We start from the raw sequence: 72,089 nt of genomic DNA, 5'->3' as shown, positions 1-72,089 counted from the left end.
AGTATTCTTGCCTGGGAAACCCCATGGATGGAGGAGCCTGGTGGGCTACAGTCCATGGGGTTGCAAAGAGTTGGACGAGACTGAGTGACGCAGTTCTATCTGCTCAAAATTGTTTTCTCTGACTCCCAGAAGGGCTGGCTCCTTTGTGTAAGTCAGTTCTCAACTCCAGTACCTCCCCACTGCCCTGTCTAACACCATCACCTGCTTAGTATCAGTCTTGATCGTATCACCCTGTTTTGCTTTCTTTACAGCATTCACTGTTGCTTAGAGTCTAGTTTGTTGGTTTCCTTGCTTAATTTGTCTTTCCCATGAGTCCAAGCTCTAGGGTAGTAAGAGTTTACTCTGATTTGTTCATTGTTATGGTCTCAGGTCTTCGGGAAGTGCCTAGTACTTAGGAGGTGCTCAATAAATATCTTTGGAACAAATGGATGGATCTGAGCATGACTCTTGGTGAATGAGACATAGCCTTTCATGAACATGCTCGGTCTCTGTTGCCACTAAATTTCCCTGATTTCTGGTTCAGAATGCAGTTTTATGAATGTGAAACAGTGGGATTTAATTGAATGCAGTGCCTGGAACAGAGTTGGATTTTTGTACAATCACAGAAGGGAGAGTAACTCACATGATTTTAAATTCTAGAATGTGATTTACTGTAGAGTGAAACATCAGGTTACCAAGAAACGCTTTTATAAATATTATGTTTTCTTCTTTCCCCATTTAATAAAGAGAAAGGCCACCTTGATGCTTATTTGGGGTTCAGCACTTACAAAGTTCAAAACTGAGAACAACTGAGGGAAACTCTTTCCTGCCTCTTCTGCCTGCCTATCGGAAGTGTTCCTATGGAGAGTTTCCTGTTCATGTTTTTACTGGTTAGAATACATTCTAGTTCTTTCCTGAAGCAGCTTTACTTTCTCTGTTTTTTCTTCTTTTAAGGGAACAATCAACCCATGCAGTGTTTCTCAAATGTCTTAATCGAGTAGCTATCACCGGAAAAGCCCATTCATCTTGGTTTTGACCTTCGACCTGCTTCAGAGCAATTCCCTTATTTACCTTTTTTTGATCTGACTCCTTTTCCTAGTCATGCTTCCAAGACATCTTTATTTCTGTGTCCCGCCTTCTTTTGAAATTTAACATAACAAAACAGCTCAGTATGTAACTCCTGTCCTACTCTATGACCGCATAGACTGTAGCTCGCCAGGCTCCTCTGTCCACTGAATTCCCCAGGCAAGAATACTGGAGTGGGTTGTCATTTCCTCCTCCAGGGGATCTTCCTGACCCAGGAATCAAACCTGAGTCTCCCACATTGCAGGCAGATTCTTTACTCTCTGAGCTATCAGGGAAGGCCATCGTATCGAACAGCCAGAACCCAAACTCCTCAAATTCCCAGATGACCTTCAAAGTTCTACCCATGTCTCAGTCCCTGGGAAGTATGATCTCAGGGTTACCACTTACTCCCTTGCCTGTAGAAGCATCTTAGGAACAGTGTCCAAAGTCTCCAGTCTTCTGGGGACTAGAGGAGCCCCTAATGCCCTCCTATTTTCCTTAGATCTTGGGCAGAAGGACGTGTCTCTTGAGGGTCTACTGAGATACCTACTATCTTGCCAGTGCCCCTTAGCATCTGCCCCCTCAGCCACACACCATGGTCTTAACCTCTGCACCAGAGCTGGCTGATGAAAAGGCCAGTCTGCTCCAACATCTTTCTCCTTAGTGGAAGAATCTTATGTTTGCCTCCCAAGGTAGCTGATCTGCCATGGAATTTTCCAGGCAAGAATACTGGAGTGGATTGCCATTGCCTACTCCAGTGGATCTTTCCGACCCAGGGGTCGAATCTATGTCTCCTGCATCGGCGGTAGGAGAGATGCTAGCGGTAAAGATATACAAGAACTAACAAGCATCACAGGAATAAGGGCAAAATTGGAAGGAGCATAAAAAATTGATACCACTGAACACACAATAAGGAACAAGAAAATAGAAAAGAGAGAAGCTAACAAAATAAATGGAAACAGAATAAGAGTTTAAAGGAAATAAAGAGGAAAAAATTGATATTGAATACAAATGGGAATCCAAAATTCACAAAATCAGAGTCTCCAAAGACAAAAACCCAAACAATGAAACTTTGAAAAACTGAAAACATAATATAAAATAGACAGAAGTATGATTGTTAATCAATCAATATAAATAAGCTTAATCCCCCCACTAAAAAAAAAGGATTTCCAGTTTAACTTAAAACAGAGCCTAGCTCTGGGCAAGAGGCAGCCCTAAAATGAAGTGACTCAAAAAATAAACTAATAAACTAAAATAAATTAGTTTATTGAAAGTAAACTGATGGGCAAAAACATATACTGGGGATATAAAAACAATAAGAAAGCAGGCATTGGATTACTAACATCAAACAGGTAAAATATGGGACAAAGGCACTCACTGAGTCAAAGAAGGAATTTTATAGTATTAAAGTATGCAGTAATACATAACGAAGACACCACAGTTATGACAGCTGTGTATTGAATCTCATTGTATCACTATTCGTGATGTGGAAATAATAGAAAATAAAAGAGAAAAAGATGGAAACACACTGAAATAGTAGACATAAAAGCTTTCTCAATTGGTCAAAAGAAGAAGAGCCAAAAAAAGCTAACACTTGAAACCTTACGTTTGAAAATTTAAAACTTGCTCCAATAGCTCTTGAATCAATAAGAAGATAAAAACTCAGGTTAGAGAACACCACTAATTAGAGCATTGCAGATTAGAGTCTGAAGGATAAAGCAAATCAGTACTCAGAAGAAATGTTATATCCATAAATACACAGATCGATGAAAAACGAAGAATGAAAATAAATGAAGTAGGGAGAGGAATCTGGTAACCCCATGAATATACACTGTCAGTCTCCTTTTCAACTAGAAGGATGTCCAATCCAGGGTAGATATTGAAGTGAGAGTCAATTTTGTTGCCCTCCAGCCTTAGTCTAATTGTGTAGGTGAATGTCTTTCTGTTTTGAAATATTTGATAGTCTCTCTTCCACCACATTTTGGCTTACGATTAAAGAAATTTAGCTAAACACTTTTCTCCTTCTATCTCCCCCTGGTGAACATTAGACGAAGAGGTAAAGGGATGTGTGGGTTAGGAAAGAGACGAAACCTCAAAATAGGACAATTTTAGGAAAGTTTGTTTGTGCAGGTGTGGGTAAGGACAATGATTTTCAACATTAGAATCACCTAGAGAGCTTTAAAAAAAATCAGTGTCCCTGATGGTCTTTCCTTTTATAGTACTTTATAACAGTGTATTTATTTTATCAATGCTGTTTTCCTTGAGACTGTAAGTTTCATGAGAACACAAACCTCTTCCATTTGGATCCTCCAGTGTCTAGTTCAGTGCTTGCTCAGTCACCCCAGAAATTTTAACTTAATTGGTCTAGGGGAGCCCATAAACTGGTATTTTAAAGAACTCCTGGGGACCTTAAGGAGTGGCAAGGTTGGGGACCACTGATAGGGGAGGTGCCTAAGAGGGATGTGGTCACCTGGGGCCAAAGCAAACTAGCTGCTGCCACCTAAAACTCAGAGGAGTCAGCATGGGGAATGATTCCTGGAAGCGTGGACCAGGCCACCAAGAGAGGGTCAGTAACCTTTGATCAAGACACGAAAGTGGTTTTCAGGCAAGGTTGCAGAGAAAGAGCCTGGCCTTCTGAATTTCCTCACTTCTTCCATGACCTGAAGTCAACTGGAGGTCTTGGGGACAGTCACACTGTCAGCCTCCCAGAGCAATGAGCAGAGTGGAGGAGATGGGGAGAGCTTCTAGGGGAGCAAAGGGAAGATGTGTAAGCATAGGGGGGGCATTCCCTGCAGGGGACTAACATCCTCAATCATATATTACAACCACTGCGGGAGACAGCTGAAGACAAATGGGACAAGGATGTTCAGTTGTAAGCGTTTGAGCCGATAGATACCGTTATCTGGAGAGCTCTTCTAACCCATATGAGTCCATGGACAAAAAATCGAATGAATGAACATGGGTAAGTGACATGGAAGTTGGGCTATACTATTAATATCAGAAAAAGTGGCTTCCCAGGTGGCTCAGTGGTAAAGAATCTGCCTGCCAAGTAGGAGACGTGAGTTTGATCCCTGGGTTGGGAAGATCCCCTGAAGAAGGAAACGGCAACCCACTCCAGTATTCTTGCCTGTAAAAACCCATGGACAGAGGAGCCTGGTGGGCGACAGTCCATAGGGTCGCAGAGTTGGACACGACTTTTTAGCAACTAAACAGCAGCAGCACAGCTGAGAAAAGGTAAGCTTGAAAAAAGCAAAATGCTTTGGACACAGCTTTACAATGCTGGTAGCCTATAACTTCCCTTCCTCCTACCCTAGGGGAAAGGTGGGGAACAGACTTGCTCAGGGTCGCACCGTGTTCTGATAAGGTTCTCAGTGAGATCCTGCTTGAACACATGGCTCCTCTGGGAATTACAATATTGTGCTATCAGTCTGAGTGATAGCCTTGTACTTGTGTTTCTTGGGATTGGAGAATGATGGGAATTACATCATGAGACGTACTACATTTGATTTGTTTCACCATTCAAGGCCGTGTAAATGAATGTGTGTACACGTGAATGTGTATGTTCAGTTCAGTTCAGTTGCTCAGTTGTGTCCGACTCTTTGTGACCTCATGAACCGCAGCACGCCAGGCCTCCCTGTCCATCACCAACTTCCGGAGTTCACCCAAACTCATGTCCTTTGAGTCGGTTATGCCATCTAATCATCTCATCCTCTGTCGTCCTCTTGCCTCCTGCCTTCAATCTTTCCCAACATGAGGGTCTTTTCAAATGAATCAGCTCTTCTCATCAGGTGGCCAAAATATTGCAGTTTCAGCTTCAACATCAGTCCTTCCAATGAACACCCAGGACTGATTTCCTTTAGGATGAACTGGGTGTATCTCCTTGCAGTCCAAGGGACTCTCAAGAGTCTTCTCCAACACCACAGTTCAAAAACATCAATTCTTCGACACTCAGCTTTCTTTATAGTCCAACTCTCACATCTATACATGACCACTGGAAAAACCATAGCCTTGACTAGACAGACTTTTGATGACAAGATAATGTCTCTGCTTCTTAATCTGCTGTCTAGGTTGGTCATAACAAGGAGTAAGCGTCTTTTAATTTCATGGCTGCGATCACCATCTACAGCAATCTTGGAGCCCAGAAAAATAAAGTCAGCCACTGTTTCCACTGTTTCCCCATCTATTTGCCACGAAGTGATGGGACCGGATGCCATGATCTTAGTTTTCTGAATGTTGAGTTTTAAGCCAACTTTTTCGTTCTCCTCTTTTACTTTCATCAAGAGCCTTTTTAATTCCTCTTCACTTTCTGCCATAAGTGTGGTATCATCTGCATGTCTGAGGTTATTGATATTTCTCCTGGCAATATTGATTCCAGCTTGTGCTTCCTCCAGCCCAGCGTTTCTCATGATGTAATCTGCATAGAAGTTGAATAAGCAGGGTGACAATATACAGGCTTGATGTACTCCTTTTCCTATTTGGAACCAGTCTGTTGTTCCATGTCCAGTTCTAACTGTTGCTTCCTGACCTGCATACAAATTTCTCAAGAGGCAGATCAGGTGGTCTGGTATTCCCATCTCTTGAAGAATTTTCCACAGTTTATTGTGATCCACACAGTCAAAGGCTTTGGCATAGTCAATAAAGCAGAAATAGATGTTTTTCTGGAACTCTCTTGCTTTTTCCATGATCCAGCGAATGTTGGCAATTTGATCTCTGGTTCCTCTGCCTTTTCTAAAACCAGCTTGAACATCTGGAAGTTCATGGTTCATGTATTGCTGAAGCCTGACTTAGAGAATTTTGAGCATTACTTTACTACCGTGTGAGATGAGTGCAAATGTGCTGTAGTTTGAGCATTCTTTTGCATTGCCTTTCTTTGGGTTTGGAATGAAAACTGACCTTTTCCAGTCCTGTGGCCACTGCTGAGTTTTCCAAATTTGCTGGCATATTGAGTGCAGCACTTTCACAGCATCATCTTTCAGGATTTGGAATAGCTCAACTGGAATTCCATCACCTCCACTAGCTTTGTTTGTAGTGATACTTCCTAAGGCCCTCTTGACTTCATATTCCAGGATGTCTGGCTCTAGGTGAGTGATCACACCATCGTGATTATCTGGGTCGTGAAGATCTTTTTTGTACAGTTCTTCTCTGTATTCTTGCCACCTCTTCTTAATATCTTCTGCTTCTGTTAGGTCCATACCATTTCTGTCCTTTACTGAGCCCATCGTTGCATGAAATGTTCCCTTGGTATCTCTAATTTTCTTGAAGACATCTCTAGTCCTTCCCATTCTGTTGTTTTCCTCTATTTCTTTGCATTGATCACTGAGGAAGGCTTTCGTATCTCTCCTTGCTATTCTTTGGAACTCTGCATTTAAATGGGTGTATCTTTCCTTTCCTCCTTTGCTTTTCACTGCTCTTCTTTTCACAGCTATTTGTAAGGCCTCCTCAGACAGCCATTTTGCTTTTTTTCATTTCTTTTTCTTGGGGTTGGTCTTGATTCCTGTCTCCTGTACAGTGTCATGAACCTCTGTCCATAGTTCATCAGGCATTCTGTCTATCAGATCTAGTCTCTTAAATCTATTTCTCACTTCCTCTGTATAATCATAAGAGATTTGATTTAGGTCATACCTGAATGGTCTAGTGGTTTTCCCTACTTTCTTCAATTTAAGTCTGAATTTGGCAATAAGAAATTCATGATCTGAGCCACAGTTAGCTCCTGGTCTTGTTTTTGCTGACTGTATAGAGCTTCTCCATCTTCGGCTGCAAAGAATATAATCAGTCTGATTTCAGTGTTGACCATCTGGTGATGTCCATGTGTAGAGTCTTCTCTTGTGTTGTTGGAAGAGGGTGTTTGCTATGACCAGTGCATTCTCTTGGCAAAACGCTATTAGCCTTTGCCCTGCTTCATTCCGTATTCCAAGGCCAAATTTGCCTGTTACTCCAGGTGTTTCTTGACTTCCTACTTTTGCATTCCAGTCCCATATAATGAAAAGGACATCTTTTTTGGCTGTTAGTTCTAAAAGGTCTCCTAGGTCTTAATAGAATGGTTCAACTTCAGCTTCTTCAGCGTTACTGGTCAGGCCATAGACTTGGATTACCATGATATTGAATGGTTTGCATTGAAAATGAACAGAGATCATTCTGTCATTTTTGAGATTGCATCCAAGTACTGTATTTCGGACCCTTTTGTTGACTATGATGGCTACTCCATTTCTTCTAAGGGATTCCTGTCCACAGCAGTAGATATAATGGTCATCTGAGTTAATTCACCCATTCCAGTCCATCTTAGTTCACTGATTCCTAGAATGTCGATGTTCACTCTGCCATCTCCTATTTGACCACTTCCAATTTGCCTTGATTCATATTCGATATTGCTCGTTACAGCATCAGACCTTGCTTCTGTCACCAGTCACATCCACAACTGTGTATGCACACGTGTGCATTTCCTCGCATAGCCATGTATATAACACGCAGCTGTAGCTACAATGCAGTTCTGGTAGCTTCTTTGGTCTCCTTACAGATATAACTCAAGATGGCTAGGGCAGTGGTTCTCAGTGGACCCAGGCATCAGTAGGGTTTGTGGACACAGACTGGTGGGCCCCACCCCGAGTTTTCTGATTCAGTAGGTCTAGGGTGGGACCCGAGTTTCTACATTTTAATAAGCTCTCACCTGATGCAAAAGCTGCTGGTCTGAGGACTACATGACTAGATTATAGAGATATCTCTCTTCTGGTTCTGGGTCACTTGTTCTGCTGTTGCTTAAGCTCTGCTAATTCACACTCTGGTGATATGGTGGCTTCATGTGATGTCTGAAATTACTCTGAATCCTGATTTTTTCAGCACAGAGTCTTTAGTATTTGAACTTCTTTTAGGCTGCTTAGTTCTATTCCTGTTAGTTACTGCAAGGATCCATTCATTATCAGAAGGTAGGGAGGTATAGTCTTCTGAATATGCATCACTAATCTTTGCCAGTTCCAACAGATGACAATCAACAGGATCAATATTTTCCCTCTCCTACAACTGCTCTTGGAGTTATATATGGTATTAGCTTAAGATTGGCCATGAAGCAAGTCCTGGCTCTACTGTTTACTGGCTGTGTAACACTGGATAAATGATTTGGACTATTCTTCATCTGCCCAGTGCAGGTATTTATTCTTTCAGAGGGTTTTTGGGAGGCTACAATGAGATAAGATATACAAGAGGAAAAATGCCTGGCTCGATAACATTAGCTAATAATGGATCACCTGGGATTTGGGCAAAAAACTAATAACTTTTGCCTGAAAAAAAATTTTCTTTCTCTCTTAGAATTAATTTACTTAAAAAAAAAAACCCTTTTATTTTGTATTGGTGTATAGACAGTTAACAGTGTTGCAATATCAATAGTTTCAGATGAACAGCAAAGGGGCTCAGCCATACATATACATATTGTATATGTACATATAGGTATACATACATTTATTCTCCCCCAAACTCTGTTTTGATCCACACTGCCACATGATGTTGAGCAGAGTTCCATGTGGTATACAGCAAGGCCTTGTTGGTTATCCATTTTAAATATAACTGTGTGCACATGTCCGTGCCAAACTCCCTAACTATCCCTTCTCCTCATTCTTTGCCCCCAGAAACCACACGTTCATTCTCTAAGTCTTTGAGTCTGTTTTGCAAGTTCAGTTGTATCATTTCCTTTTAGATTCCACATGCAAAGGAAGTCATACGATGTTTCTCCTTCTCTGTCCGCCTTACTTCACTCAGTATGGCAATCTCTAGTATTAGCTTACTTTTAATGAATTCCGAGGGCAATGCTCAACTATGATTTGAGAGGCAGTGGGCTTGGTGGATCAGGATTCACAGTCTAAAACTGGCATTAGAATCTGGGTTCTGCCATTGATTAGCTATGGAACCCTGGGGGTTTAACTTGACCTCAGTTACAGCATCTGTGAAATGGGAATAGGAAGAGAATCTTCCCCAGAACATTGTTGTTCAGTCACTAAATTGTATACAACTCTTTGTCACTTCATGGACTGCAGCCCACCAGACTTCCCCATTTTCCACTGTCTCCCAGAGTTTGCATTAAATTCATGTCCATTGAGTCAATGGTGCTGTCTAACCATCTCATCCTCATGCTGCCCTCTTCTCCTTTTGCCCAGAAGATTATATGAGGATTAATTTACATAATGCATGTATGGGACTTAGTCCACTACTGGACACTTCATAAACACACAATAAATTTGAAGTTCTACTATTAGATTTTGGAGAACAATAAAGTCTTATAAATTGGACCTAGATTTTGTGCTTCAAAAAAATCAAATCATAAAAGATTCATAAAAGGAATGCTTTCCGTTTTGTTTTTCCTTCAATATATTTTTAATCTTCAATGAAGAGTATCCCTTTGTCTTCAAATGAGTACAGAAGGGAAAATGGTGCTTATTTGAATAATAAATTTAGTATTTTAATATTAATATTTAGTATTTTCTCCCTCAGACTCTTGCACTTGAAGAGCGTTTTCTGGGTAAGATGTGTGGGGAATTTTAACTTTATTGAGAGCAACACTGTGTTAAGTATTTTGTAAATATTATCTTACATGTATCTCCTTACCCTAGGAGGCCAATGTTTCAGGTCAGTGTACAAAATTTAAAAGATTGTGTGTATATCATATCTCTTGTAACAAATTCTTCCAAGTTATGATAGAAATAAAACTATGAATATTTTTATTTGGTAACTCTATCAACTGAGTGAACACATTGAAAAATGTTGTCTGGTTACTTCCCAAGTTATACTATTAAATACCCTATTATGGTGATAGGACCTGGAACTTTGCTATTATGCTTTTTATTTGGCAAAACACATGCACACATGTGGACACACTTTCTATAGACTTACACAGAGCAGGTGGTTTAGTTGCTAAGTTTTGTCCGACTCTTGTGAGCCAATGGACTATAGCCTGCCAGGCTCTCTGTCCGTGGGATTTTCCAGGAAAGAAGACTGGAGTGATTTGCCATTTCCTTCTCCAGGGAATCTTCCCGACCCAGGGATTGAACCTGGGTCTCCTACACTGCAGGCAGATTCTTTACCAACTGAGCTACCAGGGAAGCCCTTACACAGAGCATACACCCTCCTAAACTCATTATATTAAATGTCCAGAAAATTTTCAGAGTGCATGAATGAGTATACTATCATCTCTGCCCATCCTATCTTGCTTTTAGCACAAATTTGGCTTGCTTCTTGCCTCACATAATGCTTAACAAATTCTTGTTGAGTAAAAGGAAACCATATTGAGTTCTCTGACATCTCTGCAGCAGCCTGATAGTTAAATCTCTGTTCTTTTCCTTCCCCCATGTTCTCATAACAAATGACTTTAGAGTAACTGGTCCATGTCTCCACATTCTGACCATTTCCACTTCTGGCTCATTGACGGGCATTTTCCCTAGAAGGTTAATGGACCTCCTTGCCAACGCCTGTTGCCATCACATGTTAGGAAGGGGTCCTGCCTCCTTTGATTGTGAGCTGCCTGAGCTTACCAGGGAGGTCACAATTTCAAAAATATTTACCCCACTCTGAATGATGGGGAGAATCAATCCAGTTTCTAGCAAAGAGGCCTGGAGGAGTCACACCAATGCTGCCTGAGGCTTTGAATTAGTTTGCCTGGCACAGAGGGGCCCACTGCTCTTTCCTTCCCTTAATCAGGCTGGTGGTTGTCTTTTGATGGGGCTGCCTTTGTGTTGGGACAGTGTTCCCACCACCCTGACGGGGGATACAAATATGTTAGCCACTGGTGAGCCATTTGTAATTAACGAGTGCTTCATGGTTTTAATCTTTCTTTAATCTGTAAAGCTATAAAAATTTATAACGCAATTTTAGAATCAAGGAAAAAAGCTAACTTGCGTGGCTCAGTCCCTAAACTGATTTCACCAGATCAAAGCTGCAAGGAGAGTGTGTACAGAGGGTTTCCCACGCTGCCCCCACTATCTTTTCTCAGTGGGTCTGTTTTCTTCCTTACCCAGAAGCCACTGGAAACAGGAGAGCATCTCTCTGTCACGAAGCTGCTCACAGCGCCCCAAAGAAAACAAACAATACAGTACCTGGTATATAAAACGAAGAGAGGAAAGGAACATCTTAGGTAAATACCAGTCTACTTATTTTATGATTTTTAAATGTCATTTTTGCTCCAATATTGACTTTTTTTTTATGGAGGATGAATTATAGATCCCCCAGCACTGGGAGACCAAAGCGCCCTTTCTTCGACACAGCTGGTCAAGTTTAAGAATTGAAGTCCTGGTAATTAGTTATGAGTTCCTTAGCACTGAAGACCAGACCACTGAGAAAATTCTGCGAGGTGACCCCTCCAGGGAAGACAATACACCCGGGAAAGAACCAGAATGGGCAGCAGAGAAGCACAAAACAACTTCCCAATCTTGTTGCTTACAAACAGATGTTGCCGCGGGCATTCTCTCGCAAGAACAAAATTCAATCCAATCCTTCATTTGTCTGACCAGGCTTCTCTGTCCAAGAACGGGTTTTGAGGCAAATTATTTCAGGGTTGCACAGGCCGGTAAAAGGCAGTGGAATTGGAAGCGCTCATCCTCAGTGACCTCAGGGCTCAGAGCTGATGCTGTGAGAAGGGAAAGGGGTTGAGCTGAGGTCGTGGAGAGCCCAAGAGCCAGAAACCAGGTCACAGGGAAGGAGCCGGTGGTCAGACTTCCTAGAAAAGGTTTCGAGAAACTAGCAAGAGGGAGCCAGTGTGAACTGAGCTTCCTGGAGGAAGGTCGTGAAGGCAGAAGCGGAAAGAAAGAACACTGATTTAGTACCTCTCCAGCCCTCACCCACGACTTGACTGTTCTCTCGCTTGGTGTCTATGTAAACAGAGATACAGGCTTATAGAAGTGGAGACTGAATTAGGAAAATTCAATTTGCATACACAAAAAGGAGTCAATTCAGACCAATTGGGGTTAGGATCCAGTAGAGGAGGGAAATCCCTTTGTTTCATTTGGGAAAAGTTGTTTGTTTTTTAAAACCAAGTTATGTGAATTAACATGTCCCGTTTTCCAACTTGCCTGGATAGACAAGTGAGCTTACAGTAGATTCAAGGAACATTTTGCCAAAACCCATATTGTTCTGTTAGCAGTTAAAGGCAAATCCTACCACAAACTTATAATTACTTAAATCTTGAATTTGTTGCTCTCCATCATCCTTAATCTGCCTGCTTCTATAACAATAAGTCATTGTGTGGGCGAGTAATGCTACAGAGAAGAGCTAACATCTATTGAAAAGCTTTTGTCTTCCTGGCATTTCATTTGTAACAGTAATTCTAGCCAACATGTCTATAGTACATCGAGGCATCAGCAATATTTTAAACTTTTATGTCAGTTACATTGCTGGCTCCCACAGCAAGTCTGTAATATGGGTACAATTATTACTTTCTTTTTACTGATGAAAAACCTGGGGGCAGGCAGTGAAGTTAGATGGTTTGTCCCAAAGTTGTACAGCTGGTGAGTGACAGAGCACTGTCTGAGCCAGACTGTCTGGTTTTAGGAGCTTTCCAGGTGGCACTAGTGGTAAAGAACCCATCTGCAATGCCGGAGAGGTAAGAGATGTGGGTTCAGTCCCTGGGTCAGGAAGATCCCTTGGAGGAGGGCATGGCAACCCACTCCAGAATTCTTGCCTGGAGAATCCCATGGACCATGGAGCCTGGAGTCTGTGGGGTCGCAAAGAGTCAGACACGACTGAAGTGACTTTGCACATCTGGTTTCAGAGTCTCTGGGCTTTCAACACTAATTTCATTTCGTGCTAATAAAACTCTTTGAAATAGGTAGCCACTATTTTCATCATTTCCATTCTACACATGAGGAGATTGGAATTCAGGGGTGAAATCATTTAACCAGCCTTGCCTAGTGAGGGGGACAGCCAGGCTTCAAGTCCAGGCCTGTTTAAATTCCACCTTAACTAGAGGTACAGCTGTGGGTGGTGGTTTTAGATCCGTGCTTTTCAAATATTAATGTACACATGCGTCATCCAGGTTCTGATTCTGTAGGCCCAGAATGGGGCCCCTGAACTGCCAGCAAGCTCCCGGGTGATGCTGCTGGATCACAGACCACACTGCATGAAAGCCTTCAAGGATTGGGAGCCAGGAAATGTGAAGTGTTCCTCCTCTGCTCCCCACTGCCCAACATGGATGTAGAGATGGTGTCTCTGAAGGAAGCAGCCTAGAAGGGATTCTCTATTTCAAGTAAACTCACTGTTCTCTTTTCTAAAGCAACACAGAGTCCTATTAAGATTCAGTGTGCTTCTTTCACTTGTATAACCAATTATACTCTTTTTAATTTACTGAGATCCATGCAGTGATCAAATTCATCCTAAATGTCATCACTTTCTCCATAAAATATCTCTTTAAATTTCTTTTTCACACATTCTCTCTTGATTTGCATTTATGTCCTTTTGTTCTGATCTACCTAATAAACTCAAATCCATCATCAACCAAAAATTTATAAGCCATATAGACTTCATTCAGATTGCTTCTTAATCACCAACTTGTAGAATTCAAACACAGATTCCCATTTTGTCCATTTCTCTTCAATCGGAAGAGAATTTAATTCATTATCTTGAATGTCCTGCATTTTTCCTGCCCTCCAATATAGCTCTTTCTTTTCTCTTTAAACACCAGAACTAGATTCTGAACATCAAATCTATATGTCAACTGTGGCTTACCAAGTCCCCTAGAAGGCTATAGTACAATATCCTGGAATTTATGATTTATGCCAAGCCCCCTCTTCAGCCTCACTTCCACTGCCTACTGAGCTGAAAATTGAAATGTTGGCTCAGTCTATAGAGTCTGACTCTTTTTTTTCTGTTGTGTTAACTAATTCATTTCTAACTTTAGCTTGAGTGTTTTGCTTACCCAAGAGTACCTCACACTGAAGAATTTAAATTTCACATACAATCTCTTTATTCCTTTCCCTCACTGATCAGACTTATTCAGGGCAACAATTATGTCCCTCCGGATAATAATTTTCTCCCCCATTTCATGGCATCCTCAAACAAAGCTCACAGGCACATGGCAGTCCTTCATTAACTGGGAACATGCAAAGTGCACAAGTCTTTTCAATGGAAAATTTGATGCAAAAGCCAAATGAGGTAAATTGCACTGACCCGCCCTGGGACATTTTAAAGAGTGTTACATATTAATCTGCTGCCAAGTCTCAAGATGATGAGAAGATTCTCATCAGAGCCCAGCGTCATTTTTGAAGGAAGGAGACATCCTCCCCTTACCCATCACCGCCGCCCCCCCCGACCCCCCAAACACAAACAGAAGCAGTTTTGCCAATACAGATGGACCTCTGGCAAGAAATACTCAAAACCACCAGTGTTCACATGGAGACAAAAAAAAATGACAGGGCAGGTCAACTAGGGTCACTGTGTCTAGGCACATCCTCAACTTCGTATCTAGTTAATACATTCATAATCTTTGGATTCTTTTCCAGCTGAGCCACAAGGGAAGCCCTGTTTATAGCAACACACGTCATTTTGTAATCATACCCAGTATAGGTGTAACTTGGTTGTTGCTGTTGTTCAGCTGTTAAGTCATGTCCGACTCCTTGTGACCCCCGTGGACTACAGCACACCAGGCCTCCCTGTCCCTCACCATCTCCCAGAGTTTGCCCAAGTTCAGGTCCATTGAATCGGTGATGCCATCCTTGAAAGTATTCAGTTCAGTTGCTCAATCGTGTCCGACTCTTTGCAACCCCATGAATCGCAGCACGCCAGGCCTCCCTGTCCATCACCAACTCCCGGAGTTCACTCAGACTCACGTCCATTGAGTCAGTGATGCCATCCAGCCATCTCATCCTCTGTCGTCCCCTTCTCCTCCTGCCCCCGATCCCTCCCAGCATCAGAGTCTTTTCCAGTGAGTCAACTCTTCACATGAGGTGGCCAAAGTACTGGAATTTCAGCTTCAGCATCATTCCCTCCAAAGAAATCCCAGGGCTGATCTCCTTCAGAATGGACTGGTTGGATCTCCTTGCAGTCCAAGGGACTCTCAAGCGTCTTCTCCAACACCACAGTTCAAAAGCATCAATTCTTCAGCGCTCAGCTTTCTTCACAGTCCAACTCTCACATCCTTACATGACCACTGGAAAAATCATAGCCTTGACTACACGAACGTTTGTTGGCAAAGTAATGTCTCTGCTTTTGAATATGCTATCTAGGTTGGTCATAACTTTCCTTCCAAGGAGTAAGCGTCTTTTAATTTCATGGCTGCAGTCACCATCTGCAGTGCTTTTGGAGCCCCAAAACATAAAGTCTGACACTGTTTCCACTCTTTCCCCATCTATTTCCCATGAAGTGATGGGACCAGATGCCATGATCTTCGTTTTCTGAATGTTGAAAGTATTACTCTTGCTATTTTACATGTATGCCTTCCTATATTCTGTTCTAAAGATATGGCCTCCCACCATTTACCTTTATTCCTCCAGTCTGAACATGTTTGAATTATAGTCACTTTAGGGAATTTCTTTTGGTTGTGCCTACAGAGATGGAGCAGCAATCCTTGAAGACAATCACAGACAAAAGCTGCACGGTTTTCATCCATCTAAGGATGAGACACTAAGAAAGGTGTTCCTGGAGTACTTTTGATGATTCCTGCCCACTGACTCCTGTCTCCCAGAGCTGTAATGTTGTCAGTTCCTGGCTCAGATCCTCCTGAACTGTGGATCTCAGACTGTCTTTGGAAAAGTTCTGCCCATAAATTGGGAAATCCCCAAACTGATTGCTTGACTTACTGTCCTAGCAGCTGGCTTTTCTGGATTGCGTAGGAAACATGATCACCTAGACCTCACCACTAAATGTTCACACCTCCAGACTTTGGTTCTGGCCAAGCTCAGGGATCGCACGGTGGGCAGCAACTTGATTATTTAAATAATGGAAAGCACTCCCCAAATTTTAAGATTGGGTTGATTTCCAAAATAGTAATTCACCTTTATTTAGGAAATATTTATTATATGATCTTGTCATGTTGAGACAAGGCTTGTTTGGGTATGTCTTGCCCACACAAATCGTCTGAGTGACTGCCAGCTTTGCCCTTCAACCCTGAGAAATGAGATTCACATCACTGTTCAGCGCTTCTGCATATTCAAACCTCAGCAAGGATTCATAAAGCTGTTGGAACCTACAGACACATTAAATGCCTTTGCGGGGTCAAGGAAGAGGGACCAAGGTTAACGTGTTCACGTGTCCTTTCGCTATTGTGCTGGAAGCATTGTGTCTGCGGAAAACACTGTATCCGGAATACACAATACAGGCCCCACATGTCAGCATGTGACTGCCAGACAGCCTTACTCAGCGAGTAGCCCAGAAGAACACCACCCAGGATCTTTTAAGCCCTGTAGAGTCACGAGACCCTGGAGGCAATTATCATAATCAGTATGTTCCTGCCTCCTGTAGATGGTAATAAAAATGGTGTTTAAGAAACGCCGTGGCTGTGGCTTCTGAATGAGATAGTCACTCTGCGGAGGGCTCAAAAGGGTTTGATCTCTGTCCCAAAGAGCCCTGTGCCCCTGTCACCAGCACCTGTTAATTTTTCCATGTCCTGAGTTCAGCAGTGACAGGAGAGTGCAATAGTCTTGTCCTCAGACGCAGGCTGACATTCTTCTTGTAGAGGGTCTCCCACTAGCTGGGGTGGCTTGCTGGAGGAGGTTTTCTTCACAGAGATGGGTGATGATGGTTAAACCCATACATGAGCATCTGGGCGGCACTCCCCACTGGGGAGACATATATGCAAACGCATTAATGTATATATTTAAGTGGGTTATAATCTATTGACCATAGATACTAAGGCACTGAGCAAGCAATTAACAAAACAACTTTGACTAAATATAGTTAGTACTAAATATAGTTGGTTAATTGGTATTTAATATGCTTATTAAATGTCAATTAAGTATCTTTAGCAATGAATTGGTACCTAATTAACTTACTATAGCTATCCTGTTACTTGACATTTGAACAGCTAAATATTCTCTACAAGTTTAATGTTTTAATAAGAAACAAATTATCCATGCATTGCTCATGAATTTTTCAGTTAGTTTAATGGGATTTAAGTGTATCTCCCAACTTGGATACATGTTTTTCCTATAATCAACTAGTATTTTACACTTCAGACTTATTTAAACTTGAAAGGCTGATTCCATGAGAAGAAAAAGCTGTAGAAGTCAGAGACACTTTTTTCATCTTGGTTCTGTCACTGACACCCTGTGTTGTCTTAGACATATTTTTCGCTGCTTCTAATTTCCAGTTTTCTCATCTGCTCTGTGGTGTTAAGAATAGAAGTTATGAGTACTATAAAAATAAAATTATATAAAATATATGAAAGCACTTAACTAAGCAGGACATCTTCTTGAAAGTTATGATTAAAAATTCTTAGGAAGGTTATGCAGTCATTATATTGACTGCATCTTCATATTGATATTTATGTAGAAATCTTAGGGTAATTTGTTATTGGATTAGAAATCCAATGTCATCGTTTTCTGAATTGTCCCTGAAGTATAGCATAAACTTGGCCTTATTAAACCCACAGCTGCACAGCAACGTATGTTGTTCTTTAAAACATGCCTGCCTTCCTCTTTCTGCCGTTTGCCTCTTTATCTGGTCCTGCCCTATTGATCCCATTTACTTTATGGGTTTGAGCAGGTAGCAAGCTGTTGGTCTTTTATCCAGAAATTGTTGGTCTGTGACTATGGCTCTATCTCAGTATACATTGTGTTTAAAATTTTATATTCACTGACCTGGTTTATGGTCTCAGCTGAGCTCCATTTTAATTCTGCTATTTACTTGCATTTGAAGGCCAGTCGGTCACTTATAACCTTAGTAGATTTCTTATGTCTGTTGGTGGGCTTCCCTCATGGCTCAGTCGGTAAAGAATCCGCCTGCGATGTGGGAGACCTAGGTTTGATCCTGGGGTCGAAAAGATCCCCTGGAGAAAGGAAGGATAACCCTCTTGTGGATTCTGCCAGAAGAATTCCATGAACAGAGGAGCCTGGAGGGCTACGGTCCATGGGCTTGCAAGGAGTTGGACATGACTGAGCGACTTCCACTCTATGTCTGTTGGAAGCAGACAACAATATATATTGTTTCTCCATTTATGTGTTCATTTATTTTACATCTTCTGCACTTTGTAAGCAAGGCTTCTTGTGTTAAACACTTGCAGTGATTTTAATGCCAATTACCTATCTTGGTTTGCTACACTCGCACCTTCACACTCATCAAATGTTTGCTTTACCTCTGCTATAAATATTTCAAATTAAGTAGAAAAGAGGCGCTGGACATGTCTACCTTAGAATTTGTTGTTGGGATTTCTATAAATGATTTCATGGCTTGCAATTATTCTGTTTTTCAAAGTTTTCATGGTTTCAAACTATACCCATTATTGCTGACTAATTTACAGAGGTTGCAGTTGTGGTGACTTTACCCAGTCTTGTTTTCAGGCACAATACACATTGTTGAAGTTAATTGTCTCCTCACCACTTTTTCCATGTGGCAGAGTGAGTCTCTCTGTATTAGGTTTGGAATGATTTATCCAACATTTTGTTGCTTTCCCTTGGATATCGCTTGGGAAGTCTCCTGGATATTTGTTGGGCCATAGCATCCAACCAAGTGAATATATTGAAACTGCTGCCTCAAACCCACCGATTGCCTTAATTTTATCTCCTGCACTGAGATTAGTTTGTAGTATTTTCTCCACAAGTGAACTAAATGTTATTATCTTTATTACCACTGTTGATGCTCTTGTTATACAGGTGCAAAAATATTCTTATCTCTGCTATTTCTGAATCTTCCCCTCTGGACTTACAGTTAGTGATTAGCACTACATTAGTCATTCATTGACATGTATGGAGTTCCCAGTTCATGCTGGAAATGATTGCAGCCTTCAGTTAGAAGCCTAAATTCAGACTGAAGTTAGCTGAGACAGGAATTTGAGTGCTCAGTCCTTCAAAAAGCTGGGATAGTATGGTACAGTGTGTAAAGCCAGATTCAAGTCAGAGAGAAACAGGGTCTATCTCCCTCCCACTCATGGAGGAAAGTGATTCTTTGTTTGACTTCTGCATTTGTGAGCTTCTCTGGTGACTCAATTGTAAAGAATCCACCTGCCAACGCAGGAGACGCCGGTTTGATCCCTGGCAGGGAAAGATCCCCCAGAGAAGGAAACGGCAACCCACTCCAGTGTTCTTGCCTGGAAAATTCCATGGACAGAGGAGCCTGGCAGGCTACAGTCCGTTGGGTTGCAAAAGAGTCAGACACAGCAACTAAACAACACCAATAACTGCATCTGTAAATAGGAGTGAAAAAGAATAATACTTACTTACCTTCTAGGGCTGATGAGATATTATAGGGAGAGTTTAAAGTACCTCATATGACACACTGCAAATGATGTCTTAAGAAAAAGTCAGCTATCATTGAAATAGAATGTTTTTCTAAGATATCTCAATAATAAGTATGATTTAAGGAAGTGGAAGAATAAGAAGACACTTTTTATAGTGTCCTATTTCTTTATTAATATTCAAGGAAAAAGACAGTAAATGGCAGTTAGTCTATGAGCTGAATGTGTGTGCTGTCCATGAGAACATTAGCTGCAGAGCACCTGGCCTTTTTATTGATGCTTCTTTAGTCAACAGAAGAAAAGAAAAGAGAAAAAAGGGAATTTATTTCCCCATCCCTGTATAATGAACTGTCTTGACTGCATTGTTTGAAGCACAGTGAACAAGGTTTGATATTTGTAGAACACATTGTGTTTTGAAATCATTGATGTATGTATTCTAACTTGAGTATATCAGGCCACTAGAACAAAGACATTCCAATTTCCATGTCAAGATGATAACTGGATTATTTAGGTGTCAAAAGTACAAAGTGTGCATTAAACCACTTTCTGCCTGGGTATAATGAGATCCTGTATAGGAGATGTATACACACTCGTCCTGCATAAGTCAAACAAATAAACGTGATACGTGCTAGGGCTATGGAGCAGGACAAGCACTTATGAATCAGACGCTTGCATTCAAAGAGAGCTGGGCTAACCAAGGCTGGCTGCCAAGACAGAGCTTTTGCATGTGTACTTAAGCTGGCATGTGTCAGTCCCTTCACTGGGGTTTTTACACTAAAAAGAGAAGTACTTTATAGAACAGGCCATCAAGTGAAATCCACGTTACTTTATCACTTTTCACTCTGAGTTTATAGCAGAAATATACACAGACACACATACACACACACCCCATCCTGGGAGTTACCTTAAAGCAATTCAGTGACTGAATATCAAGCGTCTTCTGTGGCCAGGCAGGCCCTATGCTAGGCTCTGGGGAGCCAGAGATGAAGAAGACAAGGAGTTTGTGATCTAGCAGTGGAGACAAAGGCTTATGTATATTCCGTCCCGCAGTGTGATTTGTGCAATAGAAAACAAAGGACTCTGGGAGCACAGAGAAGATAGCAGGTAATTCTGCTCGGCAGTTGGGGTAGGGGGTGCAGAGAAAGAGGGGAACATGTCGACAGTGTATAATCCGGTCTCTAAAACATAGCGTCATTTATATTTCATAACCTATGGACTTTCAACACCAGTACCTGTGGAATCTAAAGCTTTGGTTTATTGTGCTACATGTGGGGGCAGACTTGTTCTTATTGTCACCAAAAGTAACTAACGTTCCGTAAAGATGGACATGATGAGCCTGTTTGCAGGGCAGCAGTGGAAACACAGACATAGGGAACAGACTTATGGATGGGGTAGGGGGAGGAAGGAGGTGGGAAGTATGGAGAGAGTAGCATGGAAACATATACACTACATATTTAAAACAGATAGCCAATGGGAGCTTGCCTTGTGACTTGGGGAACTCAAACCAGGGCCCCGTAACAATCTAGAGGGGTGGGATGGGGAGGGAAGAGGGAGGGAGGTTTGAGAGGGAGGGGACATAGGTAAATCTATGGCTGATTCATGTTGATGTTTGGCAGAAACCAGCACAATATTGTAGAGTAATTATTCTTAAATTAGAAATAATAAATTTAATTATAAAAAAGATGGAAACGAGATAGAAATGAATTGAAAATTTCATTTCGGCGAAACACTTCACTTCCTTCAAATTGGTTGACTGAGCAGTTATTTAAATGTTAAAACAAGGAATTCGCAACTAAGAAAATCACCCGGTATCACATGTTTGTAATGATATTAACTAATTTCTCACAACTGCCCTGAAAATTTAATTAGCATTGACATGTACTGACAAGTCGTGGTCTTAAATATTCTCACTCTCAAAAATAATCACAATTATTAGTATTATTATTTAAAGAGTAAGTTCACAGAGATTATCCAATTCAATCCTTCCCCACCCAGGGTTTTTCAAGTATGTGAACTCTTGCAATAGCATATCTACTTGATGTATGTTTCTAAACATTTCCCATCACATCCATTTACCACACTGCCTTCAAAATATACTTTCCAAAAGACGTATCTTTTCATATCACTGTCTTGCTTAAAAATCTTCACTGATCCCCAATGTCTAATAGAACAAAGCTGGGACAGCTTGTCTAAGTATTCAAGACCATTTATGATTTGACACCAGTGTAGCTTTCCTATCTCACGTTCTGACAGTCCTGGTGGTGCTCTCTAATCACGCCTGACTATTTACTATTCTTTTACCTTGTCTTGCCCTTCTGGGCACCTTGCCGTTGTGCATGCTTCTTTACCCCAAAGCTCTCTTGTCTGATTCTCTGCTATTTGAACTTGTACTTTAAAAGCCCAGTCAAATGATCTCCTTTGTGAAGTTTTTCCTGACTTCATTCTTAAAAGTTAATCTGATGCAACCTTAACACACACACACATAGGTCTATGAAAGTGCATGTACATATTTCTTTTGGAGCAAGTGTCCCATGGTATTGCAGTTATCCATTTATGAGCATCTCTTTCTCTCTTTCTCCTTAATTAGAGTCACCATAAGCATCACCAGAACAGGACGATATCATTTATATTTGTATACCTAGTCCACACTGGAGGACTCCTTCCATAAATGCATAGTATCTAATCAAGTATCATTATCTTCATTTCACACAAGAGGGATCTGGTGCTCAGAGAGGTTTGCATACTTGCCTGAGGTCATCAGAGTCATGAGCAGAAGAGCGAATGCCGGACCCTCAGTCATACTGCACAGTGCCAGCTACTTCCCATGTGTCTACAGACTTCAGGTTTCCTAAGGGTCATCACTGAGAGACTGATTCATTTTTCTCACTTAACAGACTATTGTAAGCACTTTATTAGTCTTCTAGAGCTGCCATAACAAAATACCATAGACTGGGTGGCTTAAACAACGGAAGTTTGGCTTCTCAAAATTCTGGAGGCTGGAAGTCCGAGATCAAGGGTGGTATTTTCTGAAGTTTCTCTCCTTTTCTTGTAGATGGCCACCTTTTTCTAATGTCTTCACAGGGTCTTCCTTCTGTGTATCTGTGTGTCCTAATTTCCTCTAAAAAGAGGGAAAAGTAAGGACACCAGTCAGATTGAATTAGGGTCCATCCTAATGACCTCAGGTATTCCTGGTGGCTCCAATGGTAGAGTCCACCTACAGTGGAAAAGACCTGGGTTCTATCCCTGGGTTGGAAAGATCCTCTGGAGAAGGGGATGGCTTCCCACTCCAGTATTCTTGCCTGGAGAATCCCATGGCAGGCTACAGTTCATAGGGTCGCAAAGAGACAGACACGACTAAAGCGACTAACGCTAATGACCTCATGTTAATTATCTCTTTAGAGAGCCTATCTCCAAAGTCACATTCTGAATTCTGGAGGCGGGGGGTGGAGTGTATGGTAGGGTTTCAGTATATTAATTTTGAGGGGACATAACTCAGGCCATAGGAGGTACCTTGGTAAATGCTAAGCTGGGCAAACTTTGAGGTAGACTTCCCTGGTGTCCACAAGTTGGCACGCCATCTCACATTACCCCCTTCACTGACTCACTGTCATTTGGGGCAGGGAGGAAACAGAAGAGAAACTATACTGACAGTTTCCTTAGACAGTTAATTAATAGAGGAGATGATTTATTCATCTCATGTCTTCCCGGTCCCTGCCAACACCTCCAACCATCTCAGGGTCTTTGTTCTAAAATTCAGGATCCCTGTGTATGTCTTACCTAACATTTGGATGACTTCATAGAGCAATACCACCTCTGTATTTATGACTTTCCCCATCATTTGTGCTCTGGCTGCAAATGGTTAATATCATAAAACCAGCGAAGGAAGGAAACCTGGCAAAATTTACAAGGCAAAACAAGAGGGCACCACGAATTTGAAATTCCTTTCCCTAAGTGCCCATGTCCTTCGCTTAATGCTGTGCATCATGGGATAAAGAATTTTAGGTAAAAACTGGGAAGTTTTCTCTTTACACAGCCAAGATTTCTTGTGCTTTTGAAAGAAGCATATCCTGTAAATGATGACAATATCGGTCACAGCCTTAATGCCCACATAAGAGAGCAATTGTGAGATAGGCACCTTCCCCCAGTCTTCTCTTTGAGTCCCTCACGTGTCCCAACCACTTTTAACTCACCACGTGCTTTCTTTTCTCTGGCAACAGTGCGCCCAGAAGGACCAAACATCTAAAGCATCTTCTCCCAGGGGCTTCTTCTAACTCAATAAGAAAAGTTTAAAACTCCTGACAAAGTCTCCTGTCTTTTTCTCCCTTCATGTTCTCTTCAGCATCTTCCTTTTCTGTTTCCCTCTGTGATGTGAAGTATTGCAGATTCAGAAATACAATGTTATATGAACGCCAGAGCACTCAGAGCAACGAGGCAATGAGCAAATGCATACCACTTTGTGTGCTATCGGAAATGACGGAGCCCCAGACAAGGGGTGAGGGGCCGACCCTGACTCACTGGGTTCAGCGTGTAAAGACCAGCCACAGGGAAATTTTATCAGAGGAATTCACGTATGAATAGGACCTAAAATAGCGTTCTGGAAACATCCACCTATACTCCAACATCCACCTATACTCCCTGTGCCCTAGCTTGACACCTCCATGATTGTTTCCATAGTTTTCTTTCCCTTGGACTTTTTTCCATGTGTTCGTTACATCTCGGTTTATGTTGAAACATGCTGTTTCTTAACAAATGTCTCTCTCTCTCTTTAAAACATTCTATTTCTAGGCGGACTTTGCCACTTTTAGTTGTATTAAGAAGTCCTTGATGATTCTTTCCTTTCTTTGCTTCCCACATTAGTGAGACTACACTTCTCCCCTTGTTATTGGAGAGGTCACGACCACAGAATTGGGTGACTGATTATTGGACCTTTCGGTGTCAGCTTAAGAGAAGAATTGGGAGCAGGTGGGGGGAGATAAAAATAGAATTTATAAGCCTGATAAAGGCTATTGGCAGGAGACTAACTTTAACAGGGCAAGATGTTTACTTACAGATTTTAATATTTCGAAAAGTAATCAGGCCGAACTGATACAAAATGAGAGTTCTATAAAGGAAACCGCAACCCCATGTTGAGAATCAGCTCAGTAGTCTTTATCCTTCTCCTGGTTATGAATCTTTCTGCTTCCCTCTGCCGAGCTTGAGAAATGTCTGAAGTGGGAATTGCCATCTATGCCGGAGGCCAGGGGAACTTCCAGGACCCCAGAGGGGCTTACACCTTGCCCAGCGGCTGGTAGATCAGAGGCGGGGCTACCCCCTGCAGGAGGTGTTACAAAGGCAGGGAGGCTTAGGGATGGGGAGAAGGGGCTGCAGGCAAAGCAGGCATCTCTGTGGAGGGCTCCTGCCTGGGGAATGCACACAGGGACTTCCGGAGAGTCTGAGCTTGGGGTTCCTTTGCAGCACAAAGGGATATGTCAGGAGCAGGGAAAGCATCATCCCCAGATGTTTTCACGCCCTGCCTCTCCTCTACAGTTTTGTGTCACTGGAAATGTTCACTCATAAGCTTCTTGGGACTTCTCTGAAGTTGTTGTCCAGCTGAGTTGCAAACCACATGTTTGATCATGGACAAGTCATTTTTGTGTCTCAGGGCTCCAGTGTCCTCCTTTGCAAAGCCAGGGTGATAGTAGCTACCTTGCAGGTTTGTTATGAGGATTCAATAAAATAGCAAAAGGACAGCTTGTCCGGTATGCAGTGGGCACTCAAAGTGTGTTCATTATTGAGAGCAGAGATGGTGTTCCTCCAAATTCCACCAAGCATGAAGGACCAATCCTCGCATACAGTAGATGCTCCACAAATGTTAAATAAGGTGCGCACGGAACTACACCTTTGAGGATCAACACACCCCACAGATGGGGCTTCTCCTGTTTCCTGACACCCTCTCTTCACTGCCAGACCTCCCCCATACACACGTCTTCCCTCTGGCCACCTGAGAACTATTATTTGTGGGTGGGTTTCATTCTTCTATGATGCTTCCGTTGCCTGGGACATACTTTCCCTTCTGTAATCCCACATCCTTGACAACTCAGCACAAATGTCCCTTCCTCTGGGAAGTTTTTCCTGACTCCTGCCCCCCTTTTCTGCCACAGTATAAATGACACCCTGCTGTCTGGTCAAAGTAATTGTCTTTCTGCCCCGTGAGCCCAAGGGCACACTTTGTGCACTGTTGTGCCCCGGGGACTGGACAAGGGACTGAACAAGAGACTGAGGCATAGGGCACCCAGAGGAGGGTGTTTTATGGAAACAGTGACAGACTCCAGGTGATTTTCTTGGACCCCAAAATCACTGCTTATGGTGACTGCAGCCAAAAAATTAAAAGACGCTTGCTCCTTGGAAGAAAAACTATGACAAACCTAGACAGCATATTAAAAAACAGAGATATTACTTTGCCAACGAAAGTCTATAGAGTCAAAGCAATGGTTTTTCCAGTAGTCATGTATGGATGTGACAGTTGGACCATGAAGAAGGCTGAGTGCTGAAGAATTGATGCTTTTGAACTGTGGTATTGGAGAAGACTCTTGAGAGTCCCTTGGACAGCAAGGAGATCAAACCAATCAATCCTAAAGGAAACCAACCCTGAATATTCATTGGAAGGACCGTGCTGAAGCTCTAATACTTTGTCCACCTGATGCAGAGAGCCGACTCATTGGAAAACACCATGGTGATGGGAAAGATTGAGGGCAAGAGGAGAAGGGGGCAATGGAGGATGAAATGGTTGGATGGCATTCAGCGACTCAATGGATATGAGTTTGAGCAAACTCCGGGAGATAGTGAAGGACAGGGAAGCCTGGCTTGCTGCCGTCCATGGGGTCACAAAAAGTCAGGCATGACTTAGCGACTGAACAACAACAGGGCTCCGTGGAGGCACACGACAGTGTTGTTTTTAAGAGTGACGGAGTTTGAGTCTCAGGGTGAACCGTGTGTCAGGAGATAGGACCAAGATCACAGCCCACTGAGTCTGTAGGGCCTGGAGTCTGTGGTTGCAGGAAGGTTGAGAAGACTTCTGGAAAAGAGCTCCTCCCCTTCTCAATAATAGGTGTCATGCCAGAGTTATTCAGAAAACTTCTTGCAAATGGAAGAAACTACAGAAAAAGATGCTCCCAGTTCCACCCAGTACTCCCTCCCTTAGCGTTATTTGTGGAAATAATGGATGTGGCACTGTCAGCACCAGATGGATGGGTCCCTGGGGACGCCCCAGCCTGGCTCTGGGTCTGCAAATCCCTGGCTGTTGAGAACGACCCGGGGCATACCTGGCTTGCAGGAATCACTGCAAATAGAATGTGACTATTATGATAATCAATTAATAATCAATTAGTTTAGTAATCTTCCCTTGTAGAAAACCTGCTGAAACAATGACGAATTGTGCAGAATCAACCAGGGCCAAAAGATGATAGAGGGGTGGGGAAGAAAGTAGCTTTCCAGTTTAAACACACTCAGAAAAAAAAAAAGAAAGAAAGGAAAAAAAAGACTTAGAAACCAAATCCCCAAGCGTGGCTGTCTCTGGAAAATGAATTCCACAGGCACCGACTCCAAGATGTTTTATCGAATGTGCTTTAGACTTGCAGGTGATGCATTGTCCCTCAGAGTCATTAAAAGGAACCCAGCTTCCGAGAAGTGCAGACTGTCCACACTCGTACTTTCACACAATATACGGTTATTGTGAGATGCGCACTCCCCCACATGCCACCTGGGCGGGGGCCTCTCTGTCCTTTATTCAGATATGGGATGAGGATGCTTTCAGCACAGCAAGATGGCAGCCATGCCTCCCACTCAGAGCGGCCCCATAGCAGAGGCGAAAAGTTCCTTTGTTCCTAATGCAGCCCTCATCTTTTTGTCATGCTGGACCTCAAAGCTGAGGGGCATGCAGACCATTTTAAAGTGATCTGGATAATTTCTAAAAACCATAATCTCTACTAATTTTTTTTTTTTGGTAAGGAGGGCCATTAGCAAAGCTTTATCATCTATTGTTGTGGACACCATCCACTGGAGGCAGTTAGGGCTGTGCTTAGGAAAAAAATATCCTTGTGTTTGTATTTCATTGAAAACAGAATGGTCATTATCCAGAGTCCAGAGGATGGCTCCCTTTGTGACACTGCTTTGGTGGTGGTGGGGAGGGGGGGCGGTGATTCCAACAAAAACTGCCCTTTCTAAAATGACACTGGCTGAGAAATGCTCAAGGGGTGCTTCCCTGAGACTCAGGCTCCCGGGAGGCAGCTTTGGGCATTCTGTGCTTCGGCTACAGGACCCCAGAGCCAGCTCTCACTTGATTTTTTTTTTTTTTGGCAGAGAGGGCAGCAAATGTTGGTAATCGAAGGTTTGCCCAACCGGAGGCCAATGGGCTGGCAAAGTCTATTCATCTCCCTGAAGCCCCGGCCCCCAAGGAGTACCTGATTACATCTTAATGTTTTTCTAATGTGCCTCAGCATCGCAGCCATGGCCATTTTTTTCACCAAGACACTGTGCAAGACGTTGTACATGTGAGTGGGGAAGGTCATTTGTGTCCCCTGGAGCCTTAGTTTCTCCTGAAACATCTGAAGAGGAAGCCAGTATTTTAAGACTCAGAGATACTTTTAAGTAGAACCCTCTTGTTCTTCTTGCTTACCTTCTCCTCTAGACTGATGTTGATCTGCTGCGGCGTGTGGGTGTGGGGGACCCTGTGCTGAAATGATGACACGAGCGGTCTTCTCCATTCCTGTCACGAGCAATTGCAGAGTCAATAATTTCCACCATCTATTCCAAAGACTTTTGTTTTCTCATTCGCGACATACCAATTAAAACAGTTGCACTTCATACATCTTTGCATAAAAGCACATTTTAAGGATTTCTTTCTTTCTTTTTTTTTTTTTTAAAGCATGAGAGTATCATCATTATTATTTCCTTCCACCACCAACTTCTGATGACATTTAAACCAACAACTCTATGGGACGGACCAGCAGATGTCACTATAGTTCTGTTCGTTCATCTTTTCTCTTGACGGGATTCAGGTTCTATCCTTCTGGGCTCAGCCGCTCACATTTCTTATTTAATCAAAGCATAATGCATCCTAACATTTGTAATTCATGTTGTTGTTATTCTTTCATTGTGTGAGGAATTGGAGACATATCTCTGCACACAGAGATGCAAGCTAAAAAGTAGCCCAGATACCCCTACTGAGGTGTAGAAATTGAAGGCCCTGCTGGAGAGTCATGATAAGATGCAGGGACAAAAGAGCAGGGAAGGTGTCTGTGCACTGACTCTTGGTTCTGATGGACAATCTCGGCGTTAAAGATGACACATCCCCTTCATTCTTATGGAGGGCTTCCGGGGAGTGTCAGTGGGGGGACTGTGCCCGGTGTGAAGGTAGGTCCCCTGTCAGGGTGGCTAGGGACCACTCAGTGGAGGAGGAGGAGGGCAGGAGCTAGAGATGAGGAGAGTCTTTAGGAATGAAGTCCCTGGGGCAAAGCAATTTCTACATTAAAAAAATCACTGCCCTCTTGGGGGAAAAGAAAGATCCATGTGTCAGCTTCAGGGTCGTCATTCGGCAGAAGGTACCTGGTTCCTCAAAAGTTCGGTGTTTGAGGGAGAGAGGTTGACTACACGAGGAAGAGAGTAGGAAGATCTACTTGCTTGCGCTCTCCGTACTGATCTAAAGAAGGTGTCAAATTGAACAAACTCAAAAAGGTCTTCTTTTTAGAAATAATCAGATTATTCTTTGAGGGAATAGGAAAATTTGTGATATTTATGCTGACTTGGTCAATAATCTCAAGTGAAGAACAAGGATATCACTCAATCACAGAGACTGGACTCTAAAGCACAGATCAACCTGGAATAAGTAAATGAAGCCCTAGAGACTGGGAACAAAGCCACTCTGATGGAATAAGCTATCTTTTAACAGACGTTGTTACATCCCCTCTACTACCCAAGTCATCCAGTAGCCCCCTAGCTGGGATCTTATGGACTGGCATCCTTCCTTGGTGGACACATTCAATGGAAAGACTGTGTCTGGGATGAAGCCTTTGTGCTCAACCCTCCCCACAACATACACACAGCCACAGAGTAAAGAGTTGGATTATCCAATAATACAGCCAACCCTAGTTCTCCTCCACAGTTTGCTATTTTGACCTAATCTTTATCCAAAAGCTCAAGCCAAAGCCATTCTTATAAAGCCAGATTCTCAGTTAAGCAATTTTCTTCCCCTTTCTCTCCTCCTCCTCTTTCTTTGTAAGGTAGACAGCCTTCAAAATGGCAGCCAACAATCTATTATTCACACCTTTGGGTAATCTCACCCTACAGGGTATCAAGGTTGGTCTGTGTGACCAGTAGAATATGACGGAAATGATGGTGTGTAGTTTCTGAGCATGCATGATGAAAGTCCCTGTGTCTTTCACCTTCCTTCTTGGCTCACATAGCTGACATGTCATGAGGACACCCAAGCGGATTATGGAGAAGCCCACACTCAGAGAACTGAGTCCTCCTACCAATGGTCATTGCCTACTTGCCAGACATGGGAGTGAACTGCTTTGGCAGAGCTCTTTCAGTTCCAGTCAAGCCTTCAGATAATTGCAATTCCAGTTGACACCTTAACTGCACCTTCATGAGATACCCTGAGCAAAAATCATCCAGCTGAGCTGCTCTCAGTGAAACTGTGAAAGTGTTAGTCATTCAGTCATGTCTGACTCTTTGTGACCCCATGGACTGTAGCCCGCCAAGCTCCTCTGTCCATGGAATTTCCCAGGCAAGAATACTGGAGTGGGTTGCCATTCCCTTCTCCGGGGAGTCTTCCCAACCCAGGGATGGAACCCGCGTCTCCTGCACTGCAGGCAGATTCTTTACCATCTGAGCCACTGGGGGAGCCCTAGTGAAACTGTGAAAGATTGTAAGTTGTTGTTGTTGTTGTTGTGTTAGACAGCCAGGGTACAAAATTTAAGGGGACACTCACACTCAGGGTCATGTAAGCTTGTGGTCACAAGCCCAGACCTACTCTAGTCCCAGACCTGTTGTTTTAAGTCACTAAATCTTGGACAGTTTGTTACCAAGCTGTAGGTAAGTGATACATTCTTCTTCTTTGCCGACTCCCATTCAGTGTGGCATGGTCTGATCCCCTCAAGGTTTGTGACTTATTTCCCTTCAGGCTCCCTGTTCCTAGAAGCTGTGTTTGTAACTACCCACTTAGAGATACGTCTCCAATACTGTCCTTTATGCCGGTCAATTAATTTAGAAAACAAAAGAACCACAACCGTAGTACCTTGTCTCCTTTTCTAGTATTGATACATGTTAATGTCATCTTTATCAGGTGCTGTCATATCAAGATGATATTAAGGCTCTCTCTTACCACAGGTTGTGATAGTCAAGAACATTTTTCAGTACATGAAACAATGGGTTTGTGGTTTAGAACACAGCCTGGAGTCATGGGGGATGAAGTAATAAAGTTAATGCAGGTCAATAAGAACCAGAGGCTTTTCGGTAAACACAGAGTGGCCGAAGACAAAGGCTTTAGTGGGATGATCAAGGACAAACATCTAGTTCAAAACCAGACAGCAGCAGCTAATTTTGACACTTGCTCGCCCTTGAACAGAGATGGGTAGGTGCTACTGGGTGACTTTCGCTTTTCTAGTCACCTCCTAGATGTATCAATACAACAATGTATCGATTCAACACATGCCTTCTTAACACTTTTTTTTTCTGATTTCAGAAGATTCATGGGAATCTAGAGTTTTGAATGAAAGACAGGCCATTAATTTTATTACTTTGCTTTTTGGCAAGTTTAAATTTCTCTGTTTTTTTTTTTGTCTGTTTGTTTGTTTTTTGTTTTCTTTGGTTAAAGATCATACTTCCACAAAGTGAACACAGCTCAGAACCCATTTTAGATCCAGTTACACTCCTGAGGCGTTATGGAAAAGGGTCAAATCATATTCAGACCAATGATTACTTAGACAATATAGACTATAAGAATATTTTTAAAATTAAATTCTGCTCAGATATGCTAAGAGCTGATGAAAATAAAGTTAAGAGGACCAGCATGTTCTTTCTCCACTTGAAAGATGGAACTACCTGTGTGTTATCAACCTCTTAAGAAATAGGGAACTCCTAGCAAGCACTAAATTCAATAAAAAATGATAATAGTGATAATAATAATTAAACAAGAGGAAGGAGGAAGTGGATGAAGAGAAGGAGGACGGAGGGAAAAAGGAGAAGGGGAAGAGAAAGAGGGAGAAGGAGAAGGAGAAAAGAGAAGAAAGAGGAGGAGAAGGAGGAGGAGGGGAGACGGGAGAAGGAGGGAGCGGGCGAAGGCGAGAGGCAGCAGCGCTGGGCAACATCTGTGGGCGTCAGCCCTCCAGGGTTGTTTTAGGTGCTTTACCTATATTAGCTTATTACAGGAACTCTAGTGAAAGATGCTGTTTCTATTCACATAATACAAGAGGACACCGAGGCACACCAAAATTGAGTAACCAGAGATCCCATGGCCAGTAAGTGGCAGAGTCGGGAAGTTATTCTTAGGACACTGTTCGTGTCCTCAGATGATTTGTTAATGTCCCTTGGTACTACTGTTGAGGTCTCGAGCACAGTCACTTCTAGAAGTGGTGCCTTACTCAGTGCAACGCGATAGCTCGTAGTAGTCATAACCATAAAGGCCAGAGTGCGGAGATGCAGAACAGGGTGAGACACCACAAAGAGATGTTGGCAGTAGCTTCAAGCGACATGAGATGGCTTGGGGGGTTTGGTAATCAGCATCAACAACAGTGTCCATTTGTTATGAGAGATACTTTTGACTGAGTAAGGGATATCGTCAGTATTCTTTTCTGCACTTGTAGATTCAGCCGCCAGCCATAAGGAGTCTTTGCAGGTGACAAAGACTTTGTTTTAGCATGGGGAAGACGTCATTTGTTCAACCTCTCTATATACTTGAATGACAGCTTCAGCATCAGCACTTCTATAGCTAGAGTGCAAGCTCTTGGAAGGGCAGGGTCATTTAATCTGCCTGCACAGTGTCTAGAACCTAGCAGCCATTTAGATATATGACCCAATATTCATTTAGGAAAAAATAATTATTAGGAGCCAACGAATCACAATGTATACAAGAAATAACATAAACTTCTGGCCTCTAGGCTTTGGGGATAGAAAGTCTTGTGTCTGGGTCCAGGCTCTGCCACCTCCTGGCTAGGTGATTAAAGAAATCACTTAAGCATTCTAAACCTCAATTTCCTTACTTATAAAAAGAGAGAATTACAGCATATATTTCTTGGAGATATTTTGAAGATGCAATTATAAGGTAAGACTTGAGAGCATGAACTGTGGAACAGACTTGTAAAGGCTTTGAACTTCTGCCCTGTCTTTTAATTAGATATGTGATCCTGGAGAATTTTAAACTCACTGTGCCTCAGTTTCCTCATCTGAAAATGTGATAATAATAGTGATTAGCTTATGGGGGTTTGGTGAGTACTAAGTTAATAGATAAAAAGTGCTGAGAACAATGTCTGGCACATAGGAAGTTCTGTTTAAATGTTCAGTCATAGATTGCTTTTTAAAGCTCATGGCACACTGAAAATGCTCAATTAATGGTTGCTATTGTGTATTTTACTGGTAATAGTCAAATTAGCTGGAGGGAGGGGGGCATCTAATGTGAAATGTGAATGAGTCGCAAATTGCTACATTGTTACAATTTTAATAGCACTGTTGTCTATTTCCTGTGAGTGACAGTCTAAATTAAACTGTTTGCTCATCAAGTGGCTGTTTCCTGGGATTTTTGAGTTTCTTTTAACATCCAATAGCCCTCTTGGCTAATGTCACATGTTGATTTGTTAGTGATGACCATTTAGTGATGATCAATGTTGAACCTTAGCCGTGGTACAAATATCCTGTGTGTTTTATAGGCTATATATTTGAAACTTTAGCAACCCTTTTCTGGGGGGACTCTTCCTTAAAGGCACACATTCTGATTTTATTGTGCCCATTTTTCTCAAACGTAATTTTTTCCTACAGAGCCAATACTGGCAGAGGTATTGCAGAATCACAATGGTGGGAGAAATTTAGACCCAACAGAAGAGCCTATGGGGCCAAAACTCGGTTTCTCTTTCTGTCTTTCGTTTGCCCGGCCCTTGTTCTCAAAGGACTAGTTGGGCCAGGCTTGCTCTTAAATGCAGTCCCTCCTTTCTGCTCAGGCTGGCTGTTGGAAGGACTCTCCCCTGGTCGCTTGTCAGGTGCAGGCTTTTGGCAACCTGGAGGCAGGCTCAGTGGAAGCTCGTGTTTCCAACCACGGCATAGCCGTTGACAGGAAGGGCTGGCATGTATCTCATTTCTGCGGCCAACCAGGTGATGGCTTTCCCAAAGGTGGGAGCAGGTGCTTCTCCTATGTCTCCACTGTGCCTCTTTTTCTCCAGTCAGGCTGTTTGGTGAGTTGCCCTTTGGTAAAATCCATGTAGACGGTGCCTGGCAGGCAGGCATGTTATGCTACTTGGAGGCAACCATGAGCACTGGTTTTGGCACAGAATTGATCGCCGATCATACCCATCCCTTGGCCTGCATGGACCTTCCCCTCAAGTCAGCACACGTGTAGAGAATGTCCACTGGTAGAGAATTTTTTAAAAATATGTTAAATAATTGTGCTCAGAAAAGCAAAATCTTAGGTGAGGGGAAATATTTTAAAAATCATTGTTATGATTTTATGATAGTATTTTAAAAGATTTTAAAGTCATGGAAAACTGCATGTGAATGAAGTTGTCAGGACTCTGTTTGGGGCTCCTGGAGCCAGCTTGCCAGGACTTAGCCCTTCCTGTAGACAGGAAAGAAGAAAGTGTCCGAGGGGATACATGCTTCAGGATGAACACTGGCCTCGTGTTCAGGTGTCCTCACTCTGCAGATGCTCAGAAGGCAAGTTTTGTCTGTGAGCACAAGGCATAGCAGCTTCCCAGGTAGCCTAGCGGTAAAAAACCCACCTTCTAATGCAGGAGACACGAGTTCGATCCCTGGGTCAGGAAGATCCCCTGGAGGAGGAAATGGCAACCCACTCCAGTATTCTTGCCTGCAAAATCTCATGGACAGAGGAGCCTAGCCAATTACAGTCTAGGGGGTTGCAAAGAATTGGACGTGACTTAGTGACTGAACATGCATGTACGAGGCAGGACTGCCTTTGCCCTCACTCCTGGCCTCTTCACACGGAAAGCGGGGAGACACATTGACCTCCCTCAAAGTAGGATCAGAAGAAGGTTTACTCGATGAGCTCATTCTCCAGAAACACAATCAGGAAAAGGCTGGGATCTGTAAGAATCTTACCAAGTTCTGAGACTGTACAATCTTCCCATATGGTGAATGTTCTGATCCCCCTGAATGTCTTTACCAAGTGATTTGTAGACGAGTTTTTCAGCAGAAGGGGGCCTTGTGCTTGTGTTCAGGTTTGCAAGGAAGAAGATTCCTGGGAAGACTGTATCCTACCCTGCCCCTGGCTGTGTGGCCCCAGGGCACAGAGCATGGTGGCAGTTGTAGGGCAAGGCCAGGGCTTGTAGAGAGAAGCAGAAGCTCAAAAAGTCCTTGGTAAGAGAGGAGAGTGCAGGCTGGACCCACTGGGTACCATGGCTTCCCTCCTGCCTCCTGCTTCTTCCTTTTGCTCTTGGAGCTGCTATTGTTCTGAGGACCAAACAATCTTAGCTTCCCAAGAGGGAGACCTCATTCCTCTGTTCAGGGAAATTCATGCTTATGTGTGTGTTTCTTTCATGTCAAAATAAATAAGTAAACATATATTTATTTATTAAAAATACATGTCATTGACATGAGCCATTTTCTTTCCCAAGGATTTCTGCAGTTTTAAAGATTCTAGGTGATAGGAAGCAATGCTATGCTCAGGGGTCTAGCACTGGCAGGAGATATTTCAGCCGTCAGTTAAATGCCTAAGGGAGAACTGTTTTATTTGCCAAGGAATTACAAAGGAGGAGAGAGAAAGATGGGTATATTTGGCGAATCCATTCTCTCGGAAGACAAAACTCAGGCCAATACAAAGCTGTTGTGTTGAGTTTATCCTGCTGCCAATTGATGTGTGCTGTTTGAGTGCCTTTCTAGGACCCTTCAAACAGAACCACAGAGGCTTCTGTCTCTGTTACCTGTAAGCCCAGCCTTGTGTGCAGCTGGACTGACTATAAAAAAGGAAACATCCTTGCCAGATAGTAAATTCCACTAGAACAAGAACTATACCCATCCTTGAGCATACATTCTGAATGTTTAGTTCAGAACTCAACCTCTTGGTCACTTAACAAATATTTGCTGACTTGTTGACCCACTGCTTAGAAAAGACGTGTCCGTGAAAATAAGCATGCACAGCATTTATCTGTGTGACCTTGAGCCTTTTCTCTAGCCTTTCTATATTACTGTTTCCTCATCTGTAAAAAAATACAGCGCTTAGCATTTATTGAGTGTTAACCATGTAGCAGGCATTGAGCTAAGCGCTTTATGGTCAGGATCTCATTGAATCCTTAAAACACATATATGGAGTATGAACTGTCATTATTTTACAGATGAGAAGACCCCGGCACAAAGAAGCCTCAGGTCACTGAGCAGTTAAGTGGCAGCAGTCTGGCTCCAGAACCCATAAGGTTACTTACTACCCTGGGATAGGAATAATGAAAGTGCCTGTCACTAACTTATTTATGCATTTAATCAGCATATCTCTGGGAGCACTCTCTGCTACAGGTCCCGTTGAGCTGTGCAGTGAGTTCAGTGGGAGAAGGAGAACAAAGGCTCTTGTGTCAGGAATGCATTTGGCTGCAAGTAGCAGAACAACCACCTCTTAGCACCTTGCAGGCAATGGGCTTTATGAAAGTGGTGATGCCGCTGTGCATCTTTAGGCATTAACCACTCTTAGGATCTTCAGCTGGAAGGGCTATGCTTTCTCAGGCTTTTTGTGGGGTGTCACCAAAAGCAGGGAGAGGTGTGAGGCTCTCAACCTCTGTGCAAGCTTTACTTTCCCATCAGATCCACATAGCTCACCTGGGTAAGGCCTTTGCCTGCTCCTACCACCACCCCTCAAGGCGAAATGCCTCCTCGTGGAAGGGGGACACAGCTGCCGTTAGAGTGGTGAAGTTGGAGGAGTCTTGGCTCTTCCTATAATAACTTTTCATTTCCGGGAATGCCTGCAGCCCATTTCTGTGAAACCAGGCCATGAGTAACTAACTAGAAGAGCAATGATTTGAGAATTAAAATATTACTATCAGTAAAACCCCTTGATGGTTCCCTGCATTACTTAAAATTAACTTTTTCTTTTGGGTGAGCACCTGAAGTGGGGAGCATGGCAACTAAACGTTTGACTACTGCCACTTACGAGGGCCTGTGTTTTTCATCACTGCCTCTGTTGTTTTCTATGAAGGGATATCCTGAAATGAAGTTAAAATGTCACCTATACCTACTTTTTCTGCTCCATTTTTTTATAGCCAACAATATTGCTCTCATTGAGGCTGCCAATACTTCCTGGGCATTGTGATAGCTTCCCTATATGTCTCCCTCCCTCTAATCTGTTCTGTTCTCTCCCACCAAATTCATCTTCTAAAACACTGCTTTAATCATTTTGTTGCTCTGCTCATGAGTCTGTGTGGGGCTTCTCTCTACCTAACGAATAAATTCCAGGGTATGCAGCCAGGCATTCTGGTGCTTCATCCTCAGGCCTCAGATGTCCCTCTTTCCCCCTGTATTCCCCAGTGAAGATTTATTCCCCCAGCTAAGCAGCTCATTACACAATTCTTTCTCTGCTTCTCGGCTCTTCTCTACTCTGCCTTGCTGGCTCTTCTACTTGACCTGTCATGGGAGGCCCCCTTCAACCATGTAGATTCTTCCATCAGGCTCTCCATCCTCAGCAGTCTCTCCTCCCTTCTCCCAGATACTCCTCAGTCCTTATTACCCTGACACAGTTTCACAACCAGTGAGGTCTGAGCAAATGCTCAATGAGCTTTTTATTTACTTATGGCTCCAAGACGTGACTCGACCATTTCCCCTCTTTATTCCCCCCAGCAGAATTCATGATGCTTGTTAGCATGATGAACAATCCCACGGATGGATTTGAGTCAGACATACTGTGGTAGACATTGTTAGTTGCCCATCTAATGTCTCCCTTCTTTTTTATCCATGAGATTCTTATTTTATTCAGTATAGTAACATGCCCAGCCATAGCCCTTTAATCTCAAGCCTAAGATAATCAGAACACTCATACTCCCATTTCTCAGCTTCTGTTATAGCCAGGAGTGACCATGTGACACTGTAATGGAAACTATACCAGACCCCTTTGGGAAGGGATTTATTTCCTAATTAAAAGGCACAGTGTTTGAAGAGAAAGTGCATTGATGAACCTTTAACTTCTCCCTGCCTTGAACATCATAGGATGATGTTCTGACCATTTTGCAACCATAAGGCAATAAGCCCGAGAATGAAAAGTCAACACATTAAATATGGTAAACAGAAGGACAGGGAGAAGTTGGGTGATTGTTGTCTTTGTTGGATCAGTACATCAACATGCAGCTACATCTCAACTTCCTGTTGTTGTTGTTTCTCAGTCACTGAGTCATGTCCGACTCTTTGCATCCGCATGGGCTACAGCATGCCAGGCCTCCCTGTTCCTCACTATCTCTGGGAGTTTGCCCAAGTTCATATCCATTAAATCAGTGATGCCAAACATCCAACCATCCAACCATCTCATCCTCTGCTATCCCCTCCTCCTTCTGCCTTCAATCTTTCCCAACGTAAAGGTCTTTTCCAATTGTTCACGTCAGGTGGCCAAAGTATTGGTGCTTCAGCTTTAGCATCAGTCCTTCTGTCTTGACTAGTTAAGCCACTGTTAGTCAGTTATTCTATTACTTGCATCTGAAAGCATTTCTAACTTGTGCAACCATATTCATATTTTGAGAGCCTGAAGCAATGCATGAACATTGTACACAGAACCAAATGCTTTGAACCAGTACAGGAACAGATGTTGTCCTATGAAAAAGAAACTTTCAGGAAATTAACATCATATGCATATGCATCTAAGTATTCTCCACTTACCAGACAAATAAACCCCCTCAATGACAAAGGATGACGTGTTAATTATAGTCATAACAATTAATTAAATAAGAGAACAGTTGAACAAGAAAAACAAAGGAAATTGTAGAAAGAGTACATTAACCCCACTGGCCAGGAAAAAAGTAACATTGGCTCACATTTTTAAATAACTAAACTTTTAGCCCCAAAGAAGGTCCCACTAATATTTACATATTAATTTTATTTCACTATTTGTTAATGAAAGCTCCAACCCCTTGTCTTTGTGATTCCTTGAGAGATCTTTTCTCAGAGCAATATTCCTGCCTGTCTTTCCATCCTTACTCTTTCCTTTCTATGCAGAGAGTGAGTTACCTGATAAGAAACTTTGGGAGGAGGTTCTGGGCATACTCCACCCAGCTTCTCTCTGGCTAGAGTATGCGGTGCTTGTGCTCAGCCGTGTCTGACTGCTTGCGACCCCGTGGACTGTAGCCTGCCAGGCTCCTCTGTCCATGGGATTCTCCAGGCAAGAATACTGCAGTGGACTGCCATATCTTCCTCCAGGGGATCTTCCAAATCCAGGGTCTGAACCTAGTGTCTCCTACATCTCCTGCATTGGCGGGAGGGTTCTTTACCACTAGCACCACCTTAGATTATATAAATTAGCATATAAATTATGTATACATGGTAATTGAAGCTGTGAGTCTGGATAAGCTTATCTGGGGAAAGTTATATAAAATACAGTCAAAGACCAAGACCTTCAGAATATTCACATTTAATGGCCAAGTAGAAAACTAAGATCATGGCATCTGGTCCCATTACTTCATGGGAAATAGATGGGGAAACAGTGGAAACAGTGTTAGACTTTATATTTTGGGGCTCCAAAATCACTGTAGATGGTGATTTCAGCCATGAAATTAAAAGACGCTTACTCCTTGGAAGGAAAGTTATGACCAACCTACATGGCATATTCAAAAGCAGAGACATTACTTTGCCAACAAAAGTTCGTCTAGTCAAGGCTATGGTTTTTCCAGTAGTCATGTATGGATGTGAGAGTTGGACTGTGAAGAAAGCCGAGCACTGAAGAATTGATGCTTTTGAAATGTGGTGTTGGAGAAGACTCTTGAGAGTTCCTTGGACTGCAAGGAGATCCAACCAGTCCATTCTAAAGGGGATCAGTCCTGGGTGTTCTTTGCAAGGAATGATGCTGAAGCTGAAAATCCAGTACTTTGGCCACCTCATGCGAAGAGTTGACTCATTGGAAAAGACTCTGATGCTGGGAGGGATTGGGGGCAGGAGGAGAAGGGGATGACAAAGGATGAGAGGGCTGGATAGCATCACTGACTCGATGGACATGAGTTTGAGTGAACTCTGGAAGTTGGTGATGGACAGGGAGGCCTGGCGTGCTGCAATTCATGGGGTTGCAAAGAGTCAGACATGACTGAGTGACTGAACTGAACTGAACTGAGAAGGGTATGAGTCTAGCAAGGAGAATAACTATGAGAAGTTACAGAGATAGGAAGAAAACCAAGAAATATTGTGCAAGCTGGGAGGAAAGGCTTATAGATAGAAGAGAGTTGTGCTCAACTCTGTGAAACATTGCCAAGACAGGGAAGAAGAGAGCTGAAAAGTGTTCATCCACTAACTTTAGTCTCTGAGACTTTAACCAGAGTGTTATCACTGGAGTGATGGGGCAGAAACCTTGCTGGAGTGTGAGTACTGAGTGAAAAGTGTTTAGGAGAGGACACAGTAACTTTAAGAAAAATTCTTCCAGAATTTAGTGTGAAGGGATGAAAAGAGAGGGAGAACTAAAGCTGAAGAGTATTTTTAAAATGTGATTTAAGATGATTTAACGAGTCCAATGGGAAGGGTTTGCTTGAGAGGAAGAGTCTGAATATATCAAAGAAAAAGAATTATTTTTAAGTGTGAGGTTCCTAAAGAGATGGGAGAGGGTCAGAGGCAAAGTGGAGCCTAAGAATTGACTTTAGGTGGGAGGATGAATAGCTCTTCCATCTTTAAAGGAAAGAAGGAAGCATAGAGGTAGGTTTGTAGATCAGAAGGCAATGCATTCTTGTTGGATGGCCTCCATCTCCTGTGTGAAGGGGATGAGATCATAGGCTGAAAGTGAAGGGGAGCTACGGGTTGGGGAGGAGAGTGGAGGAGACCTGCGTAGCAACAGAAAGTAAGGTGTTGAGTTGACTGGCACCCTCGTGTGGACAGTATTTGTGACCCATTTGGGGTGGATTGTCATGAACTTACAGTGAACGAGTAATACTTTTTTGAAAAATGAAACACAGATATTTTAAAATTCTCCCTAAATACCCGATTGCCTTTGTTTCTTTATATCACCCATTTAGAAAAATCCTCGTTGTTTGTCGAGTCTTGTCTTCTTGTTTGTCCAGTTATTTTTTATTGAGTACTTAGTTGTTAAATAGAAGCAATCAACATATTATCACACAGTTTCTATAAGGCAGACATTCAGGGCCAGCTTATCTGAATGGTTCTATTTAGGGTGCTCCCATGAGGGCTTCCATGGTGGTTCAGTGGTTAAAAAAAAAACAAAAAAAACCCACCTGCCAATGCAGGAGATGTGGGTTCAATCCCTGGGTTGAGAAGACACCCTGGAAAGGAAATGGCAACCCATTCCAGTATTCTTGCCAGTATAATCCCATTGACAGAGGAGCCTGGTGGGCTACAGTCCATAGGGTGGCGAAAGAGTCAGACGCGACTGAGCGACTAAAGAACAACAGCAATGGGAGTTTATACGCACGGTATTAACTAGAGCTGTGGTCATCTCAAGGCTTGGCTGGAACTGTGGGATCCCTTCCCAGGTTGGTGCACTCACCTGGCTGTTGGTAAAAGGCCATGGCCTCAGTTTCTCAGCATGTGGACTCTGCAGAGAGCTGCTTGGGAGCCCTCTGGCTTGGCAGCTGCCTTCCCAGAAAGAGTGGTGTAAGGAGCAAGATGGAAGCGAGTGCTCACTTATTTTTGATTGAGTGTTTGGCAGAGAAAATTTGAGACACTGGGTGCTGTTTTCTTCCTTCCACGAATATTTGCCATTGTTGCTGGCAAAGAGCTGGGTTAAGGGCACTAGCCATCCCAGGCCCTTCATCCAATCAGGAATGGATGAGAAATGTTTGTCCCTGTGAAGATGCGTATAGTTCCAGTGCACTCTTATTTCTTGGGTGTGGCCCTTTGGTGAGCTAACTAATTTCATGAGGTGCTTACCAGGCAGGCCTTGAACTCCAAGCTTTGAGTCCCCAGACGCTGGAGACTCCTAGAATTTCTGCCCAGTTCCCAGTCTCCCAGCTGTGCTTTCAGAATTAGAGGTGCCTGAAGGGCCCTGGTTCTCAGACATTAGGGGACATCAGAATCAACTTGATGGTTTGTTGAAGCAGATTTCTGGGTCTCATTCCCAGGTTTCTGATTGAGTGGATCTGGGGTGGAACCTGAGAATGTGCATTTTGAACCAGTTCCTGGGTGCTCACATCTGGAGAACCACCATTCGAGAGGAAAGGCAGCCTTGAATGGGCTTCCTTCCTCTGTGGAATTTGACAGTTTGTTTTCTTACTGCTTGCGTAACTTGTCAATGTCATTAAACTGATGTTTCTTTTAACACGTTTCTTATGATCAGAGAGAGGGTTGTTCTGAACCACCTACTCTGCTGTTGCTGGAAGAAAAACCTTCAAACTAATAATAATGACTAACACAACAGAGAAAGATGATGTATCAGACTAAGGCTGCCGTGACTGCTGATGGAACAACCGTACAGGGTGTCACGCACATTGTCTTTCAAACGCCTGGCAGCACCATGTTGGTGGAGTTGTACAATCCAGCAGCCCTCTGTAGCTGGGTCCTGTGCAAAGATCTCAGTATATATTATTTCATTTATCCTCACAAACTTCCTGTAATCCTAATTTTCAGATGAAGAAACTGAAATTTAAAAGGAATAACTTCCCAAAGGTCACAGGGTTTGCCGATTGCTAAGACTCTCTTACTCAATATGTGGGAAACCAAGTTTGGATTAAGCCTTTGACTTCCCTGCCTTCCCTGTCTGTAAAATGGGCACAAGAGTATTTATTCTCCACCTTGGAGCTGAGTAGAGTGAACTAATGAAGCCGTGGACTTAAACTCTTGAGAGTTTTTGGGATAAGAGAATTAACTTTCGGAAAATGGTTTTGTGGCGAAGGTAGAAACACCTCTAGTTGTTAAGCAAACAAATGAAGACCAATGAAGCAGGGATAAGGCCAAAGCAGCTGTTTCAAAGAGCCCTGCAGAGCCATGGTAGGAGGAAACCAACTTTCAGATGGCACCCTGCTTTAAAAAGCAATGGCTTTAAAAAGCAGTGGTTTCATCTGCTGAGGCATGTTAGACCAAGTTTCTCCTCCCCTTGTTTCCCTCTTTCTCTTCAAAACATCAGGTGTTGAATTCATTTCTTCTTTCTTTTCCTCTCCTCCCTCACTGACTAATGACCAAATGTTCATTTAAAAAGTAAGGATTTTGAGAGCCCCTAGACACTTCAGAGGACAGAGGATGAGATGGTTGGATGGCATCACTGACTTGACGGACATGAGTTTGAGCAAGCTTTGGGAGTTGGTGATGAACAGGGAAGCCTGGCATGCTGCAGTCCATGGGGTCGCAGAGTCAGACATGACTGAGTGACTGAACTGACTGAGACACTTGAGACATTATTATTGCAACATAAAGCTCTTTACCTGCAGGTCACAGGTTCTCAGGTAGGCTGGGTCAATAGTGACAAGTCTGATACTGGCCATTGGTCAGTTGCATGGTTCACGTGAAATGGGCTGATGGGCTCAGCTCACACACCAGTCCACATGGGAAGGGCATGGCCAGTTGCTGGTTGGCATGTTCAACACAGAACCTGTGGCCTCAGCTGGAAGGGATTCAGCTTTGCTGAGATTGCCCCCTGGAGATATGTGTGTGCGGCAAGAGAGAAAGGCATGAGCTGCTTGGAAAGAAAGAGAGAGATGAGAGACTGTCTTAATGTTCCACCTTCTTGACTACAAAGAAGATACCTCTTTCCAGACCCAGGGAGGAGGTCGGCTTCCTGGTTTGTCCTTCACTTTGGGGACTTTATCCAGCAGAGAAGACAGTTGTTGGTAGTAAATGATGCAGGTAATGTTGTACAGAAGAAAATGCTCTTCCTGTTTCTAATAGAGAGGAGCTGAGTGGAGAACACCCAGGAAGGGGAGTAAGACAGGGATGCATGGGCATGAACGTACTTAGAGGGAGAGACCTCTCTTCTTCCACACATAAACAATCAAGCAAGGTTCTGGGGAACACGCGACAGGACATCCTGCTGTTTCTCTTTTGTCTGGTTTTATCCCGGTTGACTCCATGCTCTTACAGGAAGGCAGGATCTCAGCCCACTGCTCCTGTTATCTCCTGTGGGGTCAATGTCAAGGATAGATGTGGATACGGACACCCCCCAACTCCGGTCCTCCACTGAGGGGTATTATTTATTGCCGTCTCTGAGTCTAGGCGTTTTCAGACCAGTTTTGGCTCAAGAAACATACAAAATGCTTTTAAATTTTTTTATTTTTTCAAGAGGAGGCACATACATTTTTTAAGCTCCTTTTTTTATTTTCTTAAATTTTATTTTGCTACGTTGTCCCTGTTACCGAAGTCCTTGCCTGAATCCAAGGGTCTTCCTGACTTTGGTCTGAGTGTCTGAATCTTCATCACATCATCAGTAGAATGGAATATGGTGAGATCCAAATTTCAGTGGGTCGGTGTGTGAATGACATGGCAAAGGCAGCAGTGAAGAAGACGAACTCTTCTTTCCAGAAATCTGGTGGTGGGGGAGAAAGACAGAGAGCAACAGGGAGGTGGGGGGCGAGGGATTGCAGGGAGGTTTGTTAAGATGAGGGAGGAATTGTGCACATATTTTCAGTCTGAGAGATGGTGATGAGAGAGAATAAAATCGTGCTGGACAGAAGGGGAATGCCAGAGAAGCAGGAGAGGAGAGGAATCAACTGCATAGGAGGAGGTAATCCCAAGGAAGACGAGGTTCTGAGGAAGGAAAGAGTGCTGTTATGGATCTATTTCAGATGTGGAGAGGTGAGTTTTGGGCGCTCCCTCAACAATGCTCTATCTTCTTTGCACAGTAAAAGTCAGAACCGTTCACTGAGAGGCGACTGGGAGCCTGAGGAATTGCCAAAGATTTGTGGGGAAGAGGAAGGAGGTCACAAGGAAACAAGTGGAGGGCTGCCGGCTGGGCTGGGTTGAATGAATTTACACTCTCTATCTGTATACTGATAGCATCTTTAAAGTCATCCAGCAAAGCTTGCTTTTCAGTCATGCAGTGGGGGATCACTGCTTTCTGTTACACAAGGAGGTTTGGCGTGAAGATTGGAGGGAAAACAGGCTATAGAAAACTCCACCCACAATACACATGGAATGGGGGAAAAAAGCCCAATTGGGGTTGTCAAAAAGTTTTCAAAGAACTTTAAAAGAAAAAAAAGACAACTTCTCTCTTATTTAAGTCAAAGCAGCATGGAAAATAATAATATGGCATTCAAGCTCCATTCTCTCTGTTGGGGGCGAAGCTTGAAGAAAAAGAAAAGTGTATTCTGTGGTTAGTCATATTTTAATTGGTCACAATATGAAGCAAAAGTTCAAAATGAAATGCTAGAAATGTCTCCCCTCTGGAACATTCAATTAAGATCCATGGGGGGAAAAAACCTGAAAAATGACAGCCAGAGAATAACAACAACAAAAGTCACTATAAACCTAGATTTAGGCAGGCAGATGGCATTGAAATGAGTCGTGTGTGTGTGTGTGTATGTATGTGCAGGGAGAATGGGTACATTGGGGATAGGAGGTGGGGAGGGGAGGCTGAAGGGGTTAACCCTGGGCACTCAGCCCAGCCTGTGCACTAAACATTAGTCCTCCTGCAAGGGTGTTTTGCTCTGAGCAAAAGTGTAATATGGACAGAATTCCTCCCAAGCACCTGGAGTCCTGCCTTTCCACGCCCTTCTTGGCCATCGTAGTTCCTGCTTCCAACCCTTAGGAATATCCAGTGTCTTTTCTCACGCCTTCACTCAAAGGATTTGAAATGTATTCACACTTAGGTAAAAATAACTGAAGATAGAAAAGATCAGTTACTTATCTCAGGGGTATTCTCACTTTAATAAGGCGAATCTTAGGTAAAATAAATGTTACTGGACTCTGAAATAGCATCGCATGCATAGACGCCTGTTCTGCTTATTCATTAAAGGCACTCTGAGACCATCCCCCTTGCCTGCCAGGAAGAAACCTATGTGGGATAGCTTAGAGAATTGTTTGAGTCCTGGAAGGAGGCTGAGAAATTTTAACATGTTGTATCGCTCAAGATGATGTTAGAATCATCATAATAAAAACCAAAGGGTTATTATAGACAAAATGATCTGTGAACTCTTTAGCGTTTAACATTGCACCTGACAATTTTTTTGTTTTTCCTCAAAGGAGACATTACACGCCTCACAGGTGGGTCCCAGGCCCATCACACATCCACTTGCAGAGGAGCAAGTGCATGTCTGTGCCTACAGGTTTGGCAAAATCCTTGTGCATCACACCCTCTACCGAAGTCCTCATACAGAGCCAACCTGGTCCCTTGTGAATGCACCTGGTCCTCATAGCCACTGTGTGAAGGAGGTATATTGTCTCAATAGTACAGAAAGGGGACCCGAGACAGAGAGCTCAAGCGAGTTGCCCAAACACACACAGTGTGCAGGTGATGGATCTGGGATTTGAACCCCAGGTTTCAAAGGGTAGAGTAAGTCTGAATTCTAAGCACTGCGAACTGTCTTTGAGAACTTGAGATGGACGTCATAGACGTGGGTATTTCTGAACTGGTGTTGAAGAATGAGTTTTCCAGGTTGGCATTGGGTGAGTGGGATTAGGTTGCTTTTCCACACATGTGACAGATCCTTGGAGATTTGGGGAAGGCAGTAGCTTGGCAAGGTGGGTGGCTTAGCATGGACATGGAGGTGAGGCTGATCATCCATCCCATGTCAGTTAGCACGTGACAACCTGAGTTTTCATGTATCTTCCCAGCATAGTCACAAATGGCACCCGCCTTCACTCTCTAAAGAGTCTGTGTTTGGCTCGTGGTACGTGGTCCCCTCCCTATGGGGGCCCCATTCACATGGAACCTTGAATGGCCTGCTGCAGAGTTTGGATTTTATTCTATGGGCTGGGATGGCAGGTTTGATGCCCAGAATTTCCTGGGAAAAGGACGGGAGTCTGAGAAAGGAGACCTATCCTCTGGCACCAAACGACCTGCTTTGATGCCTTGTGAAAATGAAATGAAATGGTTGAGAGTAGATGAGTCGCAGTCCATTGCTCAAAACAGACTCACTCCTCAGGTTCACTCCTTTTTTTCTCTTCTTCTCTTTCTCCTCTTTCCCCCGTACTCCCACTTCATTCCTCCTCTTCCTCCCCTCATTTTCTTCTCCTGACCATTATTCCTGGGAACCATAACCCAGCCCCCTCTCTCCTCTGCAGTTCTTCTCCCCTCTTCTCCTGCCTAACCTTCCTTCCTTCCTCAGGAAGCAGGGGCTGGAGAGCTTTCAGAGGGGCAGGTACAGGGAAGGATGGTGAACCCATGCTAAGAAATAGAATCGAAGGACCATCTTAAGGTAGCCTGACTGTGGGAGGCCATCCAACCTTTGAAAAATTACCTTGAATTTTAAAATCTCTACAAACTCAACTGAAGGCTGTTACATTGGACACTTATTCAACCTCATCCTGTAGTAGAGGGGGAAAAAAGCCCCACAACAACTGAAAGCCCACGTTTTAATTCTCACAGCTGGGGATCTGGTCAGGGTCATGTTTTATCAATATAAACAGCATACAGCCGGCAGTCTAATATTCATATCTAATAGACTGAGCATCACACATCAGCGTCACACATCAAACACCGTATGTTTTTGAAGCAGATATCAAATAACGTTTCCACTCTTGATTATGTTCCCTTTGTTCTAGGGCACTAGAAAAGAAATGAGTGAAGAGTCCCTGGTCACATTATTTTGGAAGCTGATACCAGCAGGCTATACAGCGAGCAAGGGAAGGGCTGGGGGAAATGATACCTATTTATTAAGCACCATCAATACACGAGGAACATTTTAGACATTACGTTACGTCTTCCAACAGCCTTATGAATAGGGACTCTTATTCCCATTTTACAGATGAGGAAACCATGGCCAGAGAGTAAATACTTGATAGCTATACCAACAGGAAATGCTAGAGCTGGGATCCAAGTTCAAGTGCTTCATAACAGCAGCCATGTTTTTGCAAATACTAATACCCTAATGTCACCAAAATATATATCCATGGATAATTTCATAGTGAGGGGTCTGCCTGACATTGGATCTGCTTATGGCTTATCCAGTATACACCACTATAGCATCCAACCCATTAGACCACTCCTTCCTTGATGCTGGTTTCCTGATCTTCCTTCTAATGCCCCAGCTGCTTCCCAATCCCCTTTACTAGTTCACCTTCTCCTGGAGATTTTAAATCTCTTTAAACTACCCATTTCTCTCCACCTGTTCTGCCAGTGTGTATTAGTTTCTCAGTCATGTCTGATTCTTTTGTGATCCCATGGACTGTAGCCCGTGAGGCTCCTCTGTCCATGGGATTTCCCAGGCAAGAATACTGGAGTGGGTTGCCATGGCCTCCTCCCGGGGATTGTCCTGACCCAGGGACTGAATTCAGGTCTCCTGCACTGCAGGCAGATTCTTTACTATCTGAGCCATGTACCCCAGTCCAAAGCATCAACTTCTTCCACCTTGAGTGTTCATAGGCCTCTGAACACTCTTGGAGAGACTTCAGGTGCGTGCACTACAGAAACCACCCTCTACTGACCTCTTTTAATAGCCTCCTGTATGCTTAGGATAAAATAAGGAAATAGTGATGATCCTTACCGTGGCCAGAAACATCCGCGTGTTCTCCACGCCCTCCACCTCCAGTTTTATCTTATCCCCCTCTATCCCTGAACTTCTGCTCCTGGCATTCTGGCTTTCTCTTTGTCCCTCAAATGATCATGTTTGTTTTAGCATCAAGGCCTGTGGGTAAACTTGTCTCCTGGTCTGAATGCTGCTATCCCACTTTTTGCTGAGCTCTTGTTTATCTTTCAGGAGCTAAACTTCCTCAGGAAGATTTCCCAGAATGCCTGAAGAGTAGCGCGAGTCTTTCTGTTACGGGCTCTCAGGGCACCTTGTACTTCTCTTTCACAACAGTTACCACAGGTGACTATTTGTGTAGTGTTCGGCTTAATGTCTCTCTCCGCTGCTAGTTTGTAAGTCTTTGAGGACTTATTCAAGACTCTCCACTGCACTCCCATCATTCTGAACAGTACCTGTATCATATAGAATAAGTTAATGAGAGATAAAAGTTTCAGTTTTCAAGATCATTAATGCCAAGGTAAATTTGCAGTGCTGTTGTGTATAATATTAACATGATTTGAAGGTCAAAACTCAGAGTCCATGCCTTCCCAACTCCTTCATCACCTCAATTCCCCTTTCCAGTTGAGCCCAGGGTTCTATCCAGATGTCTACCAATACTGCCGTGTCTACAAATTCTGTTTTGGTACATTTCCCTCCCACATCCTCTCTGATTCTCATCATCTCCATTTCAGCTACTGGCATCGCCATTTCCTTTACCTCTTTAAAGTCAAAACAAAAGATGCTTTAAAAACCACGTATAGAGTACGTTTTTGATTGTAAAAATGTTGTATGTTCATTGTAGAAATTTGAAAAATGTATTTATAAAAAAGCAAGAAAGTGAAAATGAGCTTTATCTAACCAGCAATAATCATGGTAACTACTTTGGTTACAATTCTTATTTTTTCGCACACATATACATTATTTTTAAAATGTGGCAGGATTCTGCCTTCTTTTTGAATTAATATGATTATTATGGGAATTTGCAAAGTAGACAAAATATAAATTAATAATTATCACCATTTTGTCATTCTTGTTTTATTTCATTCCTTTATTTTTGAGTATTGTGAAGCAAATTCCAGATTTCATATAATTTCACCCTACGATATTTCAGTATGCATTTCTAACACTGAAAACGTAAAAAAGTAAGTAAAATGTTATTGTTATACCTAACAAAACTAATAGCAAATCCTCAATTTCATTTAAATTTAGTCCACGTTTGGTTTTCTGTATCCAAAATGTTTTTTTACAGTTAGCTTGTTTGATTTAGAATCCAAAGTCTATATACTTTATTTGACTTATACATACAGATTTTTAAAAATTAGGAACATATTGTGCAAGCTCTTTATAATCTGCCTTTTAAATTAACATCTTATGCACATTTTCCCATGTATTAAATATTTTTCTTCAATGATTTTAAGGTCTATACAATATACTTCTTACATCCAACAGTTTAGTCTTACTGGACATTTAGCTTATGTTCAAATGTATCACCCTTGAGAAAGGCTTTGATATACATCCATGAGAAGTGACTCGTGGGATGTAGAAAACCTGGGCTCAAGATGAATAAGCCTATTTGTTAGATTTTCTGATTCTGCCAAATCGCTCTCCAGAAGGTGTGCATCAGTTTTCCCATGAACAGTGTATTCCTTACAAACTCTAGGTATTACAATATAAAAATTATTATTACTTTTATCCAAGTGAATAGGTAAAATAATACCTTTTATTTTTATTTTCATTCTTTAGTGTGGTTAAATGTGACTTCATATGCTTAGTTAGCCTTTTAGATTTTGGGGGGAAATTTTTATGTTCATATTCTTTGTCCATTTTTCTAATATGTTTTATACTTTCATTGTTAATTTGTAAGGGTTTTTTGCTGTGTTTGTTTTGTCTTTTGGTAAACTTTACCAAGGTCATCTTGTAAGTAGTGTATTTTGGAGTTTGTTGTTTGCCTTTATAAAATTATATTTTATTCTTCCCTATTGCATCCTTAATCAATCCTAATTTTTTTTGCTTTTTTAATTGGGGTACAGTTGCCTTCCCAGGTAGCACAGTGGTAAAGAGTCTGCCTGACAATTCAGGAGACACAAGAGACGGGAGTTTGATCCCTGGATTGGGAAGATGCACTGGAGTAGGAAATGGCAGTCCACATGAGTACTCTTGCCTGGAAAACTCCATGGACAGAGAAGCTTGGTGGGCTGCAGTCCATGGGGTCGCAGAGTCAGACAGGACCGAGCGCGCATGCACACGCTTACGGTTGCTTTACGGCGTTGTGTTCGTTTCTGCAGTACAATGAAGTGAATCCGCTACGTGTGTATTTTTGACCCTTGTTCCCTAATAGTTTCTTAAATGTGCCAACTCGTCTTTCATATCACAATGCTGTGACTCTAACTGAACTTCTCAACAGCTCTTTCCTCTGACTGACTTTAAAAAAAAATCTCCACTCTTTTCTGGTCCATTGTGAGGGCTGCTGCTTATTGAGTGTAACTATAGCCACTCTCATCTCATTGCTTCTCCATTTGTGACTTGATAACAGCTTTTTATAGCATATCAGATGAAATCTAAACTTTTCTTCCCGCCATTGAGTAACAGCCATAGTTTGATTTAAACGCTCTTTTCTAAACTTATTTGTGACTCCTCTTGCACAGGGACCATCCATGGCAGCCTGGATGATGTTCTCGCTCTCCTCATCAGACAGCTCTTCTGACCCTGTTCTTGTTTATCCTCTTTGTGAAGGACACTCCAATCCAAACCTCTCCATCTTTCAAGGTCCATCTTCAAGTCCCACCTGCTCTGTGAAGTCTTCTGTGAGTTGTCTCAGCCCAGAGATCTCGTCTTCCTGTAGGTCTCCGAATACTTAGAGTCAGATCCATAGATCTTTTGGCATCTCCTAATTATTCAACTATGTAAGTTTGGCTTCCTCAGTAGGAGTTTGATGCCCTTTTTGAGAGCAGGTACTAAGTCATCTTCTTTTGATTCTCCTGTATTGCATGGGCTTGCCCCATGTCAGGACACTTACTAACAACAGATTCTTAATGACTTGGGTCTACTCGGAAGGATAACATTACACATTTGCCAAGAACAGGGCAGGTACTTTTAATCATTTTCCCAGTAGTGATCAAAATGGTTACAGAACCATTTTGTATATCTATAATCTTTAATCCTGTCTTCCCTTTGACTAGTTCCATAAGGTATACCATGAGTGATTGGATTACATCTTCATTCAACAAGAGTACAATAGAATTTTCCTTGGTATACGATGGTTACTGACTCCCTGTAAGCAATTTAATGATGTCAGTAGATGGACCAGCTGCAGTGTGTCTGTCTCAGCTGGGAGAGGGGGAGTTATGAGAGTCAATAGATTTCTTTAGAAGCCTAATGATAAACTCAAGATGATCATCACAGAAGCTGTATTTCCATTATTAGGAAGAAAAGACAGATGAGCTCAGCCCTCACTTAATAAAAGTTAAACACACAGGTAAAAAGGGAATCCATTTGCTTATGCTCATATCAGAGGAGAACTTTGAAAGTCAAGGGGGTATATCCAGTTGTTTTCGGAGAGGCATCTCCTGGGAACCATCAATGTCATCCACAGAAAGTCACTATCTTTGCTTTAGTGAAGGATAGATCATCTCCCAGTGGGTCTGCTTTTCAAGATTCCATGATGAATTCTACTAGGAATGTCTGAACCAAAGAAGAACCTTAAGGATTCTAATTCTAAATACAAACTTAAGCTGGGAGATAATTGTCCTGGCTATGTGGCAGGTCTTCAAAGAAATCAGTAGAATGACATATTTTAACAGAGTTCATATTGTTTTGTTCAGTGTATTTTAGGTACCTAAAAAAGTGCTCGGCAGTGAGTAGGCACCCAATAAGTATTTGTTGAGTTTAATTTAATTGAACTGTTCTTAAATTTTTGGTCCTGTGGTTGCATGGATATATGTGTATACACTTGTAAATAGAGAGAAATAAAAAGTGTGTGCTTGCACATGTTCCAAGTCACTATACATACTGACTATAATGGTAGGTTTCAATTAACAGAGTCTCTCACCATTCACTCACTCATTCAGTCGATATTTGTTGGGTGAGTATTAAGTACCAGTCATTGTGGTTGTTGCAGCCACGAAATTAAAAGACGCTTACTCCTTGGAAAGAAAGTTATAACCAACCCAGATAGCATATTCAAAAACAGAGACATTACTTTGGCAACAAAGGTCCGTCTAGTCAAGGCTATGGTTTTTCCTGTGGTCATGTATGGATGTGAGAGTTGGACTGTGAAGAAGGCTGAGTGCCGAAGAATTGGTGCTTTTGAACTGTGGTGTTGGAGAAGACTCTTGAGAGTCCCTTGGACTGCAAGGAGATCCAACCAGTCCATTCTGAAGGAGATCAGCCCTGGGATTTCTTTGGAAGGAATGATGCTAAAGCTGAAACTCCAGTTCTTTGACCACCTCATGCGAAGAGTTGACTCATTGGAAAAGACTCTGATGTTGGGAGGGATTGGGGGCAGGAAGAGAAGGGGACGACAGAGGATGAGATGGCTGGATGGCATCACTGACTCGATGGACGTGAGTCTGAGTGAACTCTTAGAGTTGGTGATGGACAGGGAAGCCTGGCGTGCTGCGATTCATGGGGTCACAAAGGTCGGACACGACTGAGTGACTGAACTGAACTGAACTGATTGTGGTTGCTAACAGGGGTACAGCTTGGTGCCCACCTGCCTGTATTTACGTCTCCAGGAAAGATAGTCAGGTAAACAGATTGCTATAGTGGAGGTGTCAGATGCAGTGGTAATCAAAGATGGTGTAAGGACAGCTAGCCCCATCTTAGGATATCAGGGATGGTTTCCCCAAGGAGGTGCTGCCCAAGCTGAGACTGAAGGATGGAGGCCTTTCTGGAGAGGCCCAGAGGGGAGAGGCAAAAGGTGTGTCTGCTTGCCTGTCTAAGGAAGATCCTCCTCCTGCTCTTTCCTTAAGCATCTGCCCCCACCTTCTCCCCGCTGGTGGTAAGATGGGGCCACTCTGACATGGGAAATGTGGATCCCAAATGAGCTGTGTCAACGCTTGCTGATGTGGCGCTCCAGCCCTGGGGCAGGTCCGGTGAGTGCTCTGCACGCCTCCCGCCTGTGACTCGCCCTGTGCCCTGTCCAGTGGCCAGGGCCTCCAGGACTCCGCTGCTCTCTGGTGGGCAGTGCCACTGTGCTGGTCCAAGCACCACCACCCCTGGACTCTCAGGCCACCCTGCTACTGTCACTTCCTCAAAGAAACCCTGGACTCCCTGCCTTAGTCTCCTGAGTGTCTATAAGTAAGCCAGCGTCAGTAGGGAGACCCTCATCCTCTTCTCTATTTCCAGAAAAGTGGGGAGAATAATGTGCTATATGAAGTTTATTCCCTTGAACTCAAGGGGCCCAGAATTCTTTCCTGGGCTCCCCTCTCTTTAGGCTCAGTTGAGATTCTCTTGTGCTCTCTTACCTTGGCTTCCGCCTGGAGGAACAACTCTGTAAGCCCTGTCCATGGCTCCTGATTTCTGTGGTGTCAAGACTATATCATAACAAAGGCCATTATTTAGTGAGTACCTACTATGAGCCAGGGATTTTGCTATCATGATCTTCAATAATATTAACAACCCTGCAAAGTAAATAGCAGTATCAGGTGAGAAAACAGACTCAAGAGAAATTTAATAATGTGCCCGGGGTCTTACTAAGGTACAGATTTAGAATTCAAACTGGTGTATCTTGTCCCAAAGCCATGGGCTTTCTAGACTGTCACATGACTATCCATCCACCCCATCATACTCCTAATGCCTTATTTCCAAGGCAGTCCTCCATCAGAAAGCATTAGCTGTCTACACCCCATCTCCCCATTATGGTAGGAAAGAGGTTTCTGCTCCAGATTGTCTCAGGCAGCCTCCTGATCACAGTGCACATGGTTCCAGGACATGCAGGAGCATTCTGTCATGGTCAGGAGCATGTGACGTCTTCTCCCACCTCCCAACCCTTAAAACAGTGGCAAATTAGAGCTTTGTAATGGATTTTAACCCTTGAGTTTATTAATATTATTAAATGGTTGTGGTACAGCAGCCACCAAGAATACAAAGACAGGAGAGAAATCCTACCCTTAAGTCCAGTAAGAGAGCCAGATTCAAGGTCAAATAATAACGACAATGTAGTACAGCAAAAGCAACATTGGACTGTGTATAAGGAACAGTGATGAGAGACAGGCAAGACCAGCAATGCGTAGGGAGTTGGGGAGAATTCAGAGGCAGGTGAGGTTTGGTCCGGGCAATGAAGGATGAGTCGGAGTTTGGTGGACAAACAAGGGAGGGACAGAACACTGGGGACAAAGGGAGTTTGGAATCCATTGCAGGGTCCTATCCTGGCATGGCTGACATTACTTGCATGGGCAAGGATCAGGCACTTACTCAGCTCCCCTTTTCATGGAAAGCATGCTACAAAAGCTACCAGTGGATCTTCACTAAATCTTATCTGGCTTTGCGTGTCTGATGAAACTTCAGAAACATCTGGGCCAATGTTCTTGTTTCCTCAGATGAGCACAAAACCCCTTAGTCCTAATGTTTTCTGCAGCAGGAAGGGCCTTCCAGGAGTCCGTGTCATAAAGGAAGCTGGAGCTACTCAGCTTGCAGTTGTCATCAGCGTGGCCCTCCTAGACATGCCGGCACACCCAAGCTACCAGCAGCCAGCGAGGAGAAAGGGGCTGACCGTCTTCCCATTTCTTCCTCTGATGATAGGGAGTCTGTTAATGATGAGTGGGAAAGTCAGTATTTCCCAAGAAAGGACATTTTAGTGTTTTTAAGTAACATTTCTATGTTTTTGTTGTAGTTGAGTCACTGTCATGTCTGACTCTTTGTGACCCGGTGGACTGCAGCACACCAGGCTTCCCTGTCCTTCACTATCACACAGAGCTTGTGCAAACTCATGTCCCTTGATTCGGTGATGCCATCCAACCATTGCATCCTCTGCTGCCCCCTTCTTCTCCTGCCCTCAATCTTTCCCAGCATCAGGGTCTTTTCCAATGATTTGGCTCTTTGCATCAGGTGGCCAAAATATTGGAGCTTCAGCTTCAGCACCAGTCCTTCTAATGAATATTCAGGGTTGACTTCCTTTAGGATTGACTGGTTTGATCTCCTTGCTGTCCAGGGGGCTCTCAAGAGTGTTCTCCAACACCACATTTTGAAAGCATCAATTATTTGACACTCAGCCTTCTTTATGGTCTAATTGCAAAAGTAACACATGTTCATTGTACAAAAAGTTGAAAAGTAGCAGGGAAGAAAATATTACCTATCCAACTTTTACTAAGAGTAATGGTGTCAGTATTCTGTTCTTCATGTGTGCATTTGATTAAAAAACAGAGAAAGAATAATAGTGTGCTGTACAAACTCTTTTTCACTTATTAGTATAATGGAAATATTATATCATTAGTACACTTCTGGTGTGTTATTTTTAATGGCTTTATAATATTCTCTACCTTATTCATGACTTATTTAAAGTCTTCTATCATTGGGCAAGGGCATCCCAGGTGGCACCAATGGTAAAGAACTTGCCTGCCAATGCATGAGACCCAGGAGCCGCCATTTGTATCCCTGGGTCAAGAAGATCCCCTAGAGGAGGAAATGGCAACCTATCCCAGTTTTCTTGCTTAGAGAATCCCATGAACAGAGGAGCCTGGTGGGCTAGATAGAGTTCTTGGAGTCATAAAGAGTCGGACTCGACTGAGTGTTTAAGCACATTACTAGGCGTGGCGATTGTTTTTTTAATTTTTTACAGTCATAAAACTATGATAAATGTCTTGTAGCTAAATCCTTGGGCACATACATGATTACTCTGATTCCAGGAAGAGTGTTAAGCAGGCATACCAGGTTGAGAAGCCTTACAGGAGGCCGTGTGGATGGCAGCTTGCTTGAGAAGTTGTCTCCTTGGTTGCATGGGCTTAGGATGGTGGACCAACCAGAACCCTGGGCTCCCCCTGCTGAGCTGGTTCGGAATTGATACCACCAGGCACCCCTGCTTTGGCTCTGAGCCTGGCTATTGGACTGGGGCCTCCCAGTTGAGAGTCATCACTCAGGGTGGGACAGCACCATGGGGAGAGGAGAGGGTCCCCTCTAAATTTGCACGACTCCAGGCTTCTGTTCAGTGTTTTGGATAATTAAAAGTAGACCCTCGGGCCACATCTTTAGTCTAAAATGTGCTGCAGGTGGATTTTGGAATTGGTTCCTGGGGGCCAGAGAGAAGCACCATCCCCCGGGATATCTAAACTAGGTGGAGAAGTAGCCCCAGACGTGTTGTGCAGAGCAGACCCTCCACAGGCCACGTTCCGGCAGATGACTTCCTCAGTCCTCTCATCTGGTGAATATCAGACCTGGTTTTAGAGGATGACCAGACTCAGAGTATAAGCTCTGAACAACTAAGTCAACCCCTGTGGCGTGACAGACACATCCTTCTTCTCCATAACTTCAGCCTGAAATCCTCAGTTCTCTCTGATGTTTGGGGAGGGCCCATGCCTTCCTTCGTTTCCTTGGTTGGGTGATGCTCGGCTTGCCTGCAGTGACGGTGATGGAGCCTCCTACAGAAGTCCCGCCAGAATGAGAAGGGGATGAATCCACACCCAGCTGTCCCCACCTTCTAGTCACTGGCTTGCAATGTAATGAGGACCCTTGGGACAGGGCCATAGACTTCTCCCTCTGGGGCCCTCAACTTTTTTTTCACTTGGAGTGAAAATGACTGGCACAGCAGGAACACAAACATGGTTGTGAGATGATGATGAGGCTATGGCATCATTGCCACGGCCTGGCCTGCATTTGTCCCAAACCTCATTCAACACACATTCATCACTAGAATGGGATATATTCATTTATTTATCACTGCAGTCTTTAAAGGCAAGAGTCTTTAACTTGTTCACTGCTCTATCCTCAGGCAGGTAGTATGCCCTCAATAAACGTTTATGAATGAATGGATGGATGAATGAATGGAGCATGTCCTATGGCCAAGGCACTGGGCTAGATGCTGGGAAAGCAACCGGGTAGGATGGAAGGGCCATGAGATTCGCAGTCACACGGTCATGGGTTCCCATCCACGTTCTGGCCTCCATTTCCTCTTTCAGGAAATGGAACTCACAATGCTCCCCTTATAGGGAAATTGTGATGATTGTAATTGTTGGTCAATGCCTAGTCCAGCACCTGGGCTGTTATCATCTGTCTCCTTCTGCGCATCCTGGACCGCACATCTCCCTGAGGACTCAGCCAGGCTGAGAAGATGCTTGAGAAGCGAGGGCTGCCTATTCTGCATTGGGCCATCGCTCCCTGGTACCCTGTGGAGAAAACTGGCTGTGCCTGCATCATGTCATCCATCTCTTTTCAGGCCACACACCTGGATCCGGGAACTGGAACGTGCGAGCTCCAGCAGCAGCTGGTTCATCTTATAGCCACAGCCCAGACACATGGTGAATTTAGAAACGAGAGGAAGAGGTGTTCATCTCTCTCTGAGGAGGAAAAAAAAAAAAAGGAGTGAGGCCTCACTTTTATCGTGTACACCGGCACGTTGGCTTGGCAGCTGATCTATTTCATTGTATAGTTTACTTTGCAGAAGACTGTTTGATTCCAGCGTGTGCACACCAGAGTTTCGCCGTATTTAAAAGTCAAGCAAGGAAGATGCCCACTGTCTACATCAGAGGAGGCCAGGCAGTGGCATGAATCATAATTTTTTGTGCACTTATATCCCCCAAACTACTTGCTTATGTGCTTAAATAAAAGGCTGTGTATTGAGTACCAGTTATTTGCCAGTTGATTACATTTCAGAAGAATGTCTGAACTTCCCAAGGCTTCTATTTCACACCAGAAACCTAAGCTGAAATATTTTCATGTGGTAACACTTTTGATAGAGGCAAAATAATTTAAACAAATAATTAGCCTTGAGAACAAAAGTGTACACAAAAGCACAATTAATGAATTTACTAATTGTCCTTCCCTGCTGTGGACATTGCTCAAAGTTGAATTTTAAGCTATTACATAAACTACTGTACCAAGCCACACAACCGGATGACTCACCATTAGTCATTAATATTGCCTCAAAAACAAACCTGAGCTCTCAGAGAGAAAATGTGTTCACCTAAGCAGACATTATTTTGAAAATAAAGCCAGTCTTACATGATAAACTGTTCTTTGAGTCTGTGGGAAAAAACACGCACACACACAAGAGATTTGTGGGTTTTAATGCCTTATGTAAATATCAGACAGGCAACATTTACCTTCTTCAAAATTCTCCATTAGCCGAAAGGGATGAATTTGGTCTGGCCTGGCCACGTGGTCCAATGCGTCCCCTCTCTCTCTCCATCCTACCCTTTTGCTGAAATGGAATAAAAAAGGTGAACTAAAGTGCCTTTGTGCTTAATATTCTATGTATGTGATGGAGTCAGCTTTCTACTCCTCCCTGTCCTCTTCTTCTTCTGCATCTTCTTCTTCAGTTCCTGTGGAGGCAGTGTTCTCTGGCTTTGCCTGGAAGGCTGCATACAGAAACTGTAGAACAGAAGCTGTTTTCATATGTTCCCAGCCTGGGAACAAAAAGTGGGAGAAGGCAACAGAGGGATAGTCAAGGGTTAGTTAAACTCCTGGCAGAACTGTCGGATGTTTACTCGAACAGAACAACAACAAAGCTCCTTGTATCCCTTAGGGCAATTGTTTTTCAATATGGCTCCAAAGGTTTGTTATTTTTAATTACTATATTTTATGTGAAATAACACTACAGCAATCACCTAAAAACAATGCACTTTACATTAAACCTACTTGTATTAATAGAAAAAATGATCCTCTGTGTCTCTGCCTTTGGATCTTAAGGGACTGCATGTAGATTAACATTGGTTCATAAAATGGGACATTCAGACAACCCATCGTATCTCTATAATGTGATGGACGGTTCTAGAGTAGTACAGATCTGATCTCAATAGTATGTGTATGTGCTTAGTCACTCAGTTGTGCCTGACTCTTTGCAACCCCATGGACGGTAGCCCGCTAGGCTCCTCAGTCCATGGGATTCTCTAGGCAAGAATGTTGGAGTGGATTGCCATTTCCTCCTCCAGGGGATCTTCCCAACCAAGGGATCGAACCCTTGACTCCTGTGTCTCCTGCACTGGCAGGCAGATTCTTTACCACTAGCATCACCTGGGGATCTCAGTAGAGACAACTGCAGGTAATAAGGAGCCCTAGGATTCTGGAAGGGTCTGCAGTGGATATTCCAGAGGGGACAAAAAGGAAATCAGTGGTCTAACAAAGCGGGGTTCAAGCACTAAAACATATTTGGAAGAACTGCTTTGTGGTATTCCACTGGAGGGGTGGCGGGAGGACTGCATAGAACCAGGATGGGGAGCCAGAGGAAGCGGTGATCAGTAGCACCTCTTGTTCTCCAGTCTGAGCAAGTCTCTATCACATCCACAGTTGGAGGTCTAGAGGCCTGGGTCCCTGGTGTGGCTGGTGCGGGGGAAGCAGCAGTGAATGATGTAATTTTAGAAGCTTCCTCCAGAGTCCTCTCCACCAACAGGAGGTTCCTATTGTGAAGATCTGTTCACACCCCTTCCTGCCTCCCGCTGAGAAGGAGGGAGGTGGCAGGGAAGGGGGCAAGATGGTCTTACTGTTAGCAGTGTCCATGCCTTCACCATCTCTTCAGTTTTGCTTGTCCAGACAGTATGCTTCTGATGCTTTGGGTAATTTCAACAGAAAAGAAGGCCTGCGCGCCTGTGTGTGGGAGAGGAGGTGGGGAGGGGAGGGAGTGGGCAGCGGAGGGAGGGGATCTGACTTTGAGGGGACAAAGGACACAGAAAAAAGAAGGAGAGAGGCAGGCAAGGCAAGCCAAGGTATTTTTCCATCTTTAAATTTTGCTCAGGGCCATCCAAGTCCACCAGTGCAAGCCCTGGCTCCCCTGAGATGGACTGGAGAGAAATTTCTACAGGCAGAAAAATCTAAGCTGCCAGGGCTGCTCTTAGTCCCGGGCAGTGGGGAATGTGCCTGCTTGCAGAGGTGTCCTGGGGGAGGGAGAAGTCCTGGAGGGGTCCTGGGGGACAGTCTCCATCAAAGGGGGCGCGGGGGGCTGCGTCTGCTGCTGCTGACGCCTTCCCACTGATCTCTGTACTTAGCATGCCACAGAAGTGGCTGGGCGCCCAGATACCCTGTCTCCTGCCTGCATTTGGATCCTGGTTCAGTCATCTTCCACCTCTGTGACCTTGGGACAGAGTTGGTGACCTTTCTGTGTCTCAGTTTCCTCCTCTGTTAAGTGGGGATAGTCAGAGGACCTACCTAACAGACCTGCTGTAAAGAGCAAATGAGATCATCAGTAGGAAGCACTAGAGCAGTATCTGGTACCGACTGTCATAAATGGTAGCTAAAATCACAATTGCTTTCCCTTCCAAAGAGAGCAAAACTTGCCCTTGTATCCAAGAAAGGATCAGAAAGACTTTGAGTCTTTTATTTTTTTTTTTTCCTGGAATGGTTTCCAGAATGATTTGGCTTCTGGAGAGGGAATTATAAGGCAGCTGAACTTCGCTGGTTCTGTCTTCCACTCATTATCGTGCAGGAGTAACACAGGTTAATCGCATAGCTAATTAAGAGATAACATTAATGGAATCTGAGTTGGTGCCCTGATAAAGCTGAGCCTTGGCAGATAAATGCTGAGGTGGAGCCAAGCCATTTATTTGAGGAGCAGCAGGGCTCCTATCAGGGCACCAACTCCGGTTCCATTAAAGTTATTGATATTACACCCCAATCTAAAACTGTAAGGAAATTCAATGCCTCTTTCTCTCTGTTTCTTCTTTCTGAGTCCGCCCAGTGTTAGCGGTACTGGTGGAACAGAATACAACTCTGGCTAGGTGATACCAGCCCCTATAATCGAACGACACACTTAATAATGAATTAACAAATAATGAATGAGCATTACAGAAATTCATTCAGAGCCAACACTGCTGCAATTAATATGCTGCCATTGGCTGGGGGACACTGACAGGGCATCCAGCAGAATCGGATCCTTCCCTGAATTGATCAGTTGTCTCTTTCAGGGCTTTGCCTCTGAGCAAATCAATGAAGGACCTGAAGTACCATTTCTGTATTTCTCCTTGTCTCCTTGCAGTTCACTTGATGAAAGGGTTTTGGCGATTTCCATTCCTCCTTGCTTTAATAAATTCTCTCATGGCTTCTTTAATTGTTGCTTTTTTTTTTTTTTAACCTTTCTTGGGAAGTAATGATCAATTACTGCATCCAGCAAGCTGATGGCTGGCAAATTCTATTTGACATAATGCAGCCATGATTTAGAGGAAGAGCTATCATGCTAACTCCATGGCTGCTTCACGAGGAGCCTTGGCGATTATACTGTCCTCTCCCTGAGGGCTCGGGCATCGTACAGTTGGCCACGTGCATTTCCGAGAGCCTCCCACAGCCTAAAAGACAACCTGACCCCAGCTCAGGACACCTGCCTCGGAACACGGTCATTCCTGGTTGTGGATTTGCCAGCGTCTTGGCTGACTACATCCTCATAATTTCCTGCGCTCAGGCTGTAGTTGCCCCTTGCCTCTGCTCCCTAAAAGCCCCCACTGGGGCAGATTCCCTTCAGAGTCAGTAACCTCCATCAGCCACTGAAGCAACTCGACTTCACTTGGCATTCCTGTGCTGAGAATTTTAAATACCAGTCTTGTAATGAGAAGTAAACCGTGGGGCCATCTGAGAATCACACATCAATAAAGAACAGCGTCCTCCCTGGTACAGGCATACCTGGAAGCCACTCTGAATTGTGCCCAAAGGCCATCTCGGCCACTTTTAAAACCTGGAATTCTCTGAGCCTTGAGATAATGTCCCTAAAACAGAGTGCCCGGCACATGTAAGGGCTCAACAACAGTAGTTCTGGTTATTCTTGTAGCTGTATTGCTATTTCATAGTCTAGACCTAAGTGAAAGCAAAGGCGACTCCCATAGAGATATAAAGTAGGAAGAGGTGAGGAACTGCTGCTGCTGCTAAGTCGCTTCAGTTCGACTCTGTGCGACCCCATAGACGGCAGCCCACCAGGCTCCTCTGTCCCTGGGATTCTCCAGGCAAGAACACTGGAGTGGGTTGCCATTTCCTTCTCCAATGCATGAAAGTGAAAAGTGAAAGTGAAGTCGCTCAGTCGAGCCCGACTCTTAGCGACCTCATGGACTGCTACTGCTGCTAAGTCGCTTCAGTTGTGTCCGGCTCTGTGCAACCCCATAGATGGCCTCACCAGGCTCCTCCGTACAGGGCATTTTCTAGGCAAGAGTACTGGAGTGGGGTGCCATTGCCTTCTCCGATAAGGAACTAGCCCCTCACAATAATGAACCCGGATAACAGGAACATGCACACTACGTTCTTTGATTTTGGCATCCTGTATTATGGTTTCAAGGGGGAGTGAATTTAAATGCAAGGAAAGTTCTGTCATTTTTTTAGCTGTATAAATTAACAATGCTTCCCTTGTGGCCCCGTGGTAAAGAATCTGCTAGCAATACTGGAGACCCGGGTTCAGTTCCTGGGTCAGGAAGATTCCCTGGAGAAGGAAATGGCAACACACTCCAGTATTCTTGCCTGGAGAATTCCATGGACAGAGGAGCCCGGCAGGCTAGAGCTCATGGGTCACAAAGAGTTGAACATGACTGAGCGACTAACACTTTTCACTTTCACACTTTTCCCACAAATTACTACTTTGAAAATCTGACATTTGCCTCCTTTTGTGCTCTTCAAAATTCCCATTTATCGGGTCTCAAAAGCAGATATGTTCCTTTCAGCAGTTTCTCAGAGAAATCAGAGCACACCTGAGACCTGAAACTCAAGGGGAAAAATAATTTTTCCCCTCCTGAAATTTTAAGCAGAGATTCTACAATCTGATTGGACGTCATAGTTTTGTCACCCTAGATAAAGATCTGCCATTCAGCTTTAAAAACTCATCATTACACTATTTACTGCAATTGTCTTATGAAACCAGTAACCCGTGATAACAAAAATAGTGGAAGGAAACTGCATGCAGAGGTCCTCATAGTAGGAGAAAGAAGTGGCGAAGTAAAGAAGCTCACAGTTAAGAATTAAATCTCAAAAATCTACACACAAAGCAAACCAGAATTGTATGGAGATGGTGACCTACCGTGCCTGTGTACTGAAGAGTAAATTCTATTCTGTTCGGCCCTTGATAAATACACACGATTTCCACGTGGAGCTAACTCTAATTACCGCCTGTGTCAATATGAGGTACGTGTCCAAGAACACAGAATAGCTAGTGGACATGAGGATTCTATTGGTATTTTTTTCTTAGGGTATAGGAGACTAGGGAACAAAGCTTGGGTTTCTGAACCCCAAACAAGCCTGTTCACTTCTGCGTATGTCCTTTCACATCTCGTTCCATTTGCAAGAAGAACGCTCTGCAAAGATGCTTTGCAAGATGCTACGTTTAAGAATGGCCATGTGGGCAAGCAGAAACCTCTGACATTGTTAGAACACACAAGATATGCCAGCGTTGGGGTGAGAATCTCTGTCCTGATCATCTTGCTGGGAGGAATCCAGCTTCTGTCTTCTGTTCTTCTCTGAAGTCGTCATGAATCCCAGGCTTGCTCCCATCTCCTCAGTTCTTTTCTCTTTCCCACACCTTGACGTCAACAACATGTTACACACCGTCCGTGTCCTTTCACCTAATTCTTTGTAATTCCTTTCAACTCAGTTTTCATTTACTTCCTGAGGGCGGAAACAGTTTCATGTATTTCTCCCTGTTCCCAGAGCCAGCTGCATAGTCTCTAGAATATACAAGGGGTTTCTCAAAGTGTTTATTAAATTGAATTATTGAACGTAGTCCTCGGATCATTCCTTCTCACACTGACTGTGTTTGTCTCCCCAAATACCTTAGGAAAATGGCTTTCAAACATTACACTTTCATATCTCACTGTACATCTTTCAAGTGGTCAACATCTTCTCTCCTGGGATTTCAAAAATGTTCCCAGCTTCTGGGGGTGGGTCCTTGTATTTCCCTTCCCCCACATTTTCCCTCTGGGAATTGCCTCGTTTCCTTTGCTCAGCTAACCCCCCAGGTGGCTTCTGTGTCCACCTTGAGTGTGAAATAGAGAGACAGTAAACTTCCAAGCATATTGCCAAGGAGGGTTTCAACAGTGATAGAAACCCAGAGACTCAGCGCTTCTGCTCAATGAGGGAGGCATCTTGAGCCCTGGTCCTTGCTAGAAGTTATTCTGCCAACAGGAGGGAGGCGCAGTACAGATCCATCTTCCCTCGATACAGCTCAGGTGGACAAGCAAGCCATCCCCAAAGTGGAAACAACCATTCTCCAGAAATACTTTTCTGGCAACAGGTATTTTTGAAGTGGGCATTGCAGAAAATCAGATGCTCTTTAACAACAAATGGGTATCCTCCCTACTTTTTTTTTCAGATTTTTTTTTTTGATGTGGGCCGTTTTTTAAAGTCTTTACTGAATCTGTTACAATGTTGCCTCCATTTTTTAATGCTTTGGTTTTTTGGCCACAAGACATGTGGGGATCTTAGCTCCCCATCCAGGGGTTGAACTTGCACCCCCTGCATTGGAAGGTAAAGTCAATCGCTGGGCCACCAGGCAAGTCCCATCCCTGCTTTTTATTAACTGAAAAGTCACACGTGCTAGCTAATCATTTCCAGCAGATTGCACTAAGTGTCTGTGTCAAGCCAGAGTCTACCCAGAAGAACAGAGCTTGAGTCAGTTCCGTAGAGGGACTTTTATGCGAGGTATTGGTTACAAAGGTATTGGAAGATTTGAAAAACAAAAATACAGGTGACATGAAGGTAAACCAGAGATTTATAATGTCAGGAAATGTCTAGGTCTTAAAGGTCAGTGGGAGGCAGTTGTGCTTCCAGAGCCCAGAGTTCAGTGGTAACTGGAGTCACAGGGTGAGGGCCTGTCTCAAAGATGTAGAACCACAAAGACAAGGGCAGAAATGCCACCTGAAGCAGAAACAGAGGGAAGAAACACCCTGGGTTCTCTTCCTCCAGCTCTAAATTATCCAGAGTAATTTAAAACCCAGGACTTCGCAATAGTTCCAGCTCAGACTTTTATGGGACACATTCAAGAAATTTAGAAACCCTTGGACATGCAAAAATAATCTCAACCAAATCAGAACAGAGACTAAGTTTATCCACAACCATCTACGAGGATGCTGGTATTATTTTCTTTAACTATTCCTTTTATGAGGAATAAATGGAACTTGATAACAGACTCCAATATGGATTCGTTTATGGTTTCTTGCATGTAATTATACTTTATGGATTACCACACCTAGTTCTCATTTCATAGCATATGCTCAGTCATTTCAATTAATGTTTTTATTGTCTTCATAAAGTCTAGCTTGAAGGATTCTTCCAGGTATTGTCACGGATAGGTATTCAAGTAGGGTGGTCCCTTCTTGACCATTATAGGAATAATATTGGTGTCCAACCTACACATATAGGATGTGGGCTTTATGACAGTTATTTCTGACTGGAAAAGCTACAGGTTACACAACCATAGAGACATATCTTACTTATCTTTAAGGGCAGGTCATCCCTGACATTTTGTTTCATTAGACAAGTGAAGAATTTCTTAAAAGTTTCTCTTAAAAAATCTTAACCAACCCCCCATCAAAATCTGAGACACCAGAGCATTCTTCTTCCTCTAGTGAATACCTTGGGTCTTCCTCTATTTCCTCTCTTTCTTTCTCTTCCTTGTGAACATATTTCTCTCTTCAAAACTAAGACAGTGTCCCAGGCTCTGATTTTCTTATATCTGAACTTTCATTGTTTTTTCCTTCAGAAACTTCCTTCTCACAAATTCATTAGAAACAAGTGTCATCCTTTATTGGCTTCCCAGGGGGCACCGTGGTAAAGAATCTGCTTGCCAGTGCAGGAGATGAGGGTTAGATTCCCCGGGTCAGGAAGATCCCCTGGAGGAGGAAATGGCAACTCACTGCAGTATTCTTGCCTGGGAAATTTCATGGACAGAGGAGCCTGGTGGGCTACAGGCCAGCGGGTCGCAGAGTCAGACATGACTGAGTAAATGAGCACGCAGGTCGCTCTTTATCAACCAAAGCGCTTCTACTGTTCAATTTAGTTTCCGTTTTGGCCCCTGGCTGTTTACTCCTTCCTGTTCTCCTTTCCCTGTCCCCCTCCCCCAACCCTGGTACCTGGTCTGCCCAGGACCTCCACCCCGGGAGCATCTCCATGCCCTTTTCTGTACTTCGCTGCCTCTCTCTGCATAGAGCCCTCTCCTTCCTCCCAAGCTCCAGATGGCCTCGCCTCCGGTTCAATCTACCCTGCACAAGTTCTTGAAACTTCCTCTGTCCACAGAGTAGAGCAGAAATATTCCATCCTCTGAGACGTCACAGAGGAAAATCTCCTTTTAAGCTGGTTCTTTGCGAGACACGGACAAATTGACATGTTCATCATATTCAACATCTGGAAGAAGCAACCGTAATGTTTTATTTCAACCACACTTCAGTTCGTAAAACAAGCTCTGCGTGGCCTCCCTTCTGTGCTTCTTCTGTCCTTCCCCAATAGGAAGCCTCTTCCTCAAAGTACAAATCAGGGCAGCAAATCCAGGTTAAAGCAAGCTCCGTGGCAATCCAGAGCCTTCCACCCAACCCCAGACTCCCTCGACCCCCAATCCTGGTAGCTGAGGAAAGGGGAACTCCTGTCCTTTCAAGGGCGGGGACCCTCTGTGGAGACTTCTCAGGCTCTTGTCTTAATGAGTTTAACTCCAGAGATGGGCAGCTAGCGCGTCCCCGCTGAGCATAATTACCATGATGGGGCACCTGGGGAGAGATTGTCACAAAGATAACTGGGTCTCAGGCTATTTAGCACTTTACAGATGAGAGTAAGGTGGTGACTTGGAAAAATGAGGTCTGGTTCAGATAGGAAGATGGCTATGGTTCATTTTCTCCCCTCCTGTAGAAGCATCAACTGTTGTGTTTCTAATTGATGTGCAGAAGCCCAGGGCACAAAATGGACTCAGGTGAGAAATCCTAGGATCCCAAGGCCGGATGGGACCATAGGAGTCATCCTGTCCACCCGCAGCCTCAGGCAGGGCTGCTCACAAACCACCTTGGAAGGAGGGCTCGCTTCCCTTTTCATCACCACCTGGGGAGGCCCGAGCACGCAGATAACCGAGGGCTACCTGGGCACTCACACACGCTACAAAGGATGATCAGTGTGTGTTTTCTTCTGGCTCTTCTTGCTTAAAAGTCCTAGCCGGGGTCAGGGGCAAGTCCCTAACACACGCCGCTTACAGCAACACACCAGAATGTCAGAAATTCACCAGGCAGCCTGAACATACTGAAGAACACACACACACAAAAAACACATTGAATCATCTTGTGCAAAATCACACCTCAGTGAGGAGCTGAGAGAGGACAGTGATCTTTTGACCACTGTCAAACTTTCACTGAGAGTGGCAGGATGGAATGGGCTTCTGCTTTCCCCCAAGAAACAGCTGGTGGAGGACCCAAAATAGGGAATGGGGGGGGGGGAGTGGATTTGACAGGTGGTCCTGAGACCTCTGATGTTCAGATGCCTGCAGAAAGGAATCTGCTAAGTGCAGATTAGGTAGAGGGGGTCTGGGGCCAGCCATCCCCGTTGTGGTTTCTGTGCATCTCTTGCCTTAGGGATGTAACAGTACCGAGAAGACCTAACATAAATGAGGCAGGTGGTGTGGGCTGCAGGACTGGCAGAGGGAACCTGCTGCCCCCTGTTTGGACTAGGTGATGTCCACCAGGAGCCTTGACACAGTCCCAAGATTTCAGGAAAGTTTGTAGGGCAAAGAAGACAAGTGGAGCTTTCTCTTCGGGCTGTCCACACCTCGAGCCATTGGACATCACATGTCCTTGAAGACTCTAGAGGAGACTGTCTACTCAGCTGCAGGTAGACAAAGTAGAGCTTGTGGCTTGTTTGGGTGCAGCCCACAGCTAAGAATGGGTTTTACATTTTTAAAGGATTGGGGTGGGTGGGGAGGAAGAATATGAGAACAGATCATACCTGGTCCACTAAACTTAAATTATTTTCCATCTGGCCTTTTCCAGAAAAAGTTTGCCAACCCCTTCTCTAGGCTGCTGGTTCTCAAATTTCCATGTTCATAAAAACCACTTAGGGCACTTATTAAATATTCAGATTACCCTCTCCAGACAGCTGATTTAGCAGGTCTTGGACTGGGTTCCCATTGTCTGAATTCCAAAGCCACCAAAGGCAATTCTGGTGGAGGTGAGCATCTGATGACCTTACCAATGCTCCCCTTTAATTAATCGATAAATACTTATTTTACAATTTCTATCTGGCCACCTCTATACTGAATGCAGTGGAAGACACCACTGGTAGAAGATAACTCACCCCTCCCCACGGAAGAATCGCCATCTCATTCGGGGGCAGGAGACTTCTCAAGCTGAAAGTATTAGATGTAAGTCAGGGACAAATGCCATGGGGTGATTCCACGTGAACTGGGGTTTTGGGTGTAGGGCCACCATGCGTGGTTGTGTCACCCCAGTTGCAATCTGTGTCAAATGGAGTGTTTGAGGAAGACTCGGCAAGGTTTGGGATGTGGGGAGGCATCATTTGCAAAGGCACAGAGCAGCAAGGAGCTTCCAGAATGAAAGCTCTGAAAATGTGGGCAGAAAGCAGAGTTACTGGACCACCGAGGGTTGGTGGGTAGAACTGATGAGCTTTCTCCTCACAATGAAAGCTATTGAGAAGAAGTGCTCGTCCTCCTTCTCTTCCTCAAGCCTTGTTAGATTCCAAGCCACAGCAATCAGGATTCTAGATTTTTTCTACCTAAAATTACTTTTTATCATTTTCTACTTCCTCCTCACCTGTGTCCTCATATACTTTCTAAGCTCCTATCTCACTGAGATTTTTTTCATTATGCACTACAGATTTATGCCTCTATTTCCTGGCCAAAAAAACCCACCAAAACTATTCTTGTAGACTGGATTATTCTTTCCCTACCACCTTCTTGCTTATAAAGAGAATTCTGTCTCATCTCTCAAGACCCAGTGGAAGTATTATATTCTCCTTGAAGCAAAACCGTCTCCAATCTCTTCTCTTCCAAAATAGAGCTAAGCAAATTTTCATTTTGCAACAACCTGGTATCTTGAACAAAGCAAAAAGATAGGGTTTACCCTGTAGTAGAATCATTTATCTTCAATTCTACCTATCTTCTACGTGAGACTAGGACCTCCTTGGGGTCAAAAAGCCATGTTGATCCACTTTTATTTTCTTGGGGCCTCGAACAGTGTGCATTGTATTGGGCAGGAGACATTTTTTTGGTGGGTGGGTGATTGAATGGTTCATGAACAGGACATTTTCAGTTTGTGGAGTCCCCTAAACATCAGAGGAATGCAGCCTTGGTGACACTATCAATGAGCCCCATACAGGTTTCTAAATAGGGGATGACATTGTGGTTCCATTTTAGGTTACTTATAAGGGAAATATTAATGAAAAGTGGGAGTATAAGGATGATTTCTTGACTAGGTGAGAAGGCTGGAGATTCTCCCTGGTGGGATACACTGCCTTACTCCCTTGATAATAACTCCTTGGCATCTCAGCATCTTTAAACTCAATAACATCTGCAGCAGAAGCTCATGGCTGAGATCTGAGCTGAGCTCTGCGTTACAGACTGTGTCTCAGCTGGGGCATCTGCTATGGATAAGCTGAGCTTTCATATGGCGTCTCAGAAAAACCTCCTGGGGCCCTGGAAGGCAGGGATAAATAAAAAGTCATCCTGTTACTATCACCTCAGTTCTAATCTCCAGAATTTTGTTAAATTACAACTTAAAGCTGCTCACAATGGAAAGTGGTTCTTGTTGCAACTAAGGGAAATACTTTAAGGACAAGAACCAACATGCATAGAAATTGGGGGAGTTTCAGAGAACACCAAAAAAGTATAAAGACAAAGGAAAATAGATCCCATGTGTGCTTAGTCACTCAGTCGTGTCCTGCTCTTTTTGTGACCCCATGGACTGAAGCCCACGAGGCTCCTCTGTTCATGGAGATTCTCCAGGCAAGAATACTGAGTGGGTTGACATGCCCTCCTCCAGGGGATCTTCCCAACTCAGGGATCGAACCCAGGCTTCCTGCATTGTAGGCAGATTCTTTACCATCTGCGTTACCAGGGAAGCCAAAATAGATTCCATGAAATTTAATAGCAGTTAGACAGTAAGACCTGGAGACAGAAATGGCAACTCACTGCAGTATTCTTCCCTGGAGAATTCCATGGACAGAGCAGCCTGGTGGGCTACAGTCCATGGGGTCACAAAGAGTGACACGACTGAGCGACTGACACACACACAGACAGTAAGAGGGAAGCGATGGTGGAACAGGCGAAATTGGACCAAGGCAAGTGGAAATGATGTATGGGTTTCTGAAGCAACAAAGAGGAGGTCCAGAGGAGGTGAGAATAGGGAAATAGTTTCAATAGATGGGTCTAGGATTCTGAGTTTTATTTATGAGGGGACATAGGTGGTATTTCAGGAAGAAGGTGTCAGAAACAAAATATCCAAAGATATCTAACCAGGGCTTCTATTTCCCTGACTCCCCACGCCTGCATGAGGTAAATGAAAAAACCAAACTAAAACAATGTGAGCGGAAGTAGTGTCTTCGAGACCAAGAAGGTTGAGTGCCCAATGTGCCTTCCCAACACTCTCTTCTGTGTCTATAAGCTCCAGATTAAAGTTGGAAGCTTCTCTAGGTTGGTAAAACCTGGATCCTAAGTTATGGCTTGGAAGAAGGCCACCCAGGAAAACCACCAGAGGAGGCATAACCATCTTGGTCTTTGTGTAAAAGAGACATGAACTCTTACTGGGTTAATCCTTTGAGATTGGAGGTTGCTCATCACAACAGTTAGGCTATCTTTCTTAATTCAGGGTAGAAGGCTAGTTTTCCAGAAAATTTGGGGAGCACAGCTAAGTTATAGCCTAAATTGCCATCTGAGATAGGGCATCAGTAGGGCAGGAAGAGTTCTAGGTGGTCTTGGGGCACATACAAAGCTGGGAGGAATCTAGGCCAGCAATTATTTCACCCCCCTGATTTTTGCTGGGGGCAGGCAGCCTTTGACCACTGATTTTTTCTTCTTTAATTTTATTGGAGTACAGTTGCTTTACAATGTTGTGTTAGTTTCTACTGCACAGCAAAGTGAATCAGCTCTATGTACATGTATATCCCCTCTTTTCTATGGATTTCCTTCCCCACCAGGCTTCCCTGGTGGCTCAGACATTAAAGAATCTTCCTGCAATGCAGGATACCCAGGTTCGATCTCTGGATTGGGAAGATCTGGAAAAAGGAACAGCTACCCACTCCAGTATTGCCTGGAGAATCCCATGGACAGAGGAGCCTGGTGGGGTACAGTCCATGGGGTTGTAAAGAGTCGGACAGGACTAAGCAACTAACACATTTTAGGTCACCACAGAGCACTGAGTAGAGTTCCCTGTGCCATACACTAAGTTCTCATTACTTAATGCATTTTATACATAGCTGTGTATATATGCTGTCCATTGATCTTAGCTGCTGATTAAGTCACGATCCCCGGTCTGTCAGCATGCACTTCATTTCCTTTCACCTCATGTTTTCACCTGCTTGAAGCTCTACAGTAATCTGCATCTTGAGTTCACAAGTGCGCATTTCAGAAGAGGTTTAGAAATGTCCCCCTTCCCCACACAGCCGTGTTCAGGCCAGTCTTTTCTTCCGTCCTC

The sequence above is a fragment of the Bos indicus genome, chromosome 24 (assembly GCF_029378745.1).
Source record: "Bos indicus isolate NIAB-ARS_2022 breed Sahiwal x Tharparkar chromosome 24, NIAB-ARS_B.indTharparkar_mat_pri_1.0, whole genome shotgun sequence".
Taxonomy (NCBI): domain Eukaryota; kingdom Metazoa; phylum Chordata; class Mammalia; order Artiodactyla; family Bovidae; genus Bos; species Bos indicus.
The sequence above is the reverse complement of the archived record's forward strand: the minus strand, read 5'-3'. Positions refer to the sequence as shown.